This window comes from Hippopotamus amphibius, chromosome 3, assembly GCF_030028045.1.
Source record: "Hippopotamus amphibius kiboko isolate mHipAmp2 chromosome 3, mHipAmp2.hap2, whole genome shotgun sequence".
In the NCBI taxonomy this organism is placed as follows: Eukaryota; Metazoa; Chordata; class Mammalia; order Artiodactyla; family Hippopotamidae; genus Hippopotamus; species Hippopotamus amphibius.
This window is the reverse complement of record NC_080188.1, coordinates 111,577,104-111,635,246: the sequence shown is the minus strand read 5'-3', so window position 1 is coordinate 111,635,246 and position 58,143 is coordinate 111,577,104. Positions and strand designations below refer to the sequence as shown.

Here is a 58,143-nt window from a genome sequence, read left to right as displayed (position 1 = left end):
TGTTACCTCAATAAGTTAGATAAATAAATAAAGGGATAAACAAAGGAGACTTGTCACTTCTCTTTTCTGCTAATAGAAATTGTGTCTTTAAGCAAAAAGCTATACTGTAAAACATTTTTGAAATTTATTTAGCATTGAATTTCTTTTTTTATGGGTCATCGCCATGGGCTTCTAATATCATGAGATACGTTTGAGAAAACCTGTTCTAGGAGGAAATATCACCGGTGACGCTGGCGCAGTAGAAGGTGGCTGTGTCTGATGTGGAATCAACCAGGAAGCTGATGGGTAGTGGAGATGATTTAAGCATTCTCTCCTAGGGCCAGGGGACACTTCAGGCACAATAAAAATGACATAGCAGACTCAGAGGTTCGTTTCTTTCTGTCATGCCTGTAAAGTACTTGACCTTCAAATATGAAGCAATGAAAGTGAGCCAGATTCATTCTTACTCAAAGAGTTGAATCCTTGAAAAGAGACATTGATACATTTCAGTACTTTGGCCGTAATTTTATAGCTGATTGTAAACTTATTAACACAGATCCATCATTTAAAACATTGTTACACAAAATTGTGATTTCAAGTTTTCTATAAATGTATGGTATATTGTTTTAGTTGGCAACAAATGAAAAATGCAATCTTAGTAATAAGCTGTTATACAACAAAAGGCAATTGTATTAAACTAAGCTTTAGGGAAGATGGGTGAATGGTTTTATTTATTTTTTGAGGAAAGATATATTGCTTTTAAGTATTATTTGTAAGAAATTATAGCTTTTTAAAGTTACCAAGTATTTGGAATTGGGACACAAATGTTAAAGGTGTTGTTCAAATAAAATATGATATTGGAATTAAATAATGAATGCTAAATGACTTATTTTTTTCATTTTAACTTTTTTTTTTGAATTAATTTCAGAATTACAAAAAAGATGCTCTATTCACAATAGCCAAGACATGGAAACAACCTAAATATCCTCAACAGATGAATGAATAAATATGATGTGGCGCATATATACAATGGAATACTACTCATCCATAAGAAAAGAACAAAATAATGCCATTTGCCACAACACAGATGCAACTAGAGATTATCATACTAAGTGAAGTAAGTCAGAAATACAAAGACAAATACCATATGCTATCACTTATGTGTAGAATCTAAAACTTGGCACAAATGAACCTATCTACAAAACAGAAACAGACTCAAGGACATAGAGAACACACTTGTTGTTGCCTTGGAGGGATGGAGTGGGAAGTTGTGGTTAGCAGATGTAAATTATTACATATGGATAAACAAGGTCTTAGCAGAGAGAACTATACTCAGTGTCCTATGATAAACCATAATGGAAAAAAATATTAAAAAGAAAAAAAAAAAACAAATGCTAACATTTTGCAAAGACTTCTGTTACACTCTTTACACAGACTCCTTAAATACTAATATTTTACCACATTTTTTTCCTTGAATTGTTTCATAATCAGTTAAAGACATGAGGCCTCTTTACTCTTATTGACTTATTTTTATGACATTTATTGTCTTCTTTCTAATGTTACAAACAATACATGTACATTACAGACAATTAGAAATACATAAAAACATAAAGTAAGAATTAAAAATCACCCATAATCCCCATACCCAGATATAACCTTCATTTGCATTTTAATGCCTTTTCTCCCAGTGCCTACTTATTTCTTTTAGTTGAAGTATAATGGATCTACTACACTATGTTAGTTCCAGCTGCACAACATAGTGATTTAATATTTTTATATATTACAAAATGACCACCACATGTCTAGTTGCCATCTGTTATCATGCAAAGATATTACAAATCAATATTACAGAGTAATTGATTCTATTCCCCTTGTTGTGCATTTCATCTAGTGACATTTATTTTGTAACTGGAAGTTTGTACCTCTTAATGTTCCTCATCTATTTCACCATGTCACCACCCCTCTTTCCTTTCAAAGCTATTTGCTTGTTCTCTGTTTTGTTGTGTTTGTTCATTTGTTTTTTAGATTCCACATATAAATGAAATTACATGGTACTTGTCTTTCTCTGTCTGACTTATTTCACTTAGCAAAATACCTTCTAGGTTTATCCATGTTGTCACAAATGGCAGGATTTTATTCTTTTCTTTTTTTTTATGGCTGAGTAAAATTCCATCTTCTTTATAGATGGGAACATAGGTTGCTTCCATATCTTGGCTATTGTAAATAATGCTACAATGAACATAAGGGTGCATATATCTTTTCAAATTAGTGTTTTTTTACTTTAGGAAATGGAATGAAATGGAACAGAAATGGAATTCTGGATCATATGATAGTTCTAATATTAATTTTTTTGTGGGGAACTTTTTACTCTTTCCCATGGTGGCTGCATCAACTTACCTTCCTATCAACAGTGCACAAGGATTTCCTTCTACTTCCTTGCCAACACTTATTTGTTACATTTTTGATAATAGTCATTCTGACAGGAGTGAGGTAATTTTTCATTGTAGTTTTGATTTGCATTTCCCTGCAAACTCATTTTACAAGGCTCATATTGACTTCATACAAAAACCAGATGAAGACACTAGAAAAAGAGAAAATTAGAGGACAATATCTATGATGAACATAGATGCAAAAATCTTCAATAAAATATCTACTTGAAAAGGAAAAAGTAAAACTGTCACTATTTGCAGATTACATGAAACTCTATGTAAAAAATCCTTAAGATGCTACAAAAAAACTAGTAGAACTTATTAATGAATAAAATAATGTTGCAGGATACAAAGTTAAAACACAAAAATCTCTTGCATTTCTATATTTTAATAATGAACTATCATAAAGAAAAGATAAGAAAACAATCCCATTTACAATTCTAACCAAGGACGTAAAAGACCTGTGCTCAGAAAACCATAAGACATTAATGAAAGAAATTTAAAAAAAAACAAAAACAAATGGAAAGATATACTGTGCTCATGGATTGGAAGAATCAGTATTACTAAGAGGACTATACTCTCCAAGGCAATCTACAGATTCAGTGCAATCTACTCATATAGTTATAAGTTATATTTACTGAAAGCAAGGACATCCTGAAATGACCACAGAAATTCAATAAAAACCAGAAAATTAACATAATTATTAGATATGCAGACCTTATTCTACTCTGAAGGACTTGCCTCACTTGTTAAAATTGAAGTTGCTCTTTTTGCTTTTTAATTTAGATTTTCCATCAGTGTTGATGCCAATATCCCTGTAAGGTCTTCAGAATCAACAATTCTTTTCAGATTCATCTTACTGAGGGGCGGGGGATTGTGTGTGTGTGTGTGTGTGTGTGTGTTCTATACCATGCTAGTGATTTAAAGCTGCTTTAGTAATCTAAAGTAGATACAGTAAGTCCCCTATATACAAACTAGTTCCATTCCGAGAGCACGTTCATAAATCCAAATTGTTCATAAGTCCAACAACGTTAGCCTAGGTGCCCAACTAACACAATCAGCTATATAGCACTGTAATAGGCTTATATACTTTCCACACAAATAATACATAAAAATCAAACACAAAACATAAAGAAAACATTGTTAATCTTACAGTGCACTACCTTGAAAAGTACAGTAGTAAGTATGACAGCTGGCATACAGGGACTGACATCGAGTGAACAGGCAAGAAGAGTTACTGACTGGAGGAGGGAGAGGAGGTGGGAGGTGGTAGAGCTGAAGCATCATCAGCAACAGGAGACAGAGGGCAGGCTGCAGTTTCACTCACACCTGACATTGATGGCACAGGTTCTGGTTCCTTGCTGGATTCAACTCTTTCTACCCTCTTGAAAAAATGATGCAGTGATTGCTGGGCAGCAGCTCTTTTTTCTCACCATAGATGACATGGTACCACTGGACTGCATTCTCAACAGCTGCTGCAACCTTCGTGTACCATTCTACATTTGAGTCCTGTGCCTTAGAAACTAACACTGACTCCTCAAATAAAGAAAATTCCCTTGCCATTTCCTGCATCATGAATCTCTTTAGTTCCTCAGTTACTTCTTCCTATTGTCTCTCTTCATCCTTTCTCTAGGGCTCCAATTCCATCAGATCTTCATTAGTAAGCTCCTTGTGCTGCACAGCAAGGAGTTCAACGATGTCGTCCTCTTGCAGATCTAGCTCCAGCTTTTCAAGGAGGGTCACTAACTTGCTGACGACCTCTTTGGATTCCTCATCCACCTTCTCAAATCCACAAAAATTGTAAACAAATTGAGGGCAAATGTCCTTCCAAACCGCATTCATGATGACAACTCATGCCAAGCAAAGTCAATATTTTGTATGACCTTGTAGATGTTATAGTCCTTCCAAAATTGTTGCAAGTTTGTTCCTGATGTCTCACTCACCTTCACTGTGTGATGAAAAGTGTGATGTAAATAATATTTCTTGAAAGTTGCTATAACTCCCTGGTTTATAGGTTGGATGAGAGACATAGTATTCGGTAGCAGATATGCTACTTTGACGTTGGGATGAATGTCACCCATGAATGGGGGATGGCCTGGAGTAATCCCAAGCACAAAGAATGCTGAATGGGATGTCCTTCTGTAAGCAATATTTCTCTACCTCCTGGATAAAGTGGTGGAAAAAAAACAGTCCTGGAAAATGGCCTTTGTAACCCAGTCTTTGGGGTTACCCTTAGACTCTTAGGTTCTCTGAGTGATAAACTAAGAGAGGCTTCAGCTTCATATCACTAGAAGCATTGCCACCAAGCAACAAAGCTAGCTTATCCTTTGCTGCTTTATAACCTGGCACCAACTTTTCCTCCTTACTGATGTAACTTCAGTCTGGCATCCTCTTCCAGTACAGTCCTGCCTCATCCACATAAAAAACTGCTCGGTTAAATATGCACCTTCATCAATAATTCCTCAAAACATTTCAGAAAACACCCAGGGAGCTACCATAGCTGTACTTTCTGCCTCACCACTTCCTTTTATGTTGTGAAGGTTGGCTCTAGACTTGAACTGATGAAACAAGCCATTGCTGGGCTTTAAAAGATGTGCCCTATGATTCTTCACTGTGTTTCTCCTTCATGTCTTCGTAAAGGCTTTTATCTTCCTCTTGAATCAGCATTAAGCTGAACAGGACTCCACGCTGATGCTGGTCCTGCCTCCACACACTGAGAAGCCTCTCCATCTCCTCCATTACTTTTCCACGCTTCTTTGATAGTACTGTCTACATCATCGGCACAGCAGATTTCACATGTTCCATGATCTTGTCTTTGTTCTTTAGAAATGTGTCCATGGTTGAATGATTCATGTTGTGAGAATGAACACCATCTACCATCTTTTTGCCTCTCTCCACTCTCTCAATTATTTTGACTTTTGTTTCCGTCTTTATCTCTTGGTGCTTCTTAGCAGTATGAGCTAAATCACCGCTGTTTTTATGCTTGCTTCCAAACATCTTGAGCTTGAAATAAAGATACTGTGCTTCTGTACACTATACAGGACTGTACAGTAAAGTACATAAAAGCATAACCACTTGTAGAGGATGCATGCATGTGACAGTGTACACCAAACGTGAACTAACTTATGTGATTGGACATGTGAACATATGTTCACATCTTTAAAGGTACGCAACTTGAAGGTTCATATGTAGGGGACTTACAGTATAATTTTTACAAATGCAAGTTTCATGAATTGAAGCATTCAAGTTAGAACTCCTCTAGGGGAAAAAAAAAATCAGTGATTTATGAAACAAAAATTAAACCACTATTTACAGTTGAATTTCTTTCATTCTCAAATCTTTCAATATTATCAGAAGTTATAATTTTCATAATAATAGAATATGAAATTAAAAACTAAATGTATCCTCTGTATTTATAACTTTTTTAGTATTATCACATTAGAAAGCATGTTACTAAAGCTATGCTAATGCAGAAAAACTACTGGAAGTCTGTTTTTTGCTGTACTTTGTTTTTTTCTGTTTTTGCCTCCTAACTCTGAAGGCTTTCAGTTAGACCATAGATCATTTATTTTATAGTAGAACACACCTTTTCCATTATTCTCTTCAAAGCATTTTTGACTTCCTTGTTCCTCAGGCTGTATATTAGAGGATTTAGCATGGGAATGACCACTATATAGAAAACAGAAGCTATTTTATCAGTATCCAGAGAATGGCTTGATTCTGGCTGCATATACATGAAGATGATTGTACCATAAAATATAGTGATGGAAGTCAGGTGGGAAGCACAAGTAGAAAATGCCTTTTTCCTGCCTTCAGCTGACTTAATCTTTAGAATGGCAAATACAATGAATATGTAGGAGATGAGGACGATCGGAAGAGAGAAAAGAGTATTGAAAGTAGCAAGTGTGAACAGTAACAGTTCTTTGATATTTTTGTAACTGGTTTTATGACAGGCCAGACCAACCAGGGGGACATCATCACAGTAGAAGTGATTTATTATATTTGAATTACAGAAAAATAAGTGGAATGTAAGGTTGGCTTGCAGGAGTCCCACAGAAAAGCCATACAGATATGTGCTAACCACCATTTGAATACAGACCCTTCTGTTCATGACAATGGAATAGAGTAAAGGGTTACAAATGGCTACATACCTATCATAGGCCATGACTGAGAGCATATACAGTTCACAAACCACGAACGTGATAAAGCAGCACAGCTGAGTGGCACAAGCAGGGAAGGATATTCTTTTAGTTTCTTGGAGGAAGTTCACCAGAGTGTTAGGAGTGACCGAGGAGGTATAGCAAAAATCAACCAAAGCTAGGTGGCTAAGGAAAAAATACATAGCTGTGTGAAGCTGAGGACTGATACAAATTAGCATAATTAATCCAAGATTACCTTTGACACTAATTAAGTAGGTCACTAAGAAGATCCCAAAAAGAATAGCTTGAAGTTCTGGACTGTCTGTGAGTCCCAAGAGGATGAGTTCAGTCACTTCTGAATTATTGCCTTTGGCCATGAATTGTGTGTAAAAGCATATCACAGTGTCATCTCCACAACATCCATCCTGGACCATCTTCTACTTTGTGGATTAAGGACTTCACTCATGCTTATTTGATGATGACCATACTGGGAAAATAATCCTCACTGGTCCAGGGACCACCCTCAGAAGTCAATGCTGCCTGCTTCTAATTTGAAGGGATTCACTCCAGGCAGAAATTCCAATATGCTCAGTAGTCTGGATGATTGTTAAAGAGAACAGAATGTCTTGAATTAAAATGCAGGATCTCAGGTACACAAAAGTCCAGTATCATAGGTAGTATAGCATGATAATATTTCAACAATTAAGGAGATGACCACATATTTCAGAGTACTATATTAAGATGAAATATTAGACATTTCAACTCAGAAGTAAGACAGTCATGACCCTGATTAAACATTATTCTTAGTGTACTAGCCAATATAATGAAGGAAAGAGTGAAATATAGTTATGTATAAAGCATGACAGTGTATCTAGACCCATATGTTTAGTGGAAAGATAGTACTGGATTTTTTATGATTGTGATAATGTCTTTTGTTACAATGCTATGGATTGAAAATTATACCATTATCAAAGTGTAATTTCAAAGATGTGAAAACAGTTCCCATTTAAAATGTTAAACAAAAACATTTAAACATAAAGCTTAATTTAATATTGAACTTAGAAATTTTATATTGCTACATTGGCTTTATATATTCATGTTATTCATGTTTAAGTTGAATAAATTAATAGTTTCACATTATTTCTTTGAAGGATGACATTTAGGAAAGAAGTTTGTCAATTGTCTTGTCTTGATCTCATGACAATAGATTTAGAAATTATAAGTTTCACCTTCAAACTGCTGAAGAATCTGATGCATTTGTAAGTGGAATACACTGTCTGCGATCTTTTGACTCAGTGAATGTCAGACCCAGCATTCATATTCAGGCTCTTGGATACCAAGGAATCTATGCTCCTTAATTGAAGAGCTGTGGCACAGTGAATGCTCCAGCCTGCCAAGACAGGAGGTTGTGAATTCAAAACATGAATGACAGACTTTCAGTATGTAGAATACAGACTCAAAACCTGCTGCAGGAGCCATGGAAATGTTCAAATAGTAGGGAACTGTGTTTAAAGAGAAGACACAAAAAAGAAACCTTTGAGAAATGTGGGTTAAGTCAGCCCTGTGTCTCTATGATCCACAAAATGTATATTAAATCTCCTCTCTCTGGTTATTCGTAGTATCTTTCTAGTCTTTCATCATTAATCATTCAAGTGGCATATAGTACATATATATTAATATATATTAAAATGATATGCATGAGTTGCAAACTCAAAACCAACTTCTGTGTAACTGAAAATTATAAAATTATCATTACACTTATTTGAAATTATACATTCACACCTATATATCTATGTCCATCCATCTATCTAACTATCCATATCACAGTTATCTGTTGTGTATGGTAATCCTGATTTATAAATTGCTCTCTCAAGATTTTTAGTAGAGTTGAGACTAGAGCTCAGGTGTTTAGGAAGAGAGATGATATACAAGTGCCTACCATTTACTATTACCCTTTTGTGTGTTTAATATTTTAGAAAACTCCAAATTTTGTAACATTGTCCTTTAATTGACAAATAAATTGGTGAGAGCCCACACATATTTCAATGCCATTTTTGACAACAAGGTGCACGTTGTTTTCACTTGGCTATATTGCCTAATATGTTTGTTATGTTATAAGCTATACCTTAATCAGTAATGATCCACTTACCCAAGGTTTGCCCAGTATAACTGCATACAGTCCTTGCTACTGGAAAATGATTTATGCTGTTTTAGTTCTTTTGAGTATATTTATTTATATATAATACCCCTGGGATTCTATTCTTGAATTACAATTCTTTTTTAGATAACTTGAAAAAATATAACGAGGTCTCATAGGCTTAAAAAAAACAGCAGTTCATTTGAGAGTTAGTCTTTGAAGACCAAACCAGACTCCAGGCCATGTTAAATCAGTGATACAGGTATAGTTTGGGTATAGTACTATTTTCCTTAATAAAGACAATTTGTTAAATGTATAAATATGGAACAGTGTTTTATATTGTCATATTTGTTCAAGAAACTGGCAAATCAAGAAAAAAATATACTATGTATCTTTGCTTTTCACATGGGATATTTTTAAAGCAGTTGGAGAATCCTGAACTGGGGATTTTGAAGCAGTGAAGAGGCCAAACTTTTGTCCTGTAACTAGTTACATATCTAGATAATGGCTTGTTATGCAATTCTTCACCTGAGAAACAGGAAAATTGGTAAAAAATTCTTATGGAGCAGAGAATTAATTATTTCTAATGCATTTTCATTGGAAAATGAAAGAATGGGCATATATTGTTATGGTTACTTTTACATCTGAAATCTCATTCTAAGTAAAAATCTTTACAAAATTTTATTACACAGTGAACAGACACATAGAAATCCCATATTAAGAATAAGCATTCCGGTAGTTTTTTAAAAGGAAAAAATCAGACCATGAAGAAAAATCCATTTCTATTTATTCAAGTCACTTTCTTAACTTCATGAACATAAAAGCTTTGTTTCTCTTGTTGATGACTTTTTTCAGGGCACCTTTCACCTCCTTATTTCTGAGGCTGTATATTAAAGGGTTCAACATGGGAATGATCACTGTGTAGAAGACAGAGGCCATCTTATCTATGTCCAGGGAATGGTTAGAGCTTGGCTGTAAGTACATAAATATGAGCGTTCCATAGAATATGATGACTGTCAGCATGTGGGAGCCACAGGTGGAGAAAGCCTTGCGTCTTCCCTCTGCTGAGCGTGTCTTCAGGATGGCAGAGATAATGTACATGTAAGAGACAGAGACAACCAGAAGGGAAGAAGTGAACATGATACCAGCACAGGCAAAGATCCACAGCTGCTTGGAGTGAGGGTCTGAGCATGTCAGCCTGAGGAGAGGCATGTCATCACAATAGAAATGATTAATAATATTGGAATGGCAGTAGGAGAGGCGAAAGGTGAGGATGGTATGAAATAGGGCAACCAGGAAACTGTAGGTATAGGGGACAGCTACAAGCTGAATGCAGATTCCCGGGGACATTACAACCATATAGAGGAGAGGGTTGCAAATGGCCACATATCGGTCATAGGCCATGGATGCCAGTAGCAAACACTCGGCTGTCATGAAGGCCAGGAAACAGCCTAACTGAGCAGCACATGCATTGAAGGAGATAACGTTTTGTTTGTACAAGAAATTCCCAAGCATTTTGGGTGTAATGACAGAAGAGTAACAGAAATCAACCAAAGCCAGGTTGCTAAGAAAGAAGTACATTGGTGTGTGGAGTCTTGCATCTGTTCTAATGACCAGGATGATACCCAGGTTGCCTGCTGCTGTGAAGAGGTAAATGGACAAGAAAATTACAAAGAGGGGCATCTTCAGCTCCTGTTGATCTGTGAGGCCCATGAGAATAAATTCTGTCACCTGAGTGCAGTTGATCTGGGTCATGTGTCTTCAGTATGTCTGGATGAAGAGAGGAGAATTAAATCCAGTTGAATTAAATTTCAATCTTATTATGCTTAAAAGCAAGTTTTGCTTTTAACATGAAAAGGCTAACTTTAAAACTATTAGCGTAGTTGGATTCTGGGGATGGGACAAAGAGTAAATGGAGATGTTTTATGGGAAAGGCATACTTCTATCCCCAAATCAATGGTATTTATAAAATTAACTGGGTAGAATAGGATTCAGGCCACACTGACTCTTTGCTTATAGCACCTGTGCCTCATATTATTTAAAATTTAACATTATCTTTTTCAAAACTTTAAAACTATTGCTTCTATCAAAAAATCTTAACCCTCTGCAGTGACATCACTCTGATAGAATTGCCTATGTGATACAAACTCCAGCTTGCTGCAATGCTGACTGACATAACATGATCTATGCATCTATTCTATACTCATTGCTTATTGCTGAGGTGCATATCAAAGAAATGATTTCAGTGAGCCCAAACTCTTGCATCTTCCCCCACACAGAGAAGCACTAAATACCTTAGCTTAAGATATCTAGTTTTCTTTTATTAACTGTAATCTTTTGTTCCTACAATCTGCACTTTGTTGCAAAACTCCTATATATCCTAGCCTCCCCCCTTGCCTTCTTGGAGTTTTCTCAGGGTTACTTGGTATGTTGCCTCCCAGGATTGAAGTCCTCAGTATGTCCTCTGAATAAAACATAACTCTCAACTTTTAGGGTGTGATTTCTCTTTTAGTTGACATACTGAAATAAATAACAGAGGCAATCTCCTTCTTAAAAAGTAAATGTAGGCATATATCTGGAGAAAACCATAATTTGAAAAGCCATATGCACCCCAATGTTCATTGCAGCACTATTTACAATAGCCAGGACATGGAAACAACCTAAATGTCCATCAACAGATTAATGGATAAGGAAGATGTGGTACATACGTATAATGGAATATTACTCAGCCATAAAAAGAAATGAAATTGGGTCATGGAGAGATGTGGATGGACCTAGAGTCTGTCATACAGAGTGAAGTAAGTCAGAAACAGAAAAACAAATATTGTAGAGTAACACATATATATGGAATCCAGAAAAATGGTACAGATGAATTTATTTACAAAACAAAACAGAAATAGAGTCACAGATGCAGAAAAAATACTTAAGTTTTCCAAGGGGGAAAGAGGGGGAGGGATAAATTGGGAGACTGGGATTGACATAAACACACTACTGTGTATAAAATAGATAACCTAATAAGGACCTACTGTGTAGCATGGGGAACTCTACTCGATATTCTTTAATGACCCACATGGGAAAATAATCTAAAAAAGAGTGGATATATGTATATGTATAACTGATTCTCTTTCCTGTACAGCAGAAATGAACACAATATTGCAAATCAATTCTACTCCAATAAAAATTAATTTAGAAAAATAAATGTAAAATTTCCATGTGAGTTCACTTATGCTATTATATCGATGAGAAAAAATACAATAGAGTTTCTGTAATTAACAGTTTCTTTTCTAATAATAGATAACTATTGAAACATGCCGTTTCATTGAGGTTTATGCCAAGTGGTATATAGACCCTTGAATAAAATTGGGAGACCTATATTTGAATGGCTCTGCCACTCTCTGGTTACATTAATTTTAGCATGTCAAAAATTCAGTTTGTTCCTCAGTTTTCTAATCTACAAATATATAGATTAGAAATAGTGGTGCTAATTTATTTTTAAAAAGACTGTGAATATTAAAATAAAAATAAAATTATGTGCCTGAACATAGCAGACACAAATAGATTTTAAATAGAAAATATTATGTTAAAAATTGCTCTCTTGATATATTAAGAGAGAAATGTACATAGTAGTCAACATAATCACTTTTAAAATTCACTGGCAGTGGGGTAGACAGTGTTTATTTATCAGGGTAAGATACTGGACTGTGGAGATTATTGAACAAGTAAAGCACAGAAAATCCTTAACTGTTGGATGCAGATAGTATAGTTAAAGATTTATATTCAATATGCATTTTAAATGCATATTTAGACAGAGTTTTATTTTTATTTTTAGCTTCTCAAATATAGTCTCAGGAAAGAATAAATTAAAGAAAGAAATATATAGCCTACTTGATGTATTTTCAGGTATGACAGGAAATAGATGAAAATATATCAGGAGAAGGTAGATTTCTTCATAAAGCATTGACATCAAAATAAAAAAATAATTTTTAAGTGTGTATGTATGGATGATTTTACAACTTTCTGTGGGAAAAGGAGAATCTCTGCTGATATTGATCATTACATGAGATGAGTAAGTCAATAAAGTGCTTAAAAACCTAGTTAGTGGTCCCACAAATATTATTTCCATTTTGAAATAATTGAGCAAGTATTTGATTGGAAGTTTGGTTTAAAAGTCCCAGGATACCAGCTAAGGTTTCACTGTTTAGCAGCTGTAAGAACTTCAGCATCCCACTTCATCTTATCTTGAAGATAGCACATGCACATACATGTGAATTTATTTGAAAGAATATTATTTTATGATCTTTTATGATCTAACTCATGATATTTTATATTCAAATTCCACTCACATCTCTTCTGCCACAGCCAACACACAATTATCTAATTAGAATAATTCTTTTGAGGTCCTCAATTACAATATGATTTCACATGCTTCCTTACTTCTTATATGCTTTTTTCCGTGCTCATCTCTACCAGGTGAATGGTTAATAAAGTGTTGGAGAAAAACCTCTTATTTATTCTTCAAGGCCTATCAGAATCCCACCTTTCCTATAAAGAACCCCCTAATTTTCAATTCCAATGATTTCTTACCTACCAGTTTTCATTTTTGTGTTCTGGAAATGTTGTATACATAACTCATTTACACATCACCTATGATTTCCCATCTGCTTCCATAGTTCTTTTGACACATTTTAGACTCCATGGGTGGAAGCCATGACTTTTTCATTCAACCCCTAATGTAGCTACTTCTAGATGCTTGATAATGGGGACTGGAAGATTAAATTTTGTAATAATATTTCAATTTATTCCCCCTGCTCATAATTAACATTATTTATATCAAATATATTAAGGGACACAATGATGAAAATGTTAACGTGGTCACCTCTCATTCTGGGTAAAATAACTAGCTTTTGCTAAAATGAGAAGGACAGTTTTGACACAGTTTACAATGGAATCAATTAAGTGCCTGACTTGACCAAATGGTTGAATAGATTCTACCTTGGAGATCTGAATTTTTTTTTATTCCAAACTAATAAAAATATATTTTATATAATAGCACACATATACATAACTGAAATAAGATTGGAGGAAACACTCTTTATCCTTGTTTCCATAATGCCACCAAAAATGTTTTATTCTAAAATCTATTCTAGTTCATTTTTAAAATATTCATTTTTATTCCAATTTTGAAATATAGTCTTCAAAACTATACCTGAGTAGAAAGTGTTCCCATTTCTCCTCCAAGTGGATTTGGGCAGCAGCAAACTGCAGGGTTTTGTCAGTGACCTACCCCAAGGGAACTTACTTAGAGTATGATGCAAATAAAATCATCAGAAAGATTACAGTCCACACCCCATGGGAATCCCAAGGCAGGCTGGAGACCAATTAGCATTATTCTTGTGTTTTGCGGAACTTACGTCTACAGCTCTGCCTAGGATATTATTGCCCTAAGATTGCCTAGTTTTTGAGCTGCTATTATTTATTTGTTGTTTTAATTGTTTGTATGGTTGTTGTTGTTCAACAAAAGGAATTAAATCTATCCTTTGAAGAAAGATGAGAATTACCTTGTGAAATTTCTAACAACATATCTTTCAGAGAACTAAATATCTAACTCTCCCAAGAATCTGTTTCTGAACATCCTTGGCCTACTCTTTGAAGTGCTCATGAATGTTCATTTCCTCTTATAGGTTGTCTCTATTTACTATTACTTGATTTCCTTGATGACTTAAGGAGCACTCTCCCAGATAGTTTTCTTAGCCTTTCCGTGTCCATAGCGAAGGTGTGCAGAAAAAATATTGTTTTAAAACCTATTTGGAAACAATGTATCTGCTATGAACTGAGTTGTATCCTCCCCAAATTCATAAAATGAAGCCCTACAGCCACAATGTGATGGTATTTGCAGACGGTCCTTTGGGAGGTAATTAGGCTTAGATAAGGTCATGAGAATGGGGCCCTCGTGATGGAATTAGTGGCCTTATTAGGAGAGGCACTAGTTTGCTCATTCTCTCTCTCTACACAAAAATATACAGGCTCGTGTAGACACACACACACACACACACGCGCACACACACGCGCACACACACACACACACACAGTAGAGGTCATGTGAGCACACAGTGAGGTAGCATCCACCTACAGTCAAGGAAGAAAGCTCCTCCAAGGAACCAAATTGGCTTCAGTATGGTAGCTGCAGGGGAGCGGGGGTTGTTAGTATCTAACACTGTTTGTACACGATGCATTAACACATGTGGCTCACACATCCTCTTTCAACCCTTTCTTCCCTAATCCCCACTTCTTATTCACTGAGAGTCACAGAAGTTTCATATTACACATTGTGATTCTCCACAATAAATACGAGGTTGAGTCCAAAAGTATCCGCACTCTGGTTATATTAAAACTTCTGTAAATTCCACAGTGTGTGGATACTTTTACTCATCCATGGAGAAGTATTAAGGTTTTTCATGAAAAAAAATATATATGTGATTCATTGAACAGGAAAACATAGCAAATCCTTACATATCACAGCTTGACCTGATCACAATTTGTCAGTATCAATCAGGATCTACGTATTAACATGAACTATGCTTAAGATGTTACGTAATTATTCTGTGACTGTGTGGTACTTAATTTTGTTTTAAACGGCAAACATACTTAATACAGGTGGAAAAATGCTCTGGTCTCATTTATGTCTTGCTATAAAATGGCTTGATTTGTACTTGGTATGTGGATGTTGGAAAATTAACTAAGTAGAAATCTTCTATAGAAATCCATACCTACAAATAAATTAGATTGAATTCAAATGACAATAAAGAGGAGATATTAAACACAATTTGTTAGTATTGTGTTTTTATAATGTTATTTCAACATTAGTTTTATATATATCATATAAAGAAAGTTTTATCTTTCCATCTCTCAATTTTAGGAGAAAGTGTTCAGTTGACCAAAGTTTTGGGAGGGGAGAGTATTTGACTTTGAGATGCATTAAGGGAATTTGTAAGGTGAAGGAGCTGTTCTGCATGTCACCTAGAGGTTGGTTACTTGACTCTATGCATTTGTCACAAATTCATAGAACTGCATATTGCAAAGACTAAATTTTATATGTAAATTAATAAAAAGATAATTAGATTGTCAGCCAATGCCAGAAGAAAAGCACACCATGACAAATGTATGTAACTGTACTATAAATGTGTGACATAATCACACACAAGTGGGGGGATTTACTGACCCAAGTAATTTGGAAAACGGGGCTTTGATGAGACACTGTAAAATTACAGACAAAAGGAACTAAATATAAACTTTGTATTCTAGTTTATAAATTTGTTTCTCATGGGGGCTCAAGTTAATTCTGAAATTGGTGTACATGTATATTGTGGTTGAACAAAGAATTAAATGACTTTTAAGGAATAGAAACCAAGTTCCTCACTGTTGGAGAGAAGCTTTGCAGATAAGCATGAAAATGAGAAAAACATACAATTGAAGCAAAAAATTTACAGATGAGGATGCAATTGAGGCAGTGCCCCTTCCCATTCTCCCCTGGAAAATAGTCCTCTACATTGTGTTTTTCACTTGTATTGAGGGAGTTTGGGGTTTACTTCTTAGTTTTTTTCTCCCTAGATCTTCATTTGAAAGCCCAGGAGAACTTGAAAGATGGTTTCATGGCATCTCCAAAGAGAAAGTACCATTGGGACTCATTTATCTCACATTCGGTTCTGAGTTGTCACAAGAGAATGATCTGTGAGAACTTGGAAATTGAGCCTCTATAAATAAAATGAATGTGTTAATATAGTTATTTAAAACTTCTTTGTGGGATAGATTATGACAAAACTGATGACAAATGATAATCATGGAAACCTTGAATCCCAAAACACGTCATTAAAATCAGTCTCATTGCAATAACATATTTTAAATCAGACCCACGCAGCACAGCAATTTTCACAATTTCATATTTTCCCTAGAAGCATTATTAAAGAAAAGTTACACCTAACAGCTTGAAAAGAATAACCATTTTTCCAAGCAGTGTTCGCCATCTAGATCTCAAATTTTCCAAGAGACAAGGTTTCTTGGGAATTTCCTGGTGGTCCAGTGGTTAGGACTCTGGGCTCTCACTGTCAAGGGTCCAGGTTCAGTCCCTGGTGGGGAACTAAAATCCCAAAAGCCAAGTGGCGCAGCCAAAAAAAGAAAAAAAAAAAAACATGATTTAAAAAAAAAAAAAGTTTTTTTTCAATTTTAGATTTTATAATTTTTAACCAGCATAAGCCCTGGTGTACTTTACATCCTCATGAATGATACTACATTTAATAAAATTTACAGTTGGAGGAACAAGTGGACATTAATGCTGTAAGGAATGGAGGAGATTCAGGCTTGGGTCAGGAGTAGCACTGGTGAGAGATATTTCCCTTGGCAAATTAGAATTCCTACAATGCTTATAAAAAATTGAAACTCAGAAAATGACTGAACAGCATGGGACCATAGATCATATTTAGTCCTGCAGTACTCAGACAGTGCTTTGAAAGTAATCTGGTTTTGTGGAGATGACTAAAGTTATTTCTGAGTGACCTGAAGGAAGATGTTTGGAAAATGTGCTTAGAAGAACAACTGGGCAGGACTTTGTGCTCACCACCTCATTCTACCAGAGTAGTTTTAGTTATCATTGTTTATTATTATTAATAGCATCAAAAATTCTGAGCAAAATCATTTTGTAAAAAAATAAAATCATACACCTCATGCAACCCTATTGTTTACCAGTGAGAAAGCTTACATCTTAAAAGGGAAAGAATGAATTTCCAAAAGTAATTCAGTTAGTGGTTCTAGCAGAAGTCAAGTTCCTTCTTCCTGACATCCACCTCTATTCATTTGTCTTTCTTCTCCCAGAAGAAGAAGGACCCAGAATTTTGTAGCTAAGAGCAAACTAGGTCTGACTACATAGCCCAAAGAATTCTTCAGACTTTGACTTTTTCAAAGTGTTGTTTTTAAAACGTCTGAGTCCCTTTTGTGATGAGAAGAGGTGCTGGAAGTACTCAAGTACCATTCAGCAGGCTGAGAAAAGTTGATGAATGCCAAAGAAGTTTAATGTTTCAGAATACATTTATTTGAAAATGACATTTTTTTCTGGAAAATTACACAAATAATGTATTGTAAAAAATTATAGTACCATCTTAAGTTGGGTTTACTGAAAATGAAACACTGAGTCAATGATTGGTGTAAATGTGATTTATTAGGAATTGTTCCCAAGAATAGTTATTGGGTTGTATGGGAAGTGGAGCCTGGTAAGAAAGTTAGCCAAGGAAGGGTGTAGTATCCAAGTCCCATGATAACAATTTTGTTTAATTTCTGTGGAAGAGTTCTGGAGAGAGGGTAGCTCAAACTTCAGAATTGATCTGAGTGGGCAGAGGAGCTTGAATATTTACAGCTGGCCCTTGAACAACCCTTAACTCATAAATGTTAATCTGTGCATAACTTATAGTTGGCCTTCTGTATCAGGGATTCCTCTATATCCTTGGATTAAAGCAATCAGACCTTGCAGTACTAAAGTATTTACTATTGAAAAATATCCACTTGTAGGTGGACCTGTGCAGTTCAAACCTGTGTTGTCCAAGGGCCAGCTGTATACTTCTGTGCACGCCAGTCATTAGCCACGGACTATCCCCTGTGGGATGTAAATTTCCAGTACCTTCTGGTTTACCTGCCATGCAGGCATAACAGCTTGAGGAAACCTGATGCAGTTCTCCAACAAAGAAATGTAGGCACTTACTCTTAAGAATGAAAACACACCAGGAGCTGAATACAAAGATGGTAAACAGATCATCTGAGGCAATGGCTATCAAAGGGCAGTCCTGGACAGGCAGCACCAAGATAACTTGGTGTTAGTTTGCAAACTTGAGAGCTTCCCAGGTGAAATCTGAAACTGGCCACCCCTCCATGGAGGGCAGGGAGAAACAAAAGAAAGAGGCAGGCCATCTCATATTGATTGGTGGCAATTTTAATTACCAAGGGAATGTATATTTGAGACTTGGCTTGTGTGGCCATGAAATGAGTAGATCTCCACAAATGCCCACCAGAATCTTAAATTTATATAGAGGAACTACCTGGGTTCATTCATGCATACCGTCCAGATGGCCTCAATAACACCTTACACTCTCAAGGCTGCATCCTTGACAATGGCCCCCACTGTGGGAACAGTGGGCAGAAGAAAGTGCACTCCAAAGCTTGAGGGTGGGGAAGGGGTGACAGTGAAGACCCTCTGATTGCCTAGGTCCTGCTCGAGGGTCAACTAATGGTCATGTCCTCTCAATGACCTCCTCCAACACTTGGGAACTGTAAGTAACTGTTGGAAATGCAACTTCTTTGGCTCTGCATTAGACCTACTGAATCATAAACTCTGGAAGTTAGATGCACCAATATGTGTTTTAACAAGCCCTTCAGATGATATTAGCATAAAGTTACTAAATACTCCAATCAAAAGGGAGACATATTCAGTTAATGAAAAGGTAAAATCCAACTATTGGCTGTCTACAGGAAACACAATTTATACTGAAAGATAAATGAATTGAAAGTAAAAGGATGGAAAACTATTTCATGAAAGTATTAACATAAGAGAGCTGAAATGGTAATATTAAAGTCAGAAAAAAAAAGAGACTTTAAGAAAAGAAGTGCTACCAGAAACAAAGAGGGACATTTAATAACAGAAAAAAATCAGTAAATTTAGCAATTATAAATTCATGAACAACTGACAAAGTCACCCCAAAATTTATGAAATGAAAAGTGATAAATGAGCAAAGTAGAAACATAATTCAGGATTTATTAGAATTTAATGGCACTCAATAATTGATAGAACAAATAAAGGGAAAACCAGCAAGTCAGTCAGAGACTTTAGCAACACCATCTACCAGCTTGATTTAAATGAAATGAAATCTGCAATTCTTAGGGAACAATTTTTTAGGGCAGGCTTTCTCAACCCTGAAACTTAGCATTTTGGGCTGGATAACTTTTTTTTTTTTTTTAGACAACAGAAATTTATTTCTCATAGTTGTGGAGGTTAGAATTGGAGATGATATCAAAATCATGTAGGCTTGAAAACAGGATGTTTTTCCCCAGAAGGCACACCACCAGCTCAGTAACACAAACTGATCACACACATTGTATCTTGTTCTCCAAATACATATACATGAGAATGAGAGAAGGGAAGAATGGATAAAAATTTCAAAAAGTTTTTGGAACACTTCAAGAAGCTGAGGAAGCAAAAACCCAAAAGCCTACAGAAGAGAAGAGTAATGAGATTGGGCTGGACAATTTTTGTGTGGGCGGGACTTTCCTGTGCACTATAGGTTATACAGCAGCATCCCCACCCTCAAACATCTAGATAGCAATGTTATTCCTTTATATCACCTTGCCGTGGTAAAAATCAATAATATTTCCAGACATTGCCAAATATCCCCTGGGAGGAAAAATCAGTTCAGTTTAGAATCACTGGTTTACATTTGTCTCTCAGCATTTAATTGGGAGTATATTACAAAAGCACTCCTTAAAATGTGTTATTAAAGCACTCATAATCTTAAACTGGGTGCTCAAAGTGTCTCAGTTTTGTCTACCTTTGGCCAGTACCTAGTTATGCTGCTATTAGATGAGGTGAACTTTATAAATATATATTTTTTAATTTGAGAAATGACATTATGTAAAATCTTATGGGACTTTCTACATATAAATTATAATTCTAAGTCAAATTTGATTACAAAGAGTTTGGAGATTGATTTTACTTTAGAGTGAAGAAATTTTTATTGAACACCAAATAAGATCATCACTCAACTAGTTTTTTTTTTTTTTTTTTTTTTTTTTTTTTTTTTTTTTTTTTACTCAACTAGTTTTTAATAGTCCAGGAAAAAAAATCATGAAAGAAAGTCCACTTTTGTTTATTCAAATCACTTTTTAAATGTTATGAATACAGAAGCCTGGTTTCTATTAATGATGACTTTTTTCAGGGCATTTTTTACATCCTTATTTCTGAGGCTGCAGATCAAGGGGTTTAACATAGGACTCATCACTGTATAGAAGACAGAGGCCATCTTATCTGTGTCAAGAGAATGGTTAGAGCTTGGCTGTAAGTACATAAAGATGAGGGTCCCATAGAATATGGCGACTGCCAGCATGTGGGAGCTACATGTGGAGAAGGCTTTGCATCTTCCGTCAGCTGAGCGCATTCTCAGGATGATAGAAATGATAAACATGTAGGAGACAAAGACAATCAGAACAGAGGAAATGAAAGTAATACCAGCATAGGCCAAAATCCATCACTGTTTGGAGTGAGTGTCTGAGCAAGTTAACCTGAGGAGAGGCATGTCATCACAATAGAAATGGTTGATGGCATTAGAGTGGCAATAGGAGAGATGAAAAGTCAGGGTGGTATGAAACAGTGCCATCAAAAAGCTATAGCTATAGGGGACAGCTACAAGCTGAATGCAGATTCCCGGGGACATTGAGACTGTATAGAGGAGGCCATCGCAAATGGCCACTTATCGATCGTAGGCCATGGAGTCCAGTAGCAAGCACTCTGATACCATGAAGGTGAGGAAACAGCCTAACTGAGCAGCACATGCATTGAAGGAGATAACATTTTGTTTGTACAAGAAATTCCCAAGCATTTTGGGTGTAATGACAGAAGAGTAACAGAAATCAACAAAAGCCAGGTTGCTAAGAAAGAAGTACATTGGTGTGTTGAGTCTTGCAACTGTTCTAATGACTAGGATCAGACCCAGGTTGCCTGCTGCTGTGAAGAGGTAGATGGACAAGAACAGCACAAAGAGGGGCATCTTCAGCTCCTGTTGATCTGTGAGGCCCATGAGAATAAACTCCTGTACCTGCGTGCAATTGATCTGAGCCATATCTCTCCAAGGCAGCTGCATGAGGAAGTATAAAAATGACTTAAATTCAAGTTGCCATTATATAAGTGACATCTTTATACTTTAATATCTTATAGAGATTTACTGCTGATGTAGAGATTGTTAGCATACAGGGACTCTGGGAGTGTAATGGAGAGCAGAAAGAGATAAATGTGGGAAAGGCACATTTCTCCTCTCACAAATTCATTGTATGCACAGAGACAGGAGCTGTAGGACAGTCTGCATTGCCATGGTTTCTGCTGAATGGTCCTGTGCATTAAGCTATTTGCAGCTTTAACCTGACTTGTTAAAATGTTTAGCTATTGTTTACATTGAAAAAATTAGCATTAATAGCATAAAGGAAATCTTCTGCAGTGGCATCTGTCTTTGGTGGATCTCTCATTGTACTTGTGCAACTCCACATCATTCCAGTGCTGGCAGAAACAGAGTTTATCACTAAAATAGGTAAGTATAAAAGTACAATGAGCAGTTTATTTACTCCATTTTTTTTTACTAAACTTTTCAACCTAAAATCGTTTTGTTATGCTCACTCTACAGCTGCAGAAGAGGAGATTGAAATAGAAACACCCAAAACAATATGAGAAGGCTGGCCTGAGTATGGATAGTTGGGTTTCAAATCCTTGTGTTTTTGACTCAAGAGTCCACACTCTATTATCACACTGTCACTGTGGTATATCTTATTTGTTCAATTGTGAGAAAAAATTATTTCCAGATTTCTCTTGCTATAATATTGCACAAAGATCTTTATCTCTAAGCGTGAACTTACATTAATCAAAGGAAATGAACCCTGATAAAATTTTACAATACATTGTAATTTAGATTAACATTGATACTCTCTTTCCAAGGTGCTTGGAGATGCATGTCTCTTCATAAGGTAATTTACGTCTCTTTCAACTTTTTAAGTTTTTATCAAAGAAACATAGAGTTGAATCATATTTTGAGTATAATTTCATCTTCCTTCTTTTAAGATAAAAATCTATTTTCCTTACTTATTTTGACTTCTTTTCATAATTGAATTATTGAATATCCAAATAAAATTTATTTTAGGAAAGTGTAAAAATTGTAGAACTAGGTTCTTACTACTAATGTGAAATAAAATATCTTTGTCTTATGTTTTGCTTCTCTTTGTCTCTTTCTCTCTCTCTCTGTCTCTCTGTCTCTTTTTTTAATATTTGTGTCTGTCTCTATCTCTCACTTTTAAATATGAAAAATGAAAAAAAATTTCTTGGATAAACTCACACAAATTGCTTTATATAATCTAAAAATTATACTGAAAATAAATGTGCAAATAATAAGAGCCTGCATTTCTTCAAATTTTCTTCAGAATTTATGAATTGCTCTTTTGTATTTACAGCTATTATTAAGATTATCAAAAACGCACTTTAGATAATTTTTGTTTGTTTCAATTGATATGCTTATTGAGAAACAGTGTAAGTAATAACTTTCAACAAACACTTTTTCACCTCAATTTTATCCTAAATAAATTTACTACCTCCTGAAATTGTGTTAAAGATGGAGTTTTAATTTCTAATAGTAGCCACATGGAAATTGAGACAAATAAGACCTAGTAACTCATCAATTCCAAATATCTAATTTGCATTTAAGAAACAAAAGGCAATTTTGAATTAAAAAGTAAAAGGAAAGAGGAAAAGAAAGAAAAAATATTTTTTTTGTTTATAGGACTGTTCAGAGCAGACCATTCTCTACACTACTAGATTTCAAAGTCAAACTTTTTGACCACAAACCACAGAAATCAATACAAATTGATATGGAGCTAATAAATACATCTAGAATAATATTCTCCCCTGGAGTGCACTTATCTTGCATGTTCTTTTGTGTTCTACTGTAATCGGTTCTATTTTATTTTATCCAAATAATACTGGCCAAGACTCTAAGAGCTGAATTTATTCTCTAGCAGCAGTTACAAGTACAGTGTCAAAAACTGTACTCTAGTCCATTCCACACATGTCACTGTTTTCACAAACACCATTAGATAAGCAAATTACCTATAAACAGCTCTAGGCTACACCTCCCACTCTGATATATAGCCAAGACTGTGCATATACTATCCTCAACATTTGTCTTGATCATGTCTAACTGCTACTTCCTTAGGAGACTATTTCAGTTCACTCATTCCTTCATTCAATCATATATATTGAGAATTATTAATTTTCAGACATTACTACTTAGAGTCTGAAAGAACAGACAATAGACTAGACTAGAAAGAAAGAAAACTTTATCTACATTTTCTTTATTTTTCTGTCTCTTTTCCTCCCAGTCATCTTTCTCCACTTCTGAAACACAAAACTCTGACATTTATACATAGAAATCATTTTACTGTGTATTAAAAGTAAAGTGTGAATTATATTTAAAAGCACATGTGACTTTTCACAATCTTGTCCCTAAATAGCCTTAAACTTCTGATTCCATTCAACTCTCCCAACCAACAATGGATGCCCACTGGTTCAATTACTATAACTAGTCTGTTTGTCAATAAAAATATGACCTTCCAGGCCTCTCTTCCATTGTCTTTGCCATTCCTAGTACCCTTCTCTACAAGAAAAATGATAAAGGGAAAATTATCTTTCAAGGCCTTTTGAATTATCACCTCCTCTTTGAAGTTACTTCCCAAGTTCAGTTAACATATTTCATATTTGTGTTGTAAAATCACATCAGACATAATTCATTTATAATTGCTCTCACATTTATAAAAACCATCTGTTTCCATACCTCTTTCCCTGATATACCCCAGGCACTTTATGATTGACAGCCTTGCTCTTTTTTTTTCCAATTTTTTATTTTTTAATGAAGTCTATTCTAAACATTAGGTAATGGGGAATTAAATTTAATGTTGGATTAATTAACTTAAGATTATCATACTAATTATATTTGACCATTTCTTCCCCTTATTCCTAACTTATGTTCATCACTTTGGAAGATTCTCTGGGGATATAGTGATGACCTTGGTCTAATACACTTCCCCTTAACCCTGAGTAAAATTTCTAGCTACTATAAAGTAGAAAGCACAGTTTTAACATAGATTGTAATCTGGTCAATCACATGCCTGCTTTTTCCAAATCTCCTCATAGATTCCAAACAGGAATTTTTATTTTCTTTAATTTTAAACATATATATATATATATATGTACAGGAGCAATGTAAGTCATTAATTTGCAGTTTGAATTCATTAAAGCATCTTGGTTGACTGCCTATGTATTAAATGTATTAAATAGCTTCTTGGGTTTTGTGGTGAGAGCAAATAAAGGTGAGAGTTTAGCCATCACGAAGCTTAGAGTGTGAAGAGAGGAAGAGAGCAATCAAGCCTGTTTAGAATAGCGAGTGACTGTATAATAATCTAACAGAGCGCAGTGCTGGGTGCCAAAAAAACATATGAAACACAAAGTCTCCTGTAACTAGAAGACTTTGAGGGGGGAGGTTATGGGAAGATTTACCTGCATAATCATATCAAAACTAAAGCAGAAAGATTTAAGACAAAAAGTTTCAAGCAGAAAATATGTTAAAAAAAAACTAGTTAAGTTCAAGTATAATTTCTACAAATTCTAAATATATGGATACATCATGCTATTCAACCTTACCTTCTAGACCTGGTTCTGACTTTAATTAGCTATGTGAGCTTGGGAAACTCACTTGAACATTTTGAAGCTCAATTTATTCACGTATATATATTAACAAAACCTCTAGACTAAGTTATATATTCTTCCTTCTAGTCCTTTAATTGTTCACTTCAAAACTAAATGCTGCTAATACTTTCACCAAAATATTAAATCAGAAATTAATATAAAATTAGAAAAAACACTCTTTAGTTTACAAAATGTACTGCACAATCTTTTATTCTAGTCCATTGTATTATCCTCTTCAATTTTTAAAATTCTTATCTTGAGATCCTATAGCAATGTTATTATACATCTATGAGTCAAAGCTCACTATTTTGAAATATGCTCTTCTAACTTACCCAGGTAGAAGGCACTCCTTTTTCTCCTCCTAATGGTTTGGATAGCAGAGAATTGTGTGATTTTGTCACCGTCTCTGTCCCAAAGGATTTTACCACAGAACATGGCACAAGTAAGATCATCAGAAAAATTACAGTCCGTGTTCAGTTGGGATGCCAAGCCTGGCTGAAGATTTATTGATGTGATTTCCTGTTTTTGAAGAACTGCATATCTACAACTCCACTCTTAGTATAATAGTATTGCTTTAAGATCCTCCTAATTCTCAAAATATTATCACTGTATTTTTTAAATGATTTTTTTTTTGTTGTTGTAGGTTATTAGTGCCAGTCTTCAAATTTTATTCTTAAATTAGGTAGGAATTACCATTTAAAAATTCTTACAAATGGCTTCCCATGAAATGTGCATTCAATTCCTCCAAGGACCTAACCTCTATACTGTACACATGGTCGTTTTGTAAAAGCTCTGGGCATTAGCTTACACCCTAGTCACTCTGAGCTATATGATGAGTAAGAAATACTCTGTCCATTTAGTGCATGGGGACAGATGAGCAGTGTATTTTATATACTGGTTGTGAATATAAAATGTGCCCTTTAATTTTCTATTAAATAAAATATTTAACTCTAATACTGGGCTTCAATATAATAAAAGGGGTGGGGGTAAAATCTTGCATTTCTTTTTCATGCTGTATAAACAAGTCATTTACTTAAAAATAAAATATAGCAAAGGCTTATAAATCACAACCTAGTTCCATTGTCTAAATGACAGTCAGGATAGAAGCTATTTATGTTTGACCCCATGTTCCAGATATTAAATTATTTTCTGTGAATATATAGTGTCTCTCTTTTCCTAAATTTTTCCATCAGGGAAACATACCTGTACAATTGGCTAAATGTCTCAGCTCTGCTTGTGCCTTGTTATAAAATGCTGTGATTTGTGGTTTAGGATTGAAATGGTATTGATCATTATGTACAGAACAATACTCCAAATGAACAGAAACCGTAATCTTTTGGACTGTGGATAGTGTCCCTGGACAAGCATTTCGACCTTAAAAGTAATTAAGAGGAAATTCTTACTGATGAATTAGAAATATTTAGAGTCCAGAAATTACATTTGATTCTGCAATCCTTCTTTTGCTTTTTCTCTTAAAATATTATATCACATTAAATAATTAAATAAAGCATAATGGAGAGAGTGCATTTTATAGAGGGCCATGGAAAACCAAGAGTACATTTTATGTGGGATTTCAGGAATTTCATAGAGTGAATCCTGCGTATATTTCACCTGATGGTCTTGTTTAACATAAATTCATAGATTTCTAACCAGAGTTGTAACCACCACTGGATGTGTCCATGTGAAATTCACAGCATAGTTCATCCTGCAACATCCATTTCCTTGCTCTCAAATCTCATCACAAAGAAGACTTATATGACATAGACTGTGAATAAACATCTAATAAACACCAGACCTAGTGAACAGAGACTGGCTGCTCAAACAAATGTAGTAAATTAAGGATTTCCTTCTTCTAATGTTAGATTCAATCAATATATCGATGTTCTAACAATAATTAACAAGTGGGTATATAACTAAATGACACTGTATAATTTCATTCTTTCCTAGTTTTTAGTGGATCTATGATTTCTCAGACCTAATCCCAGTGGAAATAGGAGGATTCCAAAGGACTACGTGGCCTCCCAGCCTCCTTGCTTACTAAAGCATCTTCTCTAGCTATCTATTCCTTAACTTGCATCAGTAATTCTGTAATAAATTAAACAAAACAAGAGACACTGCAAAATATGAACTAAAGGCTTTGTCACAGTGTTAATGTAACTGATCAAAGAAACTTTTTCCTGGAAAATCTCATATTTCTTCTCCCTAAACTAGGGAGTGTAGAAGAAAACCCTTTGGGTAACAATTAGTAAAAGAAATAGTAGGGAACTGATTATTAGTCAAAACTCAATTTTACTAGTTTTGTCTGTTCTCACTGATATCTGCCCAATGCATGAAGGCATCCCAGTGGAAGAAGAATCTAAGAGAGTGTTTTATCAATGTTATGCTCCTCTTCTACAGTGGAGGAATCAACATTGGTGACTAGCATGTTGATCTCCAGTAGAATCATTTCAACATAATGACGACATTCTGTGTCTACGGGGAGCTGACAAAGAGTTTTAAAGATTTGCCTAATCTCATTCAGCTGGTTCATAGTGGAGCAAGACTCTAAAATGATGGTTCTTTTTTTTTTCATTATTTCAAAAGACCCTGATTCACTTTGCTGTAGAGTGTAAATTAACACAACATTGTAAAGCAACTATACTCCAATAAAAATTAAACAAACAAATTAAACAGCTTTCAAAACATGGCAACTTTGGAAACAAAACAAAACAAAACAAAACAAAACAAAACAAACATGGCAACTATGTTCTAGTCTTAAGGTGTATGCACACATCTTCCTGGATATGTGTACACACTCTCCTCACATTACTTTGGATGCATTTCCTTTCTGCTGTGTATTCTACTCTACTCTGTTCTATGCTATTTCATCATGAAATTCTTGGTTGAGATTCACTAAATTGTGGAATATACTAATGGTGCATAAGCATATTTTAAGAAACCCTCCTCTAGACTTCTTTCATCTTTATAAACTCAAACACCACTTCCTGAAACTATTAAGTAGGAACTTCTTCCATCCTCCAAGACATTTCTTTCACTGCTTTTTTAGCAAAAATATAGTATTCTCCTTACTCTTGTATTGGCACCAAATGTTTTTATTCTATATTTCTGTTAAGATAAAGTATAACATTCTCTTTATTCCCTCTTCTTATGATAGACATCTGGATAAGAAAATTTTGGTTAAAAACTTGCTAAATTGATTTATATCCACATAGAATCTATTGGTTAAATCTACCACATAGTTTTCTATTAAATAAACTTCCAAATATCATAACACTGGGCTACAATATAATGGGGAGATGGGTAGCAATATTACATTTTTTTAAAGCTCTTTATTGGAATGTAATTGCTTTACACTCTTGTACCAGCTTACGAGGTTAAACCAAAGTGAATCATCTGTATTTATACACATATCCCCATATCCCCTCCCTCCCACGACTCCTTCTCACGCTCCCCATCCCAGGGGGATCAACTTGATGATGCATAGACACTGAAAATTTCACTGAAACATCCAATGTGTCAAATACTTAAGAATAACAGCTTGATTATATTCTACAGATTATGATCAGCCTTGATATTATGTAGGCAGAAACTGTATATTTAAGATGTCAAATAATTATTATATGAATATACAATGCCTATTTTATTTCATGAATTAAATATGCAAATGAATCAACCACAATTGGACAAACGTCCCATCTCTGCTTTTAACTTCATAGCTCACTCTCTTTCATATCTGAATAGTATTCCATTTTATGGATGTATCACAATTTGTTTATCCATTCAGCTATTGAAGGATACTTGATTGTTTTCACCATCAATTATAAACATGGTTACAATAAACAGAATTCTATTTTGAGTAGATCAAATCCATTAGGTAACAATCTAGAAAAGTCATTTTGGAGGCAATCATGAGGATCTAGAGCTTAGCTGCTGGAAATGGGCTGATTTGATTTGCAGTGGAGCTTGAAAAAACCCATTCCCAGTTATACATTTCAAAGCAAATGTGATCACAGTGGCTATTTTTGGAAAGGACAAATTTGTAGAAAATGTGAGGTCACAGTACTGGTGGTATAACCAACAGACTAGCAGATCACCTGCAGATTTAATAGCGAGGTCAAGCTCAAAATTATCAGCCATTAAAGCAAAGCAAATTAAAACCACAGCATGGTATCACTACAAATCTACTAGATTAACTCTTTGGAAGAATTTTTGTTGGTTTTATAAAAGATTTAACATTGACTCCAATCACCCCAGCAATTCTGCTCCAAGGTATCAACCCAAGAAAAATCAAAATATACATATAAACATGAGACTGTTACACGTGTTCATAGCAACATCATTCATAATGAGAAAAAAATAGAATAATCCAAATGTCTATCAACTGATAAATGGATTAATAAAATATAGTATAATCATATGAGCAGATGCTATTCAGTAATAAAAAGGATATTTCTAATACATGTTACAACATGAACAGAACACAAAAAACTTGGAATTTCCCTTGTGGTGCAGGTGCTAAGAATCCTCCTGCCAATGCAGGGGATGTGGGTTTGATCCCTGCCCCAGGAAGATCCCACATGCCTCAGAGCAACTAAGCCCATGCGCCACAACTACTGAGCCTGCACTCTAGAGCCCATGAGCCACAACTATTGAGCCCATGGGCCACAACTACTGAAGCCTATGCACCTAGAGCCTGAGCTCTACCGCAATGAAGAGTAGCTCCTGCTCTCCGCAGTTAGAGAAAGCCCATGCAATGAGAAAGATCCAATGCAGCCAATAAATAAAGTAATTAAAAAAATTTCCATATATTAAAAAAAAAATCTTTATTGAGTGTAAGCCAGACATAAAAGGTTATGCAGTGTATGACTCTATTTATATGAAAATTCCCAAAATGGCAAATATATGAGACAGAACATAGGCCACAAGTTGCTTGGAGGTATGGGTGGAAGTGAAAATTAACTGGAAATGCGCACAAAGGAACTTTATGTGGTGACACATAGTTACAGCTGATCATGGTTACATTTGCACAACTCAATTTACAAACATTGACTTTGTAAACTTACAACTTTGGAACTACATCTGTATAATGATATGGTTGCATAATTCTATAAATTACTTTAAAAATTACTAAAATTAATTCACTTTCAATTTACTTACATTATGTATGTTTGGGGTATATATGTATACTTTAATAAAGCTGTTAAAACATCATCAAATAACAATGTATGGATTTTTTTTTTAATGTCATGGCTAAGTCCCAATGTATCCAGCTGTTGTAAATTTTGTTGCATCAATAATTACTAAGTATATAATATAAATATTTAAATTTAGTTGAATTTTGTGTAATGAAAATATGAACTAAACAATTTGATGCTATGCAGTTCTGTGTAGTGGTTGGGAATGTAAGGTTTTGAGTCAAATTTCTGTTTTGAATCCTGGATCTATCATTTATTAGCTAGAAGATTTTGGCAATTACTCTTCTCAAAGGCATAGCTATCAACTGAAAATTGGCTTAAAATCAAGAGCTCTTTGATTTGGCTTAAAAAAACCAAATGGATTAGTTTAACTATAGAAATAAATAATGCCTATAACACACTGCCAGAAATAGCGTATGTCACAAAAATTATAGCACTCACAAATTAATTTTTCCCATATTTTACCATTTATTTTAATTAGGTATTTCCACATAAATTAATTCACAAATCAGAAATGGATTCTTTGTCTCAAAACTGTGGCCATAATAGATGATATAAAAATTTTAATTCTTATCTTTTCTTATGCCTTCCTGTTTTAGAAATTGTAACATTTGACACTTACTTACTTAGCATGGGGGTTTCAGCTTTGCCTTTTCATGGGTTGTAATCTTATTCTTGTTGTATGCTAAAGGTTTTTGTGGCTTGTCTCTATTGTCATAAATAGGTCATAACAAACAGTATCAGTCCCCACTGAATATCAGAAGCTACTAGGTAGTAGGGAAGTTTTCTCAGTCAGGATATGTTGGTTTCTAATTGTTCATTTCCATCTATGGTTAATGTGCTTAAATCACCATTCAGAAATACCACACAGACTTCTTGTACCATACTGCTTATCCTTGTAATACGTTGCTCTTGCATTATGTCTTTCTAATTATATGTGGTCCTTAAGAGATGTTTAGGCTCTGAACATATAGAATGTTTCCTATGTAGGCTATAAATGCATATAGCATAGGGCATATTATACCATAATGTCTTCATGCGTTTCACCTGTGTTCTCTTCCTCATTCTCTTTAGAACTTCCATCTCACCCCATTCATATTGGCACCCTACTTCTTCACCCTTAATGCCACTTTTGCCTCTCAAATCATACTGTTTGGCCTGAAACAATATCAATTTTGATTACCAGTGTAAGGAGCTACTTTCTTTCATTTCCTTTAATAAAAAGTACTTTTTACAAGATAAAAAAAATACTTTTCTATTTACAGTGATAATAGTGGTGTGCACACATTTATAGATATAGTAAATTCACAGTGCAATTTCTTTTTGTTTTTTTTTAATGTGACATCTTTTTTAAAGGTGAATGATGAATGGAAATAACTGACAAAACCCCTGTATTCTGATCTAAAGGAGAGAAGAAGTATAAAACAGACATGTTTGGGGAATATTTAATCAAGGGTTTTAGGAAGAAACTTCTGAACTTTAAGAAATTTCCTTCCAAGTGATGCTATATTCATAGCACTGTTAGTTTGTACAAAATAAAATTTAAAAAAAACCTGAAGTACTGTATCAAAATACAGTACATTTACGACACATACTACAGAAGACTGATGCTTAGAGTATAGAGAAGGGAAAACTCACAGACTCCACTAAATTTATCAATCAATAGTGCTCAGCATGAAAGCAGAATCAATGATGGTACCTTGTGTTTTTCATTAAAAAGTTGTATAGATAATATCCATTGTTACAAAAATCATTTCAATTGTATTTTGATTAGCATTCAAAGTATAAATTAAGTAGTGTACAGTTTTTCTTTCAAAGGATATTAAGAAAGAGTTAGGGAGTTTTATTTTAAATAAACTTTGTTTAATTTCACCACTTAGCTGTAAAAAGGATTTAAGCCATCTGCAATTCCAGGTGCAGTAATTCACTATATGTAAACATACCCAGAAAGTAAAAGAAGCCAAAGAACAAGAAAGATCCACTTACTTCTCTTATCCAATATTTTGCTTCTTTTTTAACTTATGTACATTTTTCAAACTTATGTCTCTCCTGACTCCTGGAAATATTTCTTTCAACTAACACACTTATTTCTAGATACATGCACACTTCTTGAGAAAATTCATGAATAAGGCTTTGTTTCTGTACTAACCTCATAATTCCAAGAGCTTCAGTTTATTTTTCAAATCACTGCTTCCCAAATTCTAGCCCCTTTTATTTCCCAGAATTACTCGTAGAGCTATAAATCAGTCACCTAAGCATTGCTTTCTCTGACACAATGGCAGACTATTACAATTCTTTATTTATAGGGTTCTAAAATTACATCAACTTAAAAGAACAACACAAATTTGTTAGAAATCTCTTTAAGGCAGGTTTCATGTCCTTATTTCTCAGGCTGTAGATCATGGGATTCAGCATGGGAATCACCAGTGTATAAAACACTGAAGCCATTTTATCAGTATCCATAGAATGGTTAGTTTGAGGCTGCACATACATGAACAGCATCATCCCATAGAACACTGACACTGCCATCATATGTGAGGCACATGTGGAAAAGGCTGTTTTCCTTCCTTCTGATGAACATATCCTTAGAATGGACAACACAATGTTGAAATAAGATACAAGAACTATAAGTATGGAAACCACCAAGTTTGTTCCTGCAGATATAAATACCACTGTTTCTGGGAAGAAAGTATCAGAGCAGGACAATGCTAACAGAGGGATGATATCACAGTAAAAATGATTGATTACATTAGATGAGCAATAAGCCACAGAGAATACAGAAAATAAAGCCACAATTGAGGTGGAAAAGCTATAGAGGTAAGTGAGGAAAACCAGCAGAAGGCAGATTCGCTGAGACACCATCACTGTGTAGAACAGGGGATTACAAATGGCCACATAGCAGTCATAGGCCATCACAGCTAACATCAAAACCTCAGCTACAATGAAAACCAAGAACTCTGCCAGCTGGGTGGCACATTCATAGTAGGAGGTGGTGTGCTTCTTTACTAACAAGTTGATCAGCATTTTAGGGGCAATGACAGCAGAATTGCCAAGATTGATGATGGCCAAATGCCAGAGGAAGAAATACATGGGGGTGTGAAGTCAGGAATCCACACTGGTGAGAGTGATGATGCTCAGGTTCCCAACCACGGTCAGTCCATAGATGACCAGGAACACACAGAAGAGTGGGATCTGGAGGTCTGGATGGTCTGAGACTCCTGTGAGAATAAACTCAGTGACTCGGGTGAAATTTACAGGAGCTATGGAAGAATTTGGAAAGTCAACTGTTTCAGAAAAAAAAGGAAAAGTGGTTACAAATTTTAAAAAATGTATTTTCTCGGACTGCCATTCAATGGCCAGGGCAATTCCTGGGGTGAGATTTCCTGGAATCATGCTTCCAAATTATATCAGTTCCACTATTTCTACTGGAATCTAATGTGCTGCTGGTTATATACTCTTCTTAAATTGCAAATATAAATTTTAAAAGGAAACCAATTTAAATCACAAACATTTTATTCACTCTTTAATTTTCTCTTTCAAAAATCCACATTGTATTATTGGCCAATTTCCATAATACTTTGCTAAAATAAGCAACCCTTCTTCTGCTTCCTTCTCAAGCTTTCATTAACACTTTCATTGACTACTGTGTCCTTTTGGTCTCCATGTCATGATTTTCTCAGATTAGCTGATAGGCAAATAACAGTCATTAATATTTTTAGATTAGTCAAATATGTAATGAGACATTTTTAGAATAATTGAAAAAAGCTTTATCTTCATTTTCCACAGGTTCCACAAGCAGGTCTGTATCACTTTTCTAGTCATATCACTTTACCAGGCATACACTGAACCTTAAATTTTCATCTCTGACCCTCTGTGCTCCTACTGATATTCAAAAATATCATTTGAACTAAGAGCAACCTAGAAAAGAAACATTTTCTTTCTAGGTTTTGTTTTCTCTTTAAGATGCTACAGAGGTTCTCTCTTATCAAACCAGGAATCTAGTCTGATCTAAAGAATGGATTTGGGAAGGGAAGACAATACTGGAGATTGCTGAGCCAGTTCTATTTCTTTTTCCTAGATAGTGTTGTCTAACTTTTCTCTTCTTAGTCCCACCCTGCTTTCAGGCCCCTTCCTCTTTCACAGATAAGAACCAAATGCTGCATGGCCTGCTGTCATGGGTTTTCTTGTAGATTGGGAGAAACACTGGATTAAGCAATGGAATTCATATTTCTAGTACAAATCCTGCCACTTGGAAGTCTTCAGTCCAGCTAAGGATTATTCTAGTATTTATTGAATGTATCTCTATTTTAGTGTCAGTTATTACCTACTTCTGACTTTCCAGATTCTTTTACCTTGCCCATTCTTTTTTTAATTTCAATTTTAATGTTAATGTTAATTTTCTGTGCTAAGAATATATCATATGAGATCTGTCCCGTTAAATGATTTATGGGTGAACAGTAGAGTATTGTAAATCATAGGATGATGTTCTAGACTGGATCTCTAGGTCTTATTCATCTTAGCAGCTGAAATTTTATACCTGTTTGTTAGCAACTCCCCATATGGTCCAGCAATCTCACTTCTGGATATTTATTGAAAAGAATTGCTATCAGGATCTTAAAGAGATAGTGAAACCCTGCCCATTATTATTTGGGAAAGGATAGCTCTGGTCATTTTATAACATCTTGGTGCAGCATTTTATATACTTCCATTTAGGGCTAACCATGAGAGGAGATGGGATTCCCAAAATATGCTAAGGGATGACTGACTTTTCAAACTTCTGACCTGGTGATAGCACTTAGGAATTATTTGGAGTTCATGGTTTTCTCTATAACTCTTAAAAAAAGCATTCTATTTATTTGCCAGTCTACTCACTAAGTTTGTACATTTTTTTCTGAAAAAGAAAAAAAATGAACCTAGTAGTGGACAATCAGCAGATAAAACAAAAGAAACAACCAAAAAAACATCAAGTTTATGCTCTGGAGTTTATTCTCATATATAAGGATATACATATCCTTGTATTAAAATTATTTTCAATTTATAAAATGTTTCATGAGTAATACATATCTTAAAATACTCTTTTTCAAATATTTCATTGAGTATGTTTCTAGAAAAAATCAAATATTACATGAAACAGATATTAAAAAGTATTTGTTATTTCTCTGAAATTTAAATGCAACTGAACATTCTCTATTTTATCTGGAAATCCTAATCGTACTGGGTTCTAATAGATTAGATTAGATTGGTGATGATTTTTTCAGATATTTCTAACTTCCTCTTCATTTGCAATATCTAAAAACAACTTTCAACTTTCACAAATCAAATGGATGTATGACATCTAGTCAATTCATGTATTTAATGCCCTAAAACTACCATATTATTCCAGGGAAACCAGCAAGCAAATGAAATAATGAAATCTGTGTGGTGTAAAGTATAAGCTGTCAGTGATCGTAATAGTGTCCATCTGCAGAAGCCAAGAATTGAGGGTAATTACCTGCATCCTGGAGATAATCAAAATCAGTAACAATTCCTATCAACTCACCTTTAATGTAGACTTGGATTTTCTGCTCTCAAATTCCTCTGACTTTTCTTTGGGTAGGGAGAATTTATGCTTTTCCTCTCTGTGATGTTCCCTGAGGAAGTAGCATGGAATTTATTCAGTTGATTATGCTCAAATCACCTGAGAGATGTTTAAAAAATTGCCTGCGGTGCCTGCTCATTCTCCAGGACACCCAGCCTATTCTCTAGTGAAAAGTTGTAGGAAGAATTTAAGGAAAGAAGAAAACAGTGCAAATGATCTGTGTATTCCCTGGAGACCTATATGACCTAAAGGTACTTAGTCACTTACACGGAGTCAATGATCACAGACAGTAACAATGCAAAAGACTGATGTGCTTTATCACAGTGAAACTGGAACGGTTGCAATAGCCATGATAAAATTGTAAATGAGTTATTATCATTGCATATAATTTTTATTTGAATTTATTATTCCAGGAAAAATATGTAGTAGGCACTGGGTTAAAAAATATATCATTTAACCTACATGAGATACACATTACTACTCCCAGATTCAGAGGATAGCAAGCTCCGATAAACTATGAAATTTGATCAAAGCCATGTAATTGATAACTAGAAGATTTGAAATTACAGTTTCATTGTTAAATGAGTGATAGACATGTCTTGTCCTTTCATATGACAAACCTTAACAATTATTGCAATGCAATGTGTTACTGTAAAGATTGTTTCAACTAAGTGTTTCCTGAGCTGAGATCCCATCCCTCTTGGATAATGTTTAGTACAACCTCATAGAAAGCAAAATCTAATATAAGATAGTACATTCCCTGTCATAATATTTTACCCGTGCCCTCTTCCCCTCTGACTTCTGTATGTATAAGATTCGGGAGAAGTTCATACACAGTTAAAAATGGATCTAAATTGTATAACTGGATAAGTTTTGAAAAATGTTTTATTTGTTCCTAATTCCTAAATGAATACATAAAACATTTTCAACACCAAAGAATGTCCCCTGATGCTTTATAACCCCTGCACCCTAAGTTACTTTCATCATAATGGAAAATTTCCTCACACCTTAATGCCCCAAAAAACATCCTCCCACCTCCAGCAACTGCTGCTCTGGTTTCTACCCTTAAACTTATTTTACTTGTTTCTTAATTTCATTTAAGTGAAATCATACAATAAATATTCTCAGTCTGGTATCTCTCACTCAGCAAAGTGATTCTGAAATTCATCTGTGCTGTGTTCACACAGATACATGACAGTCCACTGCATGCGTGCACCACAATTCTTTAACCTTTCTCTTATTGATGGATATTTGAGTTTTGATTTATTTTTAAAAGTATAGTATAAACACTCCTATATAAGTGTATGTTTGTATACATGTATTAATCTCTCTTTGTTATCAATCTAAGAAAGAAATTACTAAAACATAGGTAGCTGTGTATTCAACTTTATAAGAAACTGCAAGCTTTCTGAACTTACTGTAACATTTTGCATTACCAAAACCATGTAGGAGAATACCATTTTCCCCACATCCTTGCCAATATTTGATGTAGAAATTTTTAAAAAATAATATATAAATGGAAATTGGGATGAAATAATCTCACTGTGAGTTTAATTTTCACTTACTTGATGACTAATGACAGTGGACACTTTTCTATGTATTTGTTGGTCATTCATATATCTATATCTTAAAGTATCTAAATTTTGCCCATTTTAATCAATTTGTTCTTTTTATTGACTTTTTAAAATTTTTTATAAATGTATTAGATAAAACTGCTTTTTCAGATTTCCTTCTAGAAGTTTTACTGTTTTGATGTTTCTGGTTAGTTCTTTGGCCCAAAATTTTGATATGATACCAAGCAGAGCTGTGCTACCACTACGGAGGGTAGAAAACTCTCTCTTCACTACAGCTGCACATGTACAAAACAGATTGGGTTGTGGGAGATGGAGTGGGTAGGAGAGGCTATAAAGCTGATAAAGTCCCAACCCAAAGTACAGAGACTAACACTCTGAAGACTGAAAAGGAAGCAGGAAAACTGAGAACCACTCTCTGTTATCACTTCAAGGATTGCTCTAATTTTGTAACACATTGGTGTGTCAGGGAACTTTGAACTCTATCTTGCGTTATTATGCTGTGGAGATATCTGAATATTGTTATATTCTTCTTAAGAGGGTTGATTTTATTACTTACTTTTACTTTTATTACTTATTTTAGCAGGAAGTAAAAGTTTGTGTCAAAATGTCAACTCTGCCTCATGGGTGGTTATATAAATGTTAGTTCATATTTTTCACCTTGTCTGGGGTTCTGGAATCTTCCCCACATCTACATGCCTCAGGGTCAGCAAAATGGGCAGAGTTTGTACCAAGACTATGGATCTGGCTTAAAACTGGCTGTTTCATTTCTGAAATTCACCCTCAAATTTTCTGTGACTGTTGTCTCAAACTGTCTTTTTGTTCTTTAGATGAGAAAAATCGGGTTACATTCAAGATTTCTATTTGAAAGGTGCGGACTAGGGCCTGCCCTCAAAATAAAAGTTGCAAAATGGGAAAATCACCCATTCCTTTAGCTTCTAAGACTTTTCAAAATCGCCTCAATTTTGGACTCTCTCCAGTACTTTCAGGGATTTTTCGTTTTGTTTTGTTTTTTGATTTTTTGTGATATGAGCTTTTAAATGTAGAGTAGTATGTGTTATCAAAGCTTGCTTGATCTTTACCAGAAACCAATCAGGAAATCATATATTTCTCTTACCTTTTAAATAATGTTTTGGCTTGATATAGAATTATAGTTTGATATTTTTTCCAGTGTCTTAAATAGGTTGCTCCATTTTTTTCCAACTCACACTATTTTTGTCAGAAAGTCTGTATTCATTCTTTTTCTGTGTATGATATACTTTCCATAGGCCTCCCAAATTTCTAAATTTAACAGATACATATTTTTCTCCATCTCTTATCACATAAATGTGGTTAGTTTTTATTTTTCTGTGTACAAATTAACTTTTTTTTTTTTTTTTTTTTTTGCCTACAGTGTCAGATTTGCTTTTAACAAATGAAAAATGAAAGATTGGGTTTAGAACTGATGATATATTTTTGTCATGATTATGGATAACATTTTCCTGCTTCTTCCACTTGCTAATAAATAGTTCTTTGGATTCTGGACACTGTAAACATTTTGCAGTTGAATCTAGAATTTTTTTTCTTTTTTCAAACAGTGTTGAGTTTTGTTTTGGCAGGCAGTTTATTTACTTGCAAATCTGCTTAATCCTTTTGAGAGTTAAAGTTGAGCTCTGCTAGAGTGGAGGGGAGTGAATCCTTTCCTCTGGGACAAGTTCTTCTGTCTTCTGCTGACTCCATTGAAAGCCCCAGACATTCAATGAGTTTCCTCACTAAAGTGTGACAGAATTTGGATGTGTGCTGGCCCTGTGTGGACTGGGTTTTTTCATTCTTCAGATTCCTGGTAGTTTCTCATTCCCTGGGAGCTGTTTTTGATCTGGCCTTGTGGGATGTGACCTTAATAGGTGCAGCTTAGGAAGCATTCACCATGTCTCAAGCAGACTTCATGCTTCTGTGTAATCACTTTGTCTGCTCAGGTGTCTCCACTCCGGTACCCAGATCCACATAGTCCAAGCTCCTCAACCCGTCCTGATCTGACTCTGTGTCTTCATCTCTGCATGATTATTGTGTTATCTATGTGCCCACCATCACCCCATGTGAGGGATTGGTAACTGTGCCCCTCTACTCACAGGTCATAGTCCTGTGCTGCCAGTCGTCAGGTACAGGAAAAGGCTCCTTACATGTGTGTTCTCTGTGTTTGTGCTTCTTACAGCTCTACCCCTAACTTTCCCCTCCCCCTTCCCTCTCCCCACTGGTAACTCTAGTTTGCTCTCTATACTTGTGAGTCTGTTTCTATTTTGGTATATTCATTAATTTGTTTTATTTTTCTAGATTATACATATGTAGTGTACAACTACACCTAAAACTAGTATAATATTTTAAATCAACAATATTTCAAAAAAAAAGAGAAAAGTTTATCAAAATTATCTTTATTTTCCCTTTTTCTTTTTCTCTCAATTGTTTTCATTCCTTTCAAAACACAAACCTCTGATATTTATACATATAACCCATTTTACATTGTATTAAAAGTAAAGTGTGGATATTTCAAAGCATACATATAAATGTAAATGTGAGTTTTTACAATCTTATTCCTGAATATTTCCATAATCCCAACTCAATTCAATTTCTCTTAATCATCAATAGAAATCCATTGGTCCAGTTAATATAACTGGTCTCCATTCATCAATAAAATATGTCCGCTAACTCTCCCATACTTTTGTCCTTGCCATTCCTAATACCATTCTCTACAAGAGAAATAGATAGTTGGTGAAGGGAAAGCAATATTTATCCATAAAGGTCTGTTGGAATATCACCTCTTCTTTGAAGCACAAGTTCGCATGTTGTGTTAACATATTTCATATTTGTGATCTAGAATCACTTTAGACATACTTCATTTATATTTCTTCTCACACTTATAATAATAATCTGTTTCCATACATTTTCTCTGATATACACTAGACACTTTATGGTTGAAAGACTGAGAGCTTCAATTTTTTCTTTTCATTTTCTAGTGCAGTTTCTTCTAAATGTTAGGTAGTGGAAAATTAAAGATTAAATTTGATTAATTGATTTAAGATTACTATCATACTAATTATATCTAACTATTTCTTCCCTTTATTCCTAAATTATAGTCTTTGCTGTTGAAAATATCTCTAGGGACACAGAGGTGACTCCTGTCTAATAAATTCCCCACTATCCAATTCCTCCAAGGACTTACCCCTCAATACTGTATACACATGGCATTTGATAAAAGCTCTGGGAATTAGCTTGCATCCTAGTCACTCTGAAGTGGATGATGAATAAGAAATATATTGTGAGCTTACTGTGAGGAGAAAGAAGAGCGGCTTTGTGTGTTTTATATACTGATTATGAATGTAAAATTTAAAATGTACCCTTAGTTTTCCAATGAATAAATACTTAACTATAAAACTGGGTTGCAATATAATGAAAAGGGGAAAACAATCTTACATTTCTTTTTTTTTTATGTTGTATGTCATTTATTTTTATTTTGTAAAATAATTTTTATTTTACGTTGGAGCATAGTTGATTACAATGTTGTGTTAGTTTCAGGGGCAGAGCTAAGTGATTCAGTTTTACATACATATATATATATACATATATCTATTCTTTTTCAGATTCTTTTTCCATATAGGTTGTTACAGAATATTATATTTCTTTTTCATGTTGTATAAACAGGACACTTTGACTTAAAGAGAAAATACCATCAAGGCTTAGAAATCACAGCCTGGTTCTATGGTGCATATGATGATCAAGGTGGGAAGTTCACATATTTGAATTGCATGATCCAGATATTAAATAATTCTTCTATGAATATATAGTGTCCTTTTTTTTTAAAGTTTTTCCATCAGAGGAACACATCTGGTGCAATTGACTAAATGTTCCACCTCTGCTTGTGCCTTGTTATAAAATGCAAGAGCTTGTGATTGGTATTGAAATGCTTCATCATTATGCATGCATACACTGCAAATAAAGAAAAAAAATTTATGAAGATGGGTAGTGTCTCAACAAGAGTGTTTGACATTAAATGTGATTCAGAGGAAAGTCTTACTGGTGAATTAGAAATGTCAGAAATTACATTTGATTCCCTAGCTATTTTTAAATCATAAAATATTGTGTCAGGTTAAATAAATAAATAAAGCATAATTGATAGGGGGCATTTTACAAAGGGCCATGGAAAGCCAGGACTACATTTTATGTGGGAGTTCAGGAACTTTATACAGTGAATCCTGCATATATTTTACCTGATGGTCTTGTTAAACATAAATTCATACACTTCTATCCAGAGTTGTAGCAATCACTGGAAGTGCTCATATGTGACTCATGACATAGTTCATCCCGCAACCTCCATTTCATCACTCTCATATCTCATCACAAACAAGATTTATAGGGCATTGTGTGTGTGTGTGTGTGTGAGAGAGAGAGCGTAAACATGTAATAAACACTAGACCCAGTGAATAGAGCTTGGCTGTTCAGATAAACAAATGTAATATAGTAAATTATGAAGTTCCATCCTGTAACATTGGACTGAATCAATATATCAGTGTTTTAACATTGATTAACAAGGGAGTATACTAAAAAGCACTACATACTTTCATTCTTTCCTATTTTTAATAGATCTATGAGTTCCCACACATAATTTCAAGAATATAAAAAGACTCCAAAGGGCTACATGCACTCCTTGCTTACTAAACATATTATCTAACTATCCATTCTAAAACTAGGATGATTCATCAATAATTTCACAATAAATTAAAGGAAACCAGAGACAATACAAATTATGAACTAAAGGCTTTTTAACATGTTAGTTAAATAAATAAAAGCGAACATTATGCTGGGATGCCTCATATTTCTTCTCCCTAAGCTGGGAGTTTAAAAAAATCCTTTGAGTAACTTAATTAGTAAGGGAATTCATAAGAAATTGTGTAAAGAGATTTGGGGTGGGGTAATCTGAGGATACCCCAACTACAATATTTCATGTCTATGAGTATATTTTTGCCTTGTAGGACTACATTGCTTTTCTTATAATTGTTACAAGTGAAGATTTAGTGCCTTAAACACTGTCATTAATTCATAAATAAAGTAAACATACCCATAGAATGTTCCTGTGATTTTCCATATATGCCTTCGAGTTTAGTTTTTTGACTACTTAAGAGCCATTCCTAATGTTAAATGCCAAAGTCACATATTGAGCTTTTTCAAATATTGATTTAGTGATCTTTATCTTGTTATCCTGATTTTATAAATCTGAGATATAGTCTGGTCATCTCTATTCACTCAAAATTGTGTAACAGATTTTGGTGTACACTCACTGATCAAAAACTAACAGAAAAGAGAACAACATTTTTTTAGAAAAACAATTAAATTGTTCCTGTAATGGTATAAAGAACGCTCACAAACATTGTTCACTGCATGTCTAATGCATCATAGTACTGTCCATGTATTAAACATAATAAAGAGGACTGATGCTTAGAGTAGGGAGAAAGGAAAATCTTGACAGAATCCACTAAGTTCATAAATAAAATGAGAGCACATTCAACAGTTGTTGACTATGCTTTCATGTTGATGTGCAAATTATAAAAATGTATAATAAATTAAAAACATAAATATATTAATTGGAAGAAAATAATCTCAGTCATGAATTGGTTAGGATTCAGATTATAAATTCATTAGTACTATATGTTATTTCAATCAAACAATATTAAGAAAGAGTAGGGAGCTTTTTTTAAATTAATATTCATTGGAGTATAGTTGCTTTACAATGTTGTATTAGTTTATAGTGTCCAACAAAAAGAACCAGCTATGCATATACATATATCACCTATTTTTTTTTAACAGACAATAAACAGCATATATTTAGAGTGTACAATTTGGTATCCCAGTCTCCCAATTCATTCACCCCCAACCCTCCCTGCTTTCCCCACTTGGTGTCCATATGTTTGTTCTCTACATCTATGTCTCTATTTCTGCCTTGCAAACCAGTTGATTTGTACCATTTTTCTATAGTCCACATATATGTGTTAATACATGATATTTTTTTTCTCTTTCTGACTTACTTCACTCTGTATGACAGTCTTTAGGTCCATCCACGTCTCTACAAATGTCCCAGTTTCAAAGAATCAGCTTTTAGTTTCATTGATTTTTGCTATTGTTTTCTTTGTTTCTATTTCATTTATTTCTGCTCTGATCTTTATGTTTTCTCTCCATCTACTAACTTTGGGTTTTGTTTGCTCTTCTTTCTCTAGTTTCTTTAGGTGTAAGGTTACATTGTTTATTTGGGATTTTTCTTGTTTCTTGAGGTAGGATTTTATAGCTATAAACTTCCCTCTTAGAACTGCCTTTGCTGCATCCCATAGGTTTTGGATCATTGTGTTTTCATTGTCATTTGTCTCTAGGTATTTTTTTTTTATTTCCTCTTTGATTTCTTCAGTGATCTCTTGGATATTTAGCAGCATGTTGTTTAGCCGCCATGTGTTTGTGTTTTTTACAATTTTTTTTCCTGTAATTGATTTCTAATCTCATAGTGTTGTGGTCAGAAAAGATGCTTGATACCATTTCAATTTTCTTGAATATACCAAGACTTGATTTATGACCCAAAATGTGATCTATCCTGGTGAATGTTCCATATGCACTTGAGAAGAAAGTGTAACCTGCTGTTTTTGAATGTAATGTCCTATAGATATCTATTAAATCAAGCTGGTTTATTGTGTCATTTAAAGCTTGTGTTTCCTTATTAATTTTCTGTCTGGATGATCTGTCCAATGGTGTAAGCAGGGTGTTAAAGTCCCCCACTATGATTATGTTACTGTCGATTTCCTCTTTCATAGTTGTTAGCATTTGCCTTATGTATTGAGGTGCTCCTATACTGGGTCCATATATATTTATAATTGTTATCTCTTCTTCTTGGATTGATCCCTCAATCTTTATGTAGTGTCCTTTCTTGTCTCTTGTAACATTTTTTTATTTTAAAGTCTATCTTATCTGATATGAATATTGCTACTCCAGCTTTCTTTTGATTTCCATTTGCGTGGAATATCTTTTTCCATCCCCTCACTTTCAGTCTGTATGTGTCCCTAGGTCTGAAGTGGGTCTCTTGTAGACAGCATCATATAGGGTCTTGGTTTTGTATCCATTCAGCCAGTCTGTGTCTTTTGGTTGGAGCATTTAGTCCATTTACATTCAAGGTAATTATTGATATGTATGTTCCTCTTACCATTTTCTTAATTATTTTGTTGTTGTTTTTGTAGGTCCTTTTCTTCTCTTATGTTTCCGCTTAGAGAAGTTCCTTGAGCATTTGTTATAGGGCTGGTTTGGTGGTGCTGAATTCTCTTAGCTGTTGCTTGTCTGTAAAGCTTTTGATTTCTCTGTCGAATCTGAATGAGATCCTTGCTGGGTAGAGTATTCTTGGTTGTAGGTTCTTCCCTTTCATCACTTGAAATATATCATGCCACTCCCTTCTGGCTTGCAGAGTTTCTGCTGAGAAATCAGCTGTTAGCCTTATGGGAGTCCCCTTGTATGTTATTTGCCATTTTTCCCTTGTTGCTTTTAATTACTTTTCTCTGTCTTTAATTTTTGTCAATTTGACTACTATGTGTCTTGGTGTGTTTCTCCTTGGGTTTATCCTGCCTGGGATTCTCTGCGCTTTCTGGACTTGGGTAGCTCTTTCCTTTCCCATGTTAGGGAAGTTTTCAACTATAATCTCTTCCAATATTTTCTCAGGTCCTTTCTCTCTCTCGTCTCCTCCTGGGACCCCTGTGATGCAAATGTTGGTGTGTTTAACATTGTTCCAGAGCTGTCTTAGGCTGTCTTCAGTTCTTTTCATTCTTTTTTCTTTATTCTTTTTGGCATCAGTGATTATCACCATTCTGTCTTCCAGCTCACTTATTTGCCCTTCTGCCTCAGTTAATCTGCTATTTGTTCCTTCTAGTGTATTTTTCATTTCAGTTATTGTGTTGCATATCTCTGTTTGTTTGCTAATTCTTCTAGGTCTTTGGTAAACTTTTCAATCTTTGCATCCAGTCTTTTTTCAAAGTCCTGGATCATCTTCACCATCATTATTCTGAATTCTTTTTTCTGGAAGGGTGCCTATCTCCTCTTCATTTAGTTGTTTTTCTGAGGTTTTATCCTATCCCTTCATCTGGTACAAAGTCCCCTGCTTTTTCATTTTCTCTATCTTTCTGTGGTTGTGGTTTTCAGTTCCACAAATCAAAGTACTGCTGTTACTGCTTGATACTGCTATCTGCCATCTTGTGGAGGAAGCTATTAGTAGGCTCAGGGTGCTTCCTGATGGGAGGAACTGATGGTGGGTAGGGCTAGGTGGGCAGAGTGAGCTCAGTAAGACTTTAATCCAATTTGGTGGGCAGAGCTCAGTAAAACTTTAATCTGCTGGTCTGCCAATGGATGGGGCTGTGTTCTCACCCTTGGTCATTTGGCCTGAGACCACCTAACACTGGAGCCCACAGGCTATTTGGTGGGGCTAATGGCTGAGTCTGGGAGGGCTCATGCCAATGAGCACTTCTTAGAACCCCTGCCACCAGTGCCCCTGTCTCCTCCGTGAGCTGCAGCTGCCACCCCCCCCCCCCACCCTGCCTCTGCAGGCAACCCCCCAACACCAACAGGTAGCTCTGGTTAAATCTCCTATGGGTTCACTGCTCCTTCCCCCTGGGTCCTGGTGAGCACACTTTTTTGTGTGTGCTCAAAGTGTGGAGTTTCTGTTTCCCCCAGTCCTGTGGAGGTCCTGCAATCAAATCCCACTGGCTTTCAAAGTCTGATTCTCTGGGGATTCCTCCTCCCATTGCTGGACTCCCAGGTTGGGAAGCCTGACATGGGGCTCAGAACCCTCACTTTAGTGAGTGGACTTCTGTGGTATAACTCTTCTCCAGTTTGTGAGTCACCTACCCAGCATTTATAGGATTTGATTTTAACGTGCCTGAGCCCTACTACTGACTCATTGCAGCTTCTCCTTTGTTACTGGATGTGGGGTGTCTTTTTTAAAAATTTTCTTTGAGGTACACCAAGTTCAATCATCTGTATTTATACACATATCCCCATATTCCCTCCCTCCCTCGACTCCTCCACACCCTCCTGGTCCCAGTCCTCTAAGGCATCATCCATCCTTGAGTTGAACTCCCTTTGTTATACAGCAACTTCCCACTGGCTATCTATTTTACAGTTGATAGTATATATATGTCTATGCTACTCTCTCACTTCGTCTCAGCTTCCCCTTCCTCCCCCGCCTGCCCAAACCTCAAGTTCTCCAGTCCATTCTCTGCATCTGCGACCTTGTTCTTGTCTTGTCACTGAGTTCATGAGTACCATTTCTAGATTCCGTATATTTGAGTTAGCTGGTGAGTTCCAGTGTCTTTCTGTTGATGATTGTTCAGCACTTATTTCTAATTCCAGTGCTCTTGTAAGAGGGAGTGAGCGAAAGTCCTCCTACTCGGCCATCTTGATCCTCTATCCCCTCTTTTTTGAATTTCCTTCCCATTTAAGTCACCACAGTGCATTAAGTAGAGTAAACTGTGCTGTATAGTATGTTCTCATTAGTTATCTATTTTATACATAGTACCAATAGTGTATATGTGTCAATCCCAATCTTCCATTTCCTCCCCTGCTCCCCCAATGGCTTTTACCCTTGGTATCCATACATTTGTTCTCTATGTCTGTGTCTATTTCTCCTTGGCAAGTAACATCAACTATACCATTTTCCTAGATTCCACATGTATGTGTTAATATATGATATGTTTTTCTCTTTCTGACATACTTCACTCTGTATGATAGTCTCTAGGTCATCCATGTCTCTGCAAAGGACCCAGTTTTGTTCTTTTTTTTTTATGGCTGAGTAATATTCCATTGTATTTATGTACCACATCGTCTTTATTTTAAAGGTGGTTAGTGTAATTTTGCTAACAAGGGTAAAAAGGATTTTAACCATCTGTAATTACAGTACTTCCAGATACAGTGATCCACTATATCCATATGTATACAGGAAAAAAGATAAAGGAAACCAAAAACTAAAAAAGGTCAGCTTGGGACTTCCTAGATGGCACAGTGGTTGAGGGTCTGCCTGCAAATGCAGGGGATGTGGGTTCGATTCCTGGTCCGGGAGGATCCCACATACCTCAGAGCAGCTAAACCCTTGTGCCACAAATATTGAGCTGGTGCTCTGGAGCCCATGAGCCACAACTATTGAGCCCATGTGCTGCAGCTGCTGAAGCCTGCATGCCTGGAGCCTGTGCTAAGCAATAGGAGAAGTCACCACAGTGAAGAGCCCGTGTGCTGCAGCAGAGTGGCCCCCACTCTCTGCAACTGGAGAAAGCCCATGTGCAGCAATGGACACCCAACTCGGCCAATAAATAAATAAATAAATAAATAAATAAGTGAATTTATTAAAACAAACAAACAAAAAGGTCAACTTGCTTCTGTCAGCCATAGTTGTTTTCCTGTTCAAGTTAATTATTTTTGTTAATGTATCTCTCATGAATCCTCAAAACATTTCTTTCAATCTAGATACCTGCACACTCCTTAGCAAAGTTAGTGAAGAATGCTGAATTTCTATATTTACCTCATAATTCTAAGAGCTTCAGTTCATCTTTTAAATCAGTGTTTCCCAAGACTGATTCCCTTTTAATTCCAAAGATTACTTGGTAACCTGTAAACCAGAGATCTAACCTCAGCTTTCTCCAACACAATGGCATCCTATCTTCATTTATTGATAGAGTTCTAAAATTAAATTGACTTAAAGAACAGCATGAATTTGTTAAGAATCTCTTTAAGGCAGATTTCACATCTTTATTCCTCAGGCTGTAGATTATGGGATTCAGCATGGGAATCACCAGCGTATAAAACACTGAAGCCATTTTATCAGTACCCATAGAATGGTTAGTTTGAGGCTGCACATATGTAAAAAGTAGAGTTCCATACAACACTGACACTGCCATCATATGTGAGGCACACGTGGAAAAGGCTGTTTTCCTTCCTTCTGATGAACGTATCCTTAGAATGGACAAAACAATGTTGGAATAAGATACAAGAACTATTAAATATGGAAACTACCAAATTTGTCCCTGCAGATATAAATGCTACTGTTTCTGGAAGGAAAGTATCAGAGCGTAACAATGCTAACAGATGGAGATTATCACAGTAAAAATGATTGATTACATTAGATGAGCAATAAGCCATAGAGAATAAAACATATGAGGACACAACTGATGTGGAAAAGCCATAGAGGTACGTGAGGAAAACCAGCAGAAGGCAGATCCGCTGAGACACCACCACCATGTAGAGCAGGGGGTTACAAATGCCCTCAGAGCAGTCATAGGCCATTACAGCTAACATCAAAACTTCAGCTGCAATGAAAACCAAGAACACTCCCACTTGGGTGGCACATTCATAGTAGGAGGTGGTGTGCTTCTTTACTAACAAGTTGATAAGCTTTTTAGGGGCAGTGGCAGTAGAATTGCCAAGATTGATATTGGCCAAATGCTGGAGGAAGAAATACATGGGGGTGTGAAGTTGGGAGTCCACACTGGTGAGAGTGATGATACTCAGGTTCCCCACCACGATCAGTCCATAGATGACCAGGAACACACAGGAGAGTGGTATATGGAGGTCTGGACCATTTGAGACTCCTGCGAGAATGAACTCAGTGACTCAGATGAAATTTCCAGGAGCCATGTAACAGTTTGGAAAGTCAGCTCTTTCAGGAAGAAGAGGAAAAGTGGATACAGATTTTAAAAAAAAAATGTATTTTCTAGGACTGCCTTTCAATGGCAAGAGCAATTCCTGGAGTGAGATTTCTTGGAATCACACTTCCAAAGTATATCAGCTCCTCTATTTCTGCTCAAATCTAGTGTGCTGCTGGTTATATACTCTTTTTCAATTGCAAAAATAAATTTTAAAAAGCAACCGGTTTAAATCAGAAACATTATATTCATCCTCTAAAGGTGTTTCAAAGCTCCACATTGTATTATTGGTCAATTATCATAATACTCTGCCATCCTAAGCACCCCCTCTTCTACTTCCTTAGATCAAGCTTTCATTAATGTTGTCATTGACTACTGTGTCCTTTTGGTCTCCATGTCAAGATTCTCTCAGATTCGCTGATAGGCAAATCACAGTCATTAATATTTTTGAGTAATCAAATAAGTCCTCTGAATTAGTTTTTAGAGTAATTGAAAAAAATCTTTATCTTCATTTTCCACATGTTCAACAATCAGGTCTGTATCACTTTTCTAGTCAAATCACTTTACCAGGTGTACATTGAACCTTAAATTTTCATCTGTCGCCCTCTGTGCCCCTACTGATATTCAAAAATATCAGTTGAACTAAGAACAACCTAGAAAATAAACATTTTCTTCCTAAGTTTTATTTTTGCTTTAAAATGCTACAAATTTCTAACTTATAAACCCAGGAATCTAGTCTGATCCAAAGAATGAGTTTGGGAAGGAAAGGGAATGCTGGAGATTTCTGAGATCATTCTATTCTTTTTTCCTAGATGATGTGTCTGCTGTTTCTCTTATGAGTCCCACCCTGCTTTTAGGCCACTTCATCTGTTACAGATGAGAAACCAGTATTGTGTGGCCTGCTCTCATGTGTTTTCTTGTAGAGTAAGAGGCACACTGGGTTAAGCAAAGGAACTCAGGCTTTCAGTACCAATCCTAACCACTCTGAAGCCTTCAGTCCTGCTAAGAATTATTGCAGTGTTTATTGAGTGTATCTCAGTTTCAGTGTCAGTTATTACCTCCTTCTGAAATTCCAGACTCTTTTACTTTGCTCTTTTTTTTTAATTTTAATAGAAATTTTCTGTGATAAGAATATACAACATGAGATCTGCCCCATTAAATGATTTATGGGTGAAATGATTTATGGGTGGACAGTACAGTATTGTAAGTTAATAGGACAATGTTGCACCGAGGATGTCTAGATCTTTCTCATATCATGTAACTGAAATTTTACACCTGTTAATTAGCAACTCCCCATATGGTCCAGCAATCTCACTTCTGGGTGTTTATTGAAAATAATTGCTATTAGAATCTTAAAGAGATAGTGATACCCCACCCAATCTTCTTATCTCAGAAAGAATAGCTCTGATCATTTTTGAACATCTTGATGCAACATTTTATATACTTCCATTTAGGGCTAATCATTGGAGCAGATGGGATTCCAAAAGTATGCTAAGGGATGACCGGCTTTTCAACCTTCAGACTTGGTGATAGCAATTAAGAATTATATGGGGTTCATGGCTTTCTCTTTGACTCTTAAAAAACATTCTATTTATTTGCCAGTCTACTCACTTGGTTTGTAAAGTCTTTTCTGAAAAAATAAATGAACCAGTGAGCAACCAGTAGGGAAAACAAACAACTAAAAAATCTCCAAGTTTATGCATGGGAGTTTATTCTCGTACATAAGGATGTACAAGCACATATCTTTAAATTTATTTTCAGTTTTTAAAATATTTCATGAGTAATACTTATCTTAAAATATTCTTTTTCAAATATTACATTGGTTATATTTATAGAGAAATTCAAATATTATGTGAGACAGATATTAAAATGTATCTGTTATTGATCTGAAATTTAAATGTAACTGAATATCCTGTATTTTATCTGGAAATCCTAGCCTTACTGGATTCAATTGGTGATGACTTTAGCTGATATTGCTGACTCCGTCTTCATTGCAATATCCAAATGCCACTTTCAACTTTCACTAATCAAACGGATATATGACATCTAGTCAATTCATGGGATGTAATGCCCGAAAACTACCATATTATCCCAGGGAAACCAGTAAACAAAGGAAATAATGACATTTTTGTGGTGTAAAGTATAAGCTGTGAGTGATCATAAAGTGTCCATAGTCAGAAGCCAAGATTCAAGGGTAATTAACTACATCCTGCTGATAATCAAAATCAACAACAATCCCTATGTACTCAGCTCTAATGAAAAACTGGATTTTCCACTCTCAAATTCCTCTGAATTTTCTTTGGGTAGGGAGAATTTGTGCTTTTCTTCTCTCTTTCAGATGTTCCCTGAGGAAGTAGTATGAAATTTATTCAGATGATTATGCCCAAGTTACCTGAGAGATTTTTTAAAAATTGTCTCTAGTGCCTGCTAATTCTCTAGGATATCCTGTACATTCTCTAGTGAAGAGTTGTAGGAACAATTTAAGGAAAGGAAGAAAACAGCACAAATGATCTCTATGTTCCATGGAGACCTACATGATGTAAAGGTACTTATTCACTTACACAGAGTTAATGATTACAGCAGCAATGAAAAGGACTGATGTGCTTTATCACAGAGAAACTGGAACAGTTCCAAAAATCATGATAAAATTATAAATGAATCATACTCACTGAATAGAATTTTTTATTTCAATATTATTCCAGTAAAAATATATAGTAGGCACTGGGTTTAAAATGTCTCATTTAACCTACGTGTCATAGACATTAATATTCCTATATTCGTGGGACGCCAAACTCAGTTAAACTATGTAATTTGATCAAAGGCATGCTATTGATAACTAGAAGATTTGAAATTAAAGGTGCATATTAATGAGTGATATAAATGCCTTGTCTCTTTGTATGACAAACGCATTACAATTATTGCAATGCAGTGTGATAGTATATTGATTGTTTCAACCATAGTGTTTCCTGAGCTGTGATCCCACACCTCTTGAATAATGTTCAGTACAATCTCATTGAGAATAAAATCTAAGATAGTACATTCCCTGTCATAACATTTTACCTATGTCCTCTTCTTCTAAGACTTCCATCTGTACAAGAAATGAGAGAAATTCACACAGAATTAAACATGAATCTAAAGTGTACAAATAGAAAATTTGGGGAAAATGTATTTAATTTATTTTTATTACCTAAATCAAATACAGAACATTTTCAACACCATAAAAATGTCCCTGATACTTTATAACCCCGGACCCTAGGCTACTCCTGTCATAATGGAAATTATCCTCACCCTTTAACTCCCCAAAGAACGTCCTCCCATTTTCAGCAACTGCTACTCTGGTTTCTATCCTTAAGCTTATTTTCCTTATTTCTGAATTTCATATAAATGGAATCACACAATAAATATTCTCAGTCTGTTTTTTTCATTCAGCACAGTGATTCTGAATTTCATCTGTGCTGACTTCACATAAATACATAATTGTCCACTGCAAGCATATATCACAATTATTTAACCATTCTCTTATTGATGGATATTTGAGTTTTGGTTTATTATAAAAAGTCTAGAATAAACATTCCTATATAAGTGTATGTGTGTATAAATGTATTAATGTCTCTGTTGTAGATCTGAGAGCAATTACTAGAACATAGATAGCTGTATATTTAACTGTATAAGAAATTGAAAGCTTTCCAAACTTACTATAATATTTTGCAATGCCAAAAGCCATGTAGAAGAGTTCTATTTTACCCACATCCTTGCCAATATTTGATGTAGAAATTAAAAAAAAATAATTTATAAATGGAAATTGGGATAAGATAATCTCACTGTGAGTTTAATTTTCATTCACTTGGTGACAAATGAGTGGACACTTTTCTATGTACTTGTTAGTCATTCATATATCTGCATTTTAAAATGTCTAAATTTTGCCCATTTTAATCAATTTGTTGATTTTTTGTGATTTTTAATTGATTTTTTTGTGGGAATTTATTGATTTTTTGTGGAAATTTTTATAAGTGTGTTAGCTAAAACTGCTTTTTCAGAGTTCCCTCTAGAAGTTTTATTGTTTTGATGTTTCTGTTTAGTTATTTGGCCCAAGATCCTGAAGTGATACCAAGGAGATTGGTGATGTCACTAGGGAGGGTAGAAAACTCTTTCCCCCCTGACAGCTCTACAAGTACAAAAGAGGTTGGGATGCAGGAGATGGAGTGAGTAAGAGAGGCCATAAAGCTAAGAAAGTCACCACCCAAGCTACACAGACTAAAACTCTGAAGACTGAAGGGAGCAGGAGAACTTCAAGGATTGCTCTAATTTTCTTGTACATTGGTGTGTCAGGGAACCTTGGATTCTATCTTGGTCATGGTGATATTATGCTATGAAGATATCTGAATATTGTTATATTTGTCTTAAGAGGGTTGATTTTATTGGTACTTTTACCTATTTATTTTAGCAGGGAGTTAACAAAGTTTGTGTCAAACTGCCAGCTCTCCCTCATGGGTGGTTATATTAATATTAGTTCATATCTTTCACCTTGTCTGGTGTACTGGAATCTTCCCCACACCTACATGCCTCAGGATCAGTGAATTGAACAGAGTTTGTACAAAGACTATGGATCTGACTTTCACTGGCTCTTTCCTTCATGCAATTCATCCCTGAATTTTCTGTCACTGTTGTCTCAAACTCTGTCTTTTTGTTCTTTGGAATAGCAAAACTGCGTTTTATTTAAGATTTCTATTTGAGCAGAGCAGAATAGGGCCTTTCCTCAAAATAGAAGTTGTAAAGTGGGAAAATCACCCACTCCTTTAGCTTCTAACCCTTTTCAGAATCTCTTTGATTTTGGTCTCCCTCCAGTACTTTCAGGCTTTTTTGTGTGTTTGTTGTTTGTATGTTTGTTTGAAGATAGTAGTTTTTAACCTGTGGAGTGATGTATCTTATCAAAACTTACTTGATCATTACCAGAAACAGATCAGGAAATCATATATTTGTCTCCACTTTTAAATTATGTTTTGGCCTGATATAGAATTGCAGTTTGATTTTTTTTTCAGTGTCTTAAATAGGTTACTCCATTTTCTTCTGGCTCACACTACTTTTGTCAGAGAGTCTGTGTTTATTCCTATCTTTTTTGTGTGATACTCTTCCACAGATCATTCAAATTTCTATATTTAAAAAAATTATATTTTTTAAAATCTCTTGACACTTAAGTGTGTTTAGCTTCTTTTACTTGTGTTCAAATTCATGATTTTTTATTTTTTTTATTTTTAACCCATAGTGTGTAATTTGCTTTTAACAAATGAAAAATGAAAGACTGTCTAGAACTTATGATTTACCTTTCTCATGGTTATGGATAACATTTTCTTTCTTCTTCAACCTGCAAAAAAATATTTCTTTGGATTCTGGAATATGGAAATGTAAATATTTTGCAGTTGAGTCTAGAATTTTTTATCTTTCTTCAAAGAGTTTTGAGTTTTGTTTTGGCAGGCAGTTTATTTACTTGCAAATCTGCTTAATCTTTCTGAGAGTTGGAGCTGAGCTGTTAGAGTGGAGGGGACTGAATCCTTTCCTCTGAGGAAAGTTCTTATATCTTCTGCTGTTTCCATGGAAAGCCCTAGACATTCTATGAGTTTCCTCACTAAAGTGTGACAGAATTTGGATGTGTCTGAATCCTGTGTGGATTAATAGTTTTCAACCTCCTGATCCCTGGTAGTTTCTCATTCCCTAGGAGCTGTTCTTGTTCTTGCCTTATGGAATCTGACCTTAATAGGTGCAGCTTAAAAATCATGGGACATGTCTCAAGTAGATTTCATGCTGATGTGTAATCACTTTGTCTGCTCAGGTGTCTCCACTCTGGTACCAAACTCCACATATTCCAGACTCCTCAGCCCATCCTGACCTGAGTCTGTGTCTTCATCTCTGCATGGCTATGGTGTTCTCCATGTGCCCACCATCATCCTATGTGAGGGATTGGTAACTGTGCCCCTCTGCTCACAGGTCATAATCCTGTGCAACCAATCATCAGGTATAGGGAAATGCTCATTTCATGTGTGTTATCTGTGTTTGTGCCTCTTACAGCTCTACCCCTAACTTGCCCCTCCCCCTTGCTTCTCCCCATTGGTAACCGCTGGTTTGCTCTCTATACTTGTGAGTCTGTTTCTATTTTGTTATATTCATCAATTTGTTTTATTTTTTTTTTAGAATTCACCTAAAACTAATATAATATTGTAAATTGACAATGCTTCAAGACAAAATGAAAGAAAGAATGCTTATCCAAATTTCCCTTATTTTTCTGGTTTCATTTTCTTTCAATCACTTTTCATTCCTTTCATAACACAAACCTGTGATATTTGTGCATAAAACCCATTTTACATTGTATTAAAAATAAAGTGCAGATTATATTCCAAAGCATACATTAAATGTAAATGTGAGTTTTTACAATCTTATTTTACAATCCTGAATATTTCCATAATCCCAACCCCATTCAACTTCTCCTAACAATTAATGGAAGTCCGTTGGTCCAATTAATTAATTGATTTCCATTCATCAGTGAAAAAAAGTCCTTTCAAATTCTCCTACTTTTGTACTTGCCATTCCTAATACCATTCTCTACAGAAAAATGGACAGTTGGTGAATGGAAAACACTATTTAGTTCTAAAGGTCTGTTGATATATCACCTCTTCTTTGAACCACAAGTCTTCATGTTGAGTTAACATATTTCATATTTGTGGTCTAGAATCACTTTAGACATATTTCATTTATAATTCTTCTCACAATTATAACAATCTGTTTCTGTATGTCTACTCTGATAGACAATAGATACTTTATGGTTGAATGATTGAGAGCCTCACTTTTTAAAAAAAATTATTTCCTAGTGTAGTCACTTCTAAATTTTAGGCAATGGAGAATTAAAGATTATTTTTTGATTAATTAAAGATTAATATCATATTAATTGTATTGAACTATTTCTTCCATTTGTTCCTAAATTATTGTCTTTGCTTTTGGAAACATCTTTACGGACACAGAGATGACTTTTGTCTAATAAACTTCCCACTATCCAATTCCTCCAAGGACCTACCCCTCAATACTGTATGCACAAGACATTTGATAAAATTTTGGGTATTAGCTTACATCCTAGTCACTCTGAAGTAGATGATGAATAAGAAATACATTGTGAGTTTACTCTGAGGGGAAAGAAGAGTGGCTTTGTGTGTTTTATATATTGGTTATGAATGTAAAATTTTAAATTTGTCCCTTAGTTTTCCATTGAATAAATACTTAACCATAAAACTGGGCTGCAATATAATGAAGAGAGGAATACAATCTTACATTTCTTTTATTCTGTTATATGTCATTTATTTTTATTTTTTTAATTTAACTTTTATTTTATAGTAGAGTACAGGTGATTTACAAAGTTATGTTATTTTCAGGTGTACAGATAAGTGATTCAGTTATGCATATACATATATCCATTCTTTTTCAGATTCTTCTCCCACGTAGGTTATGACAGAATATTACATTTCTTTTTCATGCTGTATAAAGAGGATGCCTTTGCTCAAAGTGAAAATATAGCCAAGGCTTAGAAATCACAGCCTGGTTCTCTTGTAAATATGATGATCAATGTAGGAAGCTTGCACGTTTGAACTGTATAATCCACATATCAAACGATTCTTCTATGAGGTTTTAGTGTTTCTCTCTCTTTTTCTTTTTTTCTTTTTTCTGTCAGAGGAAGACATCTGGTACAATTGACTAAATGTCCCACCTCTGCTTGCGCCTGGTTATACAATGCAATGACTTATGGTTGGTATTGAAATGCTTATGCATGCATACAACACTACAAAGAAACAAAAATATTTAGGAAAATGAGTAGTGTCCCTACACAAGTGTGTGACATTAAATATAATTAAGAGGAAACTCTTACTGATGAATTAGAAATATCAGAAGTTACATGTGATGCCCATTTTTTTTAAATCTTAAAATAATGTGTCAGGTTAAATAAAAACATAAAGCATAGTTGATAGGGAGCATTTTATAGAGGGCTGTAGAAAACCAGAACTACATTTTATGTGGGAGTTCAGGAACTTTATACAGTGAATCCTGTGTATATTTTACCTTGTGGTCTTGTTTACCATAAATTCATAGATTTCTACCCAGAGTTGTAGCAACCACTGGAAGTGTCCATGTGTAACTCATGGCGAAGTTGATCCTGGAACATCCATTTCCTCACTCTCCTATCTCATAACAAACAAGATTTATAGGGCATAGCACCTGTAAATAAACATGTAATAAACCCCAGACATAGTGAAAAGAGCTTGGCTGTTCAAACAAAGGTAATATAGTAAACTATCCATATCCATCCTGTAACATTAGACTGAATCAGCAAATCAATGCTTTAACATTGATTAACAAGGGAAGTATACTAGAGAACAGTGCATAATTTCATTCTTTCTTATTTTTTAATAGATCTATGAGTTCCCATACCTAATTTCAGCAACATAAAAAGTTTACAAAGGACTACATGCACTCTTTGCTTATTAAACACATGCTCTAACTATCCATTCTAAAACTAGGACCATTCAGCAATAATTTCATGATAAAGAAAACAAGAGATAATACAAAGTATGAACTAAAGGCTTCTCACAATGTTAATTAAACAGATAAAAGAAAACATTACTCTAGGATACCTCATGTTTCTTCTTCCTAAGTTGGGAGTTTATAAAAATCTCTGAGTAACTTAATTAGTGAGGGAATTAATAAAGAAATGTTTAAAAGATTTTGGGGAGTAATCTGAGGATAGCCCAAGCACAATCTTTCATGTATATGAGTTTTCTTGCCTTATAGGGCTACATTTCTTTTCATATATCATGATAGTTATGAGTGAAGATTTTGTGCCTTTGTCACTAACATCCATTTATAAATAA

The 58,143-nt window shown here is 34.9% G+C and overlaps 2 protein-coding genes and 3 pseudogenes across 2 annotated transcripts; all 5 read right to left on the bottom strand.

Moving 5' to 3' along the window:
• Positions 1-5,973: 5,973 nt before the first annotated feature.
• Positions 5,974-6,933, bottom strand: LOC130849746 (olfactory receptor 5AL1-like). The gene has a single exon (XM_057728883.1). It carries the CDS (start codon positions 6,922-6,924, stop codon positions 5,974-5,976), a length of 951 nt encoding a protein of 316 aa, XP_057584866.1. The 5' UTR covers positions 6,925-6,933.
• Positions 6,934-9,479: 2,546 nt separating this feature from the next.
• On the bottom strand, positions 9,480-10,439 carry LOC130849561 (olfactory receptor 1044). The gene has a single exon (XM_057728540.1). It carries the CDS (start codon positions 10,437-10,439, stop codon positions 9,480-9,482), a length of 960 nt encoding a protein of 319 aa, XP_057584523.1.
• A 10,154-nt stretch (positions 10,440-20,593) lies between these two features.
• LOC130850000 (olfactory receptor 8U8-like) lies at positions 20,594-21,553 on the bottom strand (annotated as a pseudogene).
• Positions 21,554-32,723: 11,170 nt separating this feature from the next.
• LOC130848674 (olfactory receptor 8J1-like) lies at positions 32,724-34,768 on the bottom strand (annotated as a pseudogene).
• Positions 34,769-48,118: 13,350 nt separating this feature from the next.
• Positions 48,119-49,229, bottom strand: LOC130848673 (olfactory receptor 8J1-like; annotated as a pseudogene).
• Between the last annotated feature and the right edge of the window lie 8,914 nt (positions 49,230-58,143).

What these genes read in the sequence shown, in the direction of transcription:
- LOC130849746 (XM_057728883.1), bottom strand. Translation starts at nt 6,924, where the DNA reads ATGGCCAAAGGCAATAATTCAGAAGTGACTGAACTCATCCTCTTGGGA.
- LOC130849561 (XM_057728540.1), bottom strand. Translation starts at nt 10,439, where the DNA reads ATGACCCAGATCAACTGCACTCAGGTGACAGAATTTATTCTCATGGGC.